The 55,614-nt window shown below is 40.7% G+C and overlaps 1 protein-coding gene across 1 annotated transcript; it reads left to right on the forward strand.

The window, feature by feature from the left end:
* Positions 1 to 1,562: 1,562 nt before the first annotated feature.
* si:dkey-1h24.2 (uncharacterized protein LOC100137117 homolog) lies at positions 1,563 to 32,913 on the forward strand. The gene is made up of 5 exons (XM_035677621.1): positions 1,563 to 1,987; positions 13,783 to 14,031; positions 21,815 to 22,076; positions 27,327 to 27,454; positions 28,656 to 32,913. Exons 1-5 carry the CDS (start codon positions 1,855 to 1,857, stop codon positions 29,231 to 29,233), a joined length of 1,350 nt encoding a protein of 449 aa, XP_035533514.1. The 5' UTR covers positions 1,563 to 1,854; the 3' UTR covers positions 29,234 to 32,913.
* The last annotated feature ends 22,701 nt before the right edge of the window (positions 32,914 to 55,614 follow it).

Consider the following 55,614-nt stretch of genomic DNA (forward strand, 5'->3'; position numbering starts at 1 on the left):
CAGTGGAGAAAAGTAAGTATTTACACAAGTACTTTTCTTGAGAAGAGTTTTGTTGTACTTGAACTTTACTTCAGTGTTTTAGTTTTACACTACTTCTGCAGGAAATATTGATTTTTTTACCCCACTAGATGTATTTGACAGCTATAGTTACTAATTACTTTTCAGATTAAGACTTTACATTAACAAACATATGATAAACATGTAAAACACATATTTTATGTACCCAATAATATGACATTATTGGAGATTCAACCAGTGGTTCCCAACCTTTTTGGCTTATGAAAAAGTGGTGTCTAGTATGATGAGAAGGCTAGCTATAGACCTTTTTATTGACCAATGATACTAATTAAGGCTCTGTTCCATTTAGTACAGCAGAGCCTTTCCAGCACCCTGACTCCCCTGAACCTTAATTAGTGTCATTAGTAACACCAGTGTTTACCCCTACTATTTCATGTAAAAATGTCTGCTTTTCAAAAAGGTCTATTACACACCACAAGTCCCAAAAATTGAATGTGTGTAGCAGAACTTTTTCTAAAGTCTTCTTTCCTGCCCCATTAATCATTTCACGACCACTCAGATTAATTTTATGACCTTTAATAGGGGCCCGACCCTGAAGTTGGGAACCACTGGACTAAACTAATTGTATATAATGTAACCTTGTTAAAACCAGCTAAACCTCGAGCAGCTACAAAGTTCTGCTAACACTTTGATGCACTAGTATTAAAGGTCCAGTGTGTAACATTTTATCTGTTGGTAGAAACGAAATATAATATTCATAGCTATGTTTTCATTAGTGTATAATCACCTGAATATATCATCATATATAATAAACACTGGCTGTAGATAAGGCCTTTTACAGTTTCTTCTACATTGTTGGAACAGGAGGGTGAGGCTAGGGCATTGCAATTAGCAACTACACCGCTAGATGCCAATAAATCCTACACAGTGGTCCTTTAATAATCTAATAGTGTTATAGTCACAGGGGCAATTTTTCTGCAAAACGAGCACTTTTACTTTTGATATGTTAGGTAGAATCATCATCTCAATATCATCTTTTAGCTCTGTGTTTGATCTCCACCAGCTCCTAAGAATAACATCTGTCTCTTTAGCTGCTGAATGCTCCACTTCGTCTGTCTGATGCAGTGGGTTTTTACAGCCAATGACCAAAACAATGAGCTAAAAGGTGCTAAAGTGCTTGTGGAGGTGAGGGAAACTTTAGAGTCAGTTTAATAATTAAGTGTGTTCATCACTACACTTCTGCCAGCAGTAATAAGTAATTCCAACCGGTCCACTATACATTTAACCTCATTGTCACTTTGAAAAATTTGCTATCAAAACTCACTTTCTCTAATTCAGAGAGAAGAACCTGGTGTCGCCCCACCTCGCAGATACGAAGCCTATTCATGTGCTGCTTTGTACAGTGACAGTCGTGAGTTGAATGAGGAGAGAGGCAGAGTGTGTGAGTGTATGTGTGAAAGAGAGAGAGAGAAAGAGAGAGAGAGAGAGAGAGAGCTCAGTTGCCTTAGCAGCGCAGCTTCATTCCTTCACAGTCGGGCTTCAGTCCGGTGCTGTGAGCGCTGCGGTGCGCTGCGCTTTGCGGGTCTTCCACTCACGACTCCACGTTAATTAACCTCTCAAACAGTCTTTGTCCTCCACTCATTCCGCGGTGTTACCATTATTATTATTTTTTAAATCACTAAGTTTGGGCTTTTCTCCAAGTTTTCTCCAACGCCGCATTTTCTCCGGCTGTTATGAAGAAAAAGGCGACGGCGGCAAGTTGACTCTCCAGTTTTGAAACCAGCCCGGTGCAGGTGCAATAACAGGCTACACATCAGTATCCCGGCGCCGGAGAGGATGGCTCTGCAGGCGGCCAACGTGAGCGTGGCGGACGGCTGTGTGGAGAAGGGGAACCTCAGCATGGAAGTTACCGACTATAATATCAGCTGCACCAACAGCTCCGTACTCCCCAAATCCACCAGAGTCAGAGGTAGGATTTTCTTCTTCCTCTGCGCATTAAGCTGCCTCTCATGAATCACCCAGGCTGAGGTGGATGTATTTAAACTGTATTTATGCTTCAGATTGCAAAAGGAAACATCTGGCCCCAAAAACAGATGGGTTTGAAAGAAACAGGGTGATAGACCTTATTGTTAATTCTTCTCATTTGTGTCTTGCTTATATTTCTAAATAATAGCTACAAATAACTTCACATGTGATCCCTTCCTACACAATGAAAATAAAAGCACCAAAAGAGTTTAATTCAGCTTGATAATGTTGTTTGGCTCTAATTACAAACTGCCACCTATGACTGATCGCCTGCTTAAGTTGATTTACTGGTTGCACTTTTACCTTCTAACCATCACTGACTTTTAATTTTCGTACTTCCCCCGACTGTGTTTACCATAAAATGATTTGCAATCAGGAGTTTTGTTTAAATCAAGCTGCTCAGCCACATTGTATGCAATCAATCAACCAAGCAGCCCAATTTGCTGCTGCTCCCTCTCCCAGTCAATAATGACACAATCTGGATGAGCAGCAGTGTCAGTATGTACAGGGAGGGAGAGAGAGGACGTTTTAATTCTGAGTGTTTATTGTCCTCGCCCATAATTCTCAAAATGCTCACTACCCGTTGAGATTAAAACCCCACACTAGAGGAGATAAGGCCCCCCGAGCTGCGTCTTATATCAGGACACCAGTGGAAAATGAAGGCCCTGATTGGGTAATGAGGTCTGAACGTGGGAGGAAGAGTTGTTTTTCTTAATTATTTTTTTATCTCCCCTGCAACTGCTGCAGTATCCAGAAAATTTCAAATATTCTCCTCACTAAATAATTCACAACCGCTCCTCCTTCAGTGCTGCGTTACTTTTGTTGACCTTATACAGGAGGCATGCTGGAACATCATCAGCAGGCCGGTAGGCTCAAATACCCAGAGAGCAATCAGACGCTGTGGGGCGTGTTCAGTGTTTGACCAAGAGAAATGTCCTGTGCACAGCCTGCTGCCTCCATCTCATCCCCCTCTCTCTCACACAGAAACAAGTCTTCTTTTTATTTACCTTAATCCTTTATTGGGCCTATTCCTTCTCCCCTGTCTCCCTTCAGGCCAGGAGAGAGCAATGGAGCCTGATTATGCAGCTGTATTGCTCTCAGATGTGATACTCCAGTGCAGGACAGGAAATTAAAGCCTCACCTTCCACTTGTGGATTTACCGCTGTGCGATCTGTTGAATTGGAGATTTTGTCCTTCACTTGCTTCTGATACAGTAAAAAAAATACTTTGATGTTTCTGTTGTTGATTATATTGGAAAAATGTGCATAAATCACATATTCTTTCAACTTTTTCATACAATTTACACTTTGAACCAAAGCTGCAACTATCAGCTGTTTTTATTATTGATTAATCCGCCAGTTGTTTTGTTTTTGATTAATTAATTAATTGTCAGAAACATCGCTGAAATGAATGAATAAAGCCTTTTATAATCTCCTGAAGACCCAGTGTATTGTCATCATGACCAACAAAGACCAAAGAGCTGAAACCAAAATGGAACAAAAATTGTTAATCAATTATTTAAATACTAAATAAAATGCACCTATGAGAGTCAAGGAAATATATTTATTCATATTTCTACATTGTGTGTGCTGCATTGGAGCACTGAGCATAAAGCAGTGACAGTTTGAATAAAAAATGTCATTTATATGCATTTACTTTTGTTTTAACCCAGAAAAAGGTCTAAAAAGTATAAATCACATATTTTGAGTAACAATTCTCAACTTGTTTTATAAAATAGACACCAGTTTTGATAGTTGACTATGAACTGTAAACAGATAGTGATGCATTTTACTAAAGCAATGAGCGCTGGCTTTATATGTGTAGAACCTATCTTACTATTATCATCTCATTTATCAAATAATACCAACTTTTTAAAGATTAAATACACACTCAGTGTTGTTCTCAATATTGGAATCCATCATAAGATTGTTTTTCAAAAGCTACAATCACTTCCTGAAGTTTATACCTTTATGAACAAGTCTTGTCTCCCGACTTTAGACTGCTGATCGTATTTCAAACAATTACTGTGCACTGTAGGCTGCTGCATTACACTGCTGCCACCCCCCTACCTGAATTGCTTTGTTTTCCTTCCTCTTTCAGTAACTATAGATGCTATAGTATAGAGGATTTCAATCTGCGAGGGCTGCCTCTTTAGGGAGGTGTGGGAGAGTGGGGTGGGGGGGGTTGAAGGGAGAAGCTACCATGTGAAGTGAAAGAGACAGGGGCATGCAGTTGTTCTGAAAACAATGGGAGGTTAGTTATTGTAGTTTGGCCCGATGAGCTGGTCCACTTGCCAGCAAGGTCAGCCGTTGGAGCTCCAGCAGTGGTAGCTCGTGGAGGCAATGAAAGGAGCCTTAAAATCTGCAATTTCTGCCCAAAATTGCACTCCTTCTCGGAGTCATAACTGAGGCAAATCTGAACACACAGACGTGATACACACAGTTTTAGATTCTATGTGAGTTAAACTGTCAGAGGATAACAATATCTCTGATGTCCACCGTGCATAGCCATCCATGTACCAGCTTAGAAATCCTAGAAAAAGACGCTCCTATATAAATCCAGAACTTGCCTCAGAATCATCACGTTTTTAAGTTTTCTTCATTATTAAAGTGATCCAGTGACATTTGTCTGTACATCCACGAGTTCATGGCAAACAGGAACTGCTAAAAGCTAATTCAGCAAGCTAAATGCCCAAAATATCATTATAATTCTGGAGACACAGACTACTTTGTTTCATCTCTCGTCTGCAGTCATTGCTGCTGCATTTGAAGGAGCAGCTGTAAAACTCCCGCAGCACTAAAACGAAACAGCACCTGACACACATCACATTACAGTAATCATTCAGGACTCTGGAGAGCACTTCAGTTCAGACAGGGCCTGCTCATGTGGAACAACATCTGTAGTTGCACCTTGGCTCGGCCCCCGGACACACTCTGTTCCCCGCTGATTCAAAGTGACACTTTGCTGAGCTCACTTCGTCCTTTTGAGTCCATGTGAGATAAGTTATCATGAAGTGGATCTCATAAGCATTAAATGAACGCTGTTTCAGAAGAGAAACCAACCCTGGAGACTTATTACTGCAGGGGGAACGGCTCAGGAGCTTCTAATATCTAACCAATTTTCTACGACGAGGTGTCTCGTAGAAGAAATTAGCATCTTTTCCCCTTTGGGTATGTACACGGTGATGTAGGCTGTCATAACATGATCACGGTAATCAGAACAAATAATTGGAAAGCTATGAAGCGACCTGGTGAGTCGGAACAAACGGCGCACACACGCAGGCACTGAGTCTACAAACTATTCGGAGCATCATCCTCTCTGATAATGAGGTGCTGCCTCTTCCCAGAGCTTAAAAAAATACCTTCTGTGTTAGTGTACAGTACATTTAATAAGGAAAATCAATAAGAGATTCTAGCTTTTATCTCATAAAGTTCCCTCCATTAAAACATCGCAGATCATGACGCCTGTAGAGTGGGACAGTGCAAATAAAGATCCCATCAAACATGTGGGCACCCCCTCGACCATGCAAAAGCTGTATTGAGCTGTAATGCCCTCTCTCTGCACACTTGGCTTTATTAACTCGCGATAACGGGGGAGTGGAGGGAGGCAGAGCTGCAGCTTTATGGGGTTATCTGGTATCAGTTTGACTCAATTTCACTCTCGGTTAATCCTTAGTCATGTGACTCTCCAGTGTAGTATAAGTGACAAAGCAAAAAGCCAGACTTTATAAGACTCGACCCTTGTGCAACCATACATAACAAGGATTTTTAATGGTTCTGAGATATAGGAGCTGTGATTCCTTTATTTTTTACTCTGTTAAGCCCGAATCACAAAGTTTAAGGTCTCTGTAGTCCTGAGAAAGTCCAATCGGTAATTGCACTCAATCCCCTTTGGAAACCCCGGTGCCTTGCTGCGGGCTTTGTTTACAGGGTGATTTGTGGGATTGGAGAGGCAAACACCTCGGCTGAATGTTTAATTTGATAAGGAGATCCCTTTAGATGCTCCTCTAATGGCTACAAGGAGCCGGTTGCAATGAGACAACACTGAAGGAAATAAGGGAAACGCTTGTTTAATCAGTTTCAACAAGTTCAGGTTCATGTAGTTGATTTCACTTCCTTTAATGAGTGTCTTAGTGGCAATTAGAACAATTTAAATAAAAATGGCTACATCTTATCCTTCTGAAACGGAAAGACACTTTACACAACGAGTTCATAACTCACCGTTCTTTAAATTAAAGAGAATAAAGGTTCGTTACAAGAATCAATTTTACAAATTATTCTTTTTTAGTCCACATTGGAGAGAACATCCAGCTGCTGTTTAAACCCTCTAAATTCTGCATACAGCCAGACACGAGCCTTTGTTATTTTGAGTCTATATCGCCTACAATTCAGGCTATATACAGTTATTTTATAATTACTTCTATTCATTTGTCCTTTTTCTTTCCATTTTTTTAGTTTAATATTTATTTTGTTTTATTTTCAATTCTTTTGTAAGTCACTGTTTGTTGTCTTCTTTTGCTTTTGTGTTTAAAAAAAACCCATTAATTAAACTGAAATGACTGCTCCATTATTATATTATAAAGGGCTGAAGAGGTTTGCTTGGGGATGCTTTTGCCTTGATTGACAGGTGTCAGCCTGTTGCACTCAGCAAGGTGGTTGTCTCAGATTCACTAAGTAAGCAGTCGAGGACACTTTTAGTATACAGTGCTTTACCGACTTAGAAGTTACCTTAGAGGAAGAAGAAAAAGAAAGAGAAAGATGAAAGAGAAAGAGAACAAAGTTTTGAAGGAATATTTTTTTGGAAATACTCTTGTTTGCTTTCTTACGCAGGATGTGTTCAGGCGCAGTATTGAGTGTAGGTCACCCACGTGTAGCGCGAGTAAAACTGGAGCTTCTTAACAGCCTGTGTCTAGCTGTATTGATTTGAAATCTCCAACTGTAAACACATAGTAGTTTCCACACGCAGATGCTGCAAAAAGCAAGAAATCATTGGCATCGAACTTCATACATTGATAGAAATCCGGTGTTTTGCAGACTCATCCAGTATCAACGTATTGAGTTGAGTTGTACAAATCTTCAATTGATCTCCTCAATTAAAACTCATACATAATGTAGCAAGCAATATAGGACCACATCCGAGGCAATGTAAACCTCATGCAGCCATTGCTGTTAGTACCGTACCGTAATTATCAGTCTGCACGCTCATTGGCAGCACGGACTCTACGGGAATATAATTTACACTTTGTAGCCGGCGAACATTGGCAGGCATCTGGCTTCCTGTCATTGTGTTTGCAGAGACAGCAGAATGGACAGGGATTTACTGAATTTGTCACCCTCAGGCGGGACTGCAGTGTGGTAGCTCTGCCTCCGTTTGTCTGCTTTACTTAAAATAGACACAAGCTCACACCTACTGTACGTGTTCCATCGAGCTTATGGTCCCCTCCTGCCCAGTATTTTCTCACGTTTCCTGTTTAATCATAATGAATATTAACTGGTGTGTCATGGCTTGTTTCTTTACAAGATTCACTTTAGTATCTTAAAGTATGAACATGTCAGAGAAAGCTAGCGTACATGCCTGATGAGGCCTCATGGGTAATTGAGTATGTGCTTAGCTCTCTCCAACTTGCAAAGATTTCAAGGTTTTGTCGGATCAATATTGTTCTCTTATGGGACGGCACGGTGGAAATTAATTGATTTTAACTGTGCTGACGCTAACAGTAACTTGCCTCATTACTGTGATAAAATGCAACACAGAGGTCAGCTTCCATCTGCACACTGAGCAGGACAGATTGCTGTCAAAAGATTCATTTGCCACCACTTTGAGACCCAGTAATGATGTGCAGAGCTGAAAAGGCCAGTAGGTTAAATCTACAATGAGTTAGAGTCCCATATGTGTGAACTGAAACCGCGAATAATACGAATAGATCAAAAACCAAACAGAGAAGCCCACAGATGCAGTTTAATTCTTTCAGACTAGTCTGAAAGAGATCCACATACCTGACACAAGGTGAAATCAGTCTTGGTATTCAATGTTTTTCCTCTGTGATTGCACTGAACATGAAGAAGTCCAATGCATGCTGTCCTGATGCCGGTCTTTTGATTGAATTTGTTAGAATACACAAGACGTGTGGTCAAATGCGGAGTTACCTTTGCCATCTGAAGAGAAGCAACAAGAAAAAGATTGATAGGGACTAAAGCCAGAGCTTTTAAGCGCTCCGGGATGTAAGATGGTGATTTATTGGCAGGGTGGACACAAATCGGGCATTCGAAGCAGCTTTCCACCCTGAGGAAACATTTATAGCAAGCATGTTTCTAGTGGTTTATTCACAATTTGGAGTGTTTACTAGTTAAGACTCCAAAACACAACCATTAATGGTTACAGGGAAACAAATGTTTATATGTAATAACCAGCAGGTCCTTGCGCTTGGAAAGCCTTTCAGAGAAAAATGAATCAATTTGAAAACACAGTCTGGACTGACTTGAATTCAGCCAGTTTTTTTCACATGCTGTGTAGCAGATGAACACCATAGAAGGTAAATTACAGCAAAGGACACAGACAAGTTTGTTATTCTTGGCTTAAGTTACAGAGATTGATTTGCTTTTATTCACCTTCCTGCCTAAATCATCTGATCAGGTAGGATGACATGGAGATTGTCTTAATGCTGTGTGAGTATAGGTTTTTTACGGACCAAGATCTTCTTACATTCAGTTTTACCGTTTCTGTCCTGTCACTGAGAGAGGATATTGTCCTTCAAGTTTGTTTTTCTCTTTCTTGACTCTGACTTAGTGACTGAAAGTTGTTTCTAATCAGAAGGAAAATGTAATTTTAAGAAGTTTTCCTAGTAAAAGAAACAATGGCAAGTAGAATAGTATTTGGAAATGTAATTATATTGGACCAATTTCTCTCTATATATATATGTTAGGGTTAACCCTATATTTGTATATATAGGAGAAAGCTACACTGTGGTGTTTTCTTGTAAACAAACAATGTTATGTTTTATTGACTGGTTAGCACCAACATGCTCTGTTTGTGTCCTTAACGGCAATCAAACCTGTGTATTTCACTTGCAAAGACATTTTTTTAAATATTTTTGAACCTGCATTGTTTACATCCATGTTTGCTGGATGGCAGTGATCTTCATACTGCCTGTTCTGGCATGTTGTCATGTTTAATGACCGCTGGTTGGACAACACAAGCTACTTGAAGACGTTACCTTGAGCACCTTAAGTTTGCGATGGGAATTCCTTTACTATTCCGAGTCACTGTCAGTGTTTTGTTTTAGTATTTCCTGTTTTATTTTATAATACTTCACTTCACTTCCTGTCTTTGACTGTTTTCCCTCCAGTTTTGATTTTCTGCCCCGCCCCGATTTCACCTTTGTTTATTTATCCTCTCCCTCAGTGTACTTAGTGTGCGTTCATTTGTCCTGGTTGTCAGTTCATCCTTGTTGCTTTGTTGGTTCTTTGCTTGGTTTTTGCTGCACTTGTATCTGTTTACCTGGCAGGTAAACTGGCCTGTATGCTGCATCAGTATTAAGTCACTAACGTCATCCTGCTGCTGTCTCGCATTTAGATCCAATCCTGCGTTTCCTGAGCCATGACAGTTACAGTTACTAAGCGTTCAATCAATTAACTACAACAATTATAAACAGATTAATCAACGATGAAAAAGTTGCAGCCCTGGTTTAGATGTTGCAGAGACGATACTGCTTACTTGAGCGGTACTTGAGAAAAGGGAATTAATTGCTTATTCTCGTAAGTTCAGAAATAATTTCCTGACTCATGTCGACTGCTTTACACGTTCAATTCCAAAGGGCTTTCTGCTCACTTGTAATTAGTGTAGTAACATCAGATTTGGACAGAGCTGACAGTCATTTCTAACATTTCATCATCTCACAGGAGTATGAAATACAGCCTTGTGGCAAAGTTGTGATTAAAAGGATAGTTCAGAACTTTTTTGCATCTCAGTGAAATCACCTCTAAGATTATTACTGCTCATTATTCATCTTTTTTATACCAATTTATTAATGTATCATAATGAGATCCGACTCCATCAGTCAATCCATGACAAGCCCTCTTCCTCCACGTCCCGCGATAAATGACAAAGCTTTCAAACGACTTGCTGTCCCTATGAAGTCGTGCTAATCCTCCTTCTGAAGATATAGAAGTGATGAAACTTTAATGATCCTTGCGGGAAAACATAATTACAGTTTGAATAGCAGCAGCCAGTAGGATACACAATAGGAATGGAGGTTAAATAAATAGACACAACCCTAACATAAGCTTCCTTGTTCTCCCATCCCTTGGTCATGCGTAAAATGTTCCACGTCAACGACCTCCGCGCACAAGGTGAACGCCTTTTATCTGTGCTGTATTTATGGCTGCCTGTGGATTTGAACGCAGCAGTAACGCTTGAGAGAGTCAAAGGAACCAAAGTGAATCGTCCTGCTGTCGTTAGGCTCAGGGGAGCCAACGTACAACTGGTGCTCAGTGAATAGATAATTCCATTTTCACTCGGCTTGATCGCACAGAATCTAACATGATAGAAGCTGCTGAGCCAGTGGGGACTCGGTGCTTGTTGTTTGTGTAGGAAGTCTCAAAAGTTAGAGCCGATTATGCCTCTCTCACATCCTGTAATGCCGCTGTGTAAATCAAAAACTCTTGTCAAACTTGTCACCTGCGCTGCTTATTCATCTTCCAGCGACTGAAACAAGGTGGATGCTGCTTATATTAACTTGGCCGCGGTGTCAGCCCCTTAGCTGATGAAACTGCTCTCAAAGCCATCAGAGGATCTTCTTATCAAAAGAATAATTTATATTTGCAGTTGAGGGCAACTGGGTCTCTCAGGTGACAGAGGTGATTAACATGCATCCTGCAGTATCCTGGGTTCAAATCCAGACCTCATCTACTTTTATCTTTGCTGCCGAGTTCCTCTGAAGATTGTCCGATAAGTGATGTTGGCTACGGCTTCAGAGATTTCCTCAACATATTTCTATTTATTTCAAACAAGCTGCTGTTAATTTCTTTAAAAGTAGAATAGTATATAATGTTTGCTGCAGCATGGGACTGTTACTGGAGAGAAGGAGCCCTCAAATAAACAATCAAATCAGACCACGTAAGGCTTTAGCATGTGCGTGTGCTGTTTTATTTCTTCTTTACAAAGTTATGTAGTCTCCCTTTTTGTGAAGGGGTGGTAAGTGGTTTCTTATTTGAGCTGGTAATGTATTTGATTAAAGGACCAGTGTGTAGGATTCATTGGCACCAACTGAAAACCCCTCGCCACAATCAAACCTGTAGACGGTGGCCACAAAACATGCAAAAAAACATGCAAAAGGCCCTACAGCCAGTGTTTGGTTTGTCCATTCTGGGCTACTGTAGAAACATAGTGGTTTAACATGGCGGCCTTCATAGAAGAGGATCCGCTCCCTCTGTAGATAAAAACAGCTCATTCTAAGGGAACAAAAACACAACAATTCTTATTTTAAGGTGATTATACACTAATAAAAACATACCTATTCCATTTCTTGCCAGAAGATCCGCCTCAGTGTTACACACTGGACCTTTTAAAGAAAAGTATAATTGGCTGAAGAAGCTGGTTCTCTAAGGGTTACAGTCCTTGTAGACCTGTTGTTGAGCTTTTCTGTGTAATATAAGTTGTGGAAGAGCCTGACCTTTTCAAATCTAGTAGGAATACATTACATTATGGGAACATTTTGGCTTCCTCGGAGAGAATTAGATGAGAAGATTGAGAACACTCAACTATGTAGCTGGAGCCAGCAGCCAGTTAGCTGGGCTTTGCATAAAGACTGAAAACAGAGGGAAACAGCTATCCTGGCTCTCTCTGTCTGGCAGCACCTCTATAGCTCATTAATTTAACACATTAAATCTTGTTTTCTCAGTTTGTAATGCAGCCTTCCTGTTTAACATTAAGGATGATAATTAGATATGTTTTGTGACAGCAACATTTCTTATGTCAAGATGACAAAATGATAATAAAACTACAGTTTATATAAAATATATAGTGCTAACATAAACATACAGTGCTGTTTGTGTCCTGGTTGCACTCCTAATGAGGGGTGTGTGTTTGCCTTTAAGGTGATGTGTGGTGCGCTGTCTGCAGGCTCTGCTGTAGACCTTTACTTGTCCCATGTAGCTGTCTTTAATCAGAGGACTCAGTCAGCGCAGCACATGGCCTGCCCCGACCTTGTCCTGTTAGATACTCTCATTGTCAAACTGACTCGCTCTGACAGGCCGGTGTGAGTGAAGAGAGCATCCTAAAACCCCTCCGGCTGGGCTGTCCTGCTCTCGCTGATGCTCAGCTGTATGGCAGCGCTGAAAGAAGGAAAACATATGAAACACTTATTTTAGAAGACTGCTTCATTCTTAGTTTTATCTGTCAGGTGATTGTCGAGCATAGACAATGTTATACTATTTCTATGCAGGGGCGGATTTAGAAACTGTTTCATGGAGGGGCCAGGGGCCTCATTTGTAAAATTAATAATTGGAGGCCCTGGTTCTCAGCAATAATAAACTGTACATTATAAAGTTATATAATAATATAATATAATCAATAGTTACATTGTTCATTCTGTGCAATAACTGAATGCCAAATTTAAACTTTAAATATTCTAAATCAAAATAATGTCTAATTGTCGTCATTTTGCATCTTTGTAGTCATTTTGTAATAAAAATAATGTTACTGTCACCTCATACAGTGTCTTCGGTCCTGTGATCCATCCATGATACTAATAAGCCAACTAACTATCACCTATTGACTCCTGGCAGGGGGGCACCAAGGGTGGCTAATGAGATTCCAGGGGGGCTTGTACCACCCCTGGTCCCACCCCTGGTCCCGCCCCTGTTTCTATCAATTGTATTTCAGTCATTTAATGGGCTATAGACATAAACCAGAAAGAAAACACACAGAGTACCAAGAAAGATGATAATGATGCAAACAATAACTGTTTAATTTTGATCTTGTTTTTCCAGTTTTATTCCCAAGTTACCACCTGGCACAGTCTGTTCAGCACTGATGATGTTGTTTGTCTTCATCTTTTCCTGTCAGTATTATTATTTCAATTATCGTTTGGCTCACGGGGCGAGCAGGAAAATATTGACACTAGCACAATTTAAAATGTTGATTATGTGAAGTTATTCTGTCTTGTAATAGACTTTGGTGTTGTTTATGTGCCCAGAGTCTTATTTCCCAGGTGAACAACCTGGTTGATTTTCTTCGTGTATCGCTGTTATTTTGTTTTCTTGCACTTTTTTTATTCTGCGTCTTCTTATGTCATTTAATGCGTGGGTTGCTGGAATGATTACAAGAAAAGCACTGTATACAGATGAAGAAAACTTACATTTTTTTTAACTAGTTTTGGTTTTTATTAGTCTGGTGGAAGTCTTTTGTGAACCAGCCAGTTCATTTAATGCATCAGTCTTCCTCTTCTGCCTCTTCTATTTGTTCTTCCACTTCTTATTCTTTGTTTATTGCTGTTCCCAGTGACATTAAACATGTGGTTGTCTCACGATTACAAGAAAAAGTACCCACAGGAGCACACTGAGAGGGTTTGATGAAGTTAATATTTTCTGTTTTAGAGGACAGACAACATTCATTCAGTGTGTCCCAGTAATCCAAGGATGTGTACTTGATAATTCACTTGTGCAAATGTGTTTCCTTCCTTTAATTGATCAGCTGCAAAAACAGGTTTTATAAATGATGTCCCCTCTCTTTCTCTGTCAGAGATGGACTCGCTGCGCATCCTGCTCTACTCGCTCATCTTCCTGCTCAGCGTCTTCGGTAACCTGCTGATTATCGTGGTCCTGATGCTGAACAAGCGCATGCGGACCGTCACCAACTCCTTCCTGCTGTCGCTGGCGGTCAGCGACCTCATGATGGCCATCTTCTGCATGCCCTTCACGCTCATCCCCAACATCCTGGAGGACTTCATCTTCGGAGGTGCCATGTGCAAAACCGTCTCCTACTTTATGGGTGAGGATGAATTCTTTCATTTCAGATCTGAGCTTTAGTTTTAAGTATTTTAAAAAAATGAAATTAAGTTCAACCAGCGAATGACTGGTGTGGAGAGTTTTTGGTTCAGAACTGAGCAGTGAATTTAGGAAGCCATAAATCTGTCCAGCTGGCAAAGTAATCACTGAGTGCTGGGTACTGATCAATAAACCCATTTTTCTTTGGGAGCAGTAAAAATCCTAACTTATTGCACTATTATCGAGTCAGTTATCTCAGCAGTCACAAGGCTCATTCTTGCTATAGATCTGGTTTAGTCCACATTTAAAGACAAACTATAGCATCACACATTTATTTGAATTCAAATCAAAATAGTCTTCGTGTCCACCTCACGTTTCATAGCAACAAGGGAAAAGCTCTGCTGCAATATGTTGTACTTTAACTTCCTGTCTACCCTGGAAGCGAGAATATGTTGTGTAGGTAGACATCTGCTGCTTGTGACCACTATGTGCCTGCAATTTTGTAAACATTATTTTTTACCATTTTACAAACAAATCCTAGACTGCCTTACTTCGGTGTCCTACAAACGTTGACCACTATTAGCGTTCATAGTGGTGGAGATTAGATCAAACTGTGGAGAGTTGGATGAGAAGATTGACCACTTTCAAGTGTGTACGGTAAATATGAAGCTATAGTCAGCTTAGTTTAGCATAAAGACTGGAAATGGGGGGGGGGGGCAGCCTGGCTTTGTGGGAGGGAACAAAATCAAAAGTGTTGCATTTAGGATTTGCATTACAAAATCAAAAGTGTTGCATTTAGGAGAAAACACCAAAAACCTCACTTAACATTTAATGTTTAAATGAAATGTTCACAACAAGCTGTAGTCACGCTAAATAGAGCGGAGGAATAAAATTTTTCAGATGATTTTTTTGCCGGTCGTGACTGAGTTGATAGGTGTTTTTCTTGCTCTAAGACAGAAATCTGGCCTTTTTTTTGCAGCTGGCAGCCGATCAGAAGATGTGCCCCAGCTTAAGAATCCTGCCTGAAAATTGCTCAATATCTAACAAGAGCCTGTCTTTTAGAGAGACTTTTCTCTGGGCTTCATTTTGCCTGTCAGAAGGTAACCATCCTTCTGAAAGTGCTCGAACAGTCACACATCTTCAAGAGTGTGACTTAGCGATGAGCTGGCTCCCGTCAGGCCAGAGTCGAGGTGCCACGTGAGGCCTGAGTCAGACTGAAGCACTAGGGGACGGCGAAGAAACTGAGATCTGCTGCACTACTTCTGTCTCTTTGCTTCACTTTGAGCTTTGAATGGTTGAGAAGAGCTATTGAATGGCGAGGTCCACATTCCCATTATTGTCTCAGAAATGTGATGCACCATCTGTGAGACCAGGCTCGCTGAATCTCCTTTTCAATTACTGGGTTCCCTGAGCTGTGATAAGGAGGAGAAGGGCAAGAGGGCCTGCTGCCTCAAACTTTAAATGCAAACTTTTTGTTGTTGCTTTGTCTTATACTCATACTAATTTCAGTCAAAGTAAGTGTTGTAACTGATAACTGATAATGAATGATGAATCACTTAAGCACACATTAAGCTGTGAATAATGACTAGTAAATCCTCTGCTGCAAATGTGATAGATGCTACTTCTTGACTCAGCTACCTAAAAACTGCAACAACATTTTATTTTCTCTGCACAACAATGATTAATTCATTAGTCTAGGTTAGAATTAAAATGATCTCAAATGATGATGAAAGAGGTGTATCAGATCTGCAGCACCAGGATGGGGGCCCACCGGGAATTTACACAAGAAAGTGGCACAGTGAAATTTATCATTGAGAGTTACTGAAGGTGGAAAAAAAGTTCTTAGAGCTCGCTAACCGTCAGCTAGTTTCATGTAAATAAAGTGTGTAACATTTAGGATCTATTGGCAGAAATGGAATATAATATTGATAGGTATGTGTGTTGGTAATTCGTTGGTATTCACTTGGTTGCAATCTGCAGTCTGATCCTTTAAGTTTTAACTGAAATTATTTAGCTTCCTTTGGTACGCTGGCAGCATGATACAAGTGCATTGTTTCCTGATCAAATGACTTTGAAGATTCAGCCTCTGTCTGTATACTGTACCGGGGTTGAGCGTGTTGATTTTATCAAGCAACCATGTCCAGATGAACCGGAGACAAAGAAAGGGTGCAGGCGAAGGTGACAGGCAGGAGCTTCATCCGGGGCTGTGATGTATGTACGAGCTGGGCTCTAGAATAGGCTCGCTAATGATGCAACTTATTTAGGCGTTTCCTCTGTCTGTATCTTGTTTGACAAGATGTGTAATTTCTCTGTTATTCTGCCTATAATTTTTCTGTCAAAGGTTGACTGTTTCTTTGTCAGCATCTGCCTGCCTTCTGTCTGCACTTACCCATCTACCAGCCTATCAGAGGGCTGAATGTAATTATTTTTAACGTTAAGAACCTGTGTGTGTGTGTGTGAGTGTCTGTGTGTGTTAGTGTTCAGTACTTTGTAGTCAGCAAATGCCTGGACCATAGCTCCACCAATAAGTGATTAAGCCCAAACTAGTGGTCTTCACTGGTCCAAAAATAAATGCCCAAGACCCAGAAATGCACTACCCAGAACAGAGCAGGACTTGTCTATTATTTGAAAGCTGGGACCCAGACCCATGAAGAAAAATATTGGACCCAAACTTGAGTTGTCAACTAGTAACTTTGTGTCTAAAATTAGTAGCCTTCCGTCCTATGATGCCTCGTGGTAGTTGGTAGAATACGTCCAGATTAATATAATAATATTAAACACACTGGGATAATAGAACAGGACCTGATTGAAGTGGATCTGGACGAGTACAGCTCCTGGGTTAGGTCTCGAGTCATAGGATTTTAGCCCTAACAATAACAAATGTGGCGCTGCGGAGGGACCACAGACTCGCTGTATGTTTTGACATGAAACTGTATGATTTGGAGCAAAATATCATATAAATGCTCACTGACAAATATCAGCTTCTGCATGTAAAAACCCATCACCCACCAGCATCAATCAAACCGTCTCCGAGCGTCTGATCTGAGCCTCCCATGAGCCAGGCCGTTTATCAGCCAGAACCAATCAATACGCAGGCTCATTGCAACTATCCTAGCCCATTGATTGTGCGGCAAACCTTCTCTGCAAACGCATCTGTTAGCACACGGTCATTAGACATGTAATACACCATCCATCCTTCTATTCGCCAGTCCATCCATAGATCTATCCATCTGCCTCTAGCTCAATAATCATGTGAATCATAGCTCTGTTCGGTTTGGGTGGCAGTTACGAGATCGATGTTGTAATATTCTGGGTGTGTGTGTGTTTGTGTGTGCCGTCTTCAATCACATTTATGTATCCATGTTTGTGTTTCTGTTGCTGGTCATATGATGTAATTACCAACCAACTTACCAGCTCGGTCTGACAGCTCCCCCCGAGGTGCAGTTTGCATAATGTATTAGAATTTGGATTTTCATGGCTTCTAGCAAACTTTTACAAAACTGGCTGCAGGGACATCTGGCACCTATAACACATTAATTCAGTTTGTTAAGTTTTTACGCCTTTAGCCTTCTTTAGAGCTACATTCAACCAAACACTCGGAGAATTAGGTTAGGAATGTAAATCTCCTCTCCCAGGTTGAGGAGCGCTGAGAGACCCTCGACTCCAAACTTCACAGATTCGTTCAAAAGCCAGTTATCAAGCAGCCTACTGTGTTTGAGCGTTCGCCCGCCTCGGGTTTAATGAACAAGAGAAAGGATTAGAGCTTCTGTTTCATCCCGAGAATGGAAGATACAGCGCTGGGGCAAAATGTGAGCATTTAGTTGGTTAGTTGACTGGTAATTACCTTGGCAGCACCTTGTCCACAATCAGACATTAACTTCTCAATACTGCACCGAGTGTGAGGGAGTGAAGCTTTGATCAGCGTGGCTGTCTGAAAACTCAACTTGAATGAACAATGCAGAAATAACTGAGGTACACGAGACGTGCATATAATAGGAAATGTCCGCTCCGTTTTATATAGGCACAGAAAATGTAGCAACGCCAGCAGCAGTTATATTGAGGAGCTGATTGTATTTAAATGTCATATGTAAAGTGAGGTTTAAGGCTCTTACTGGTCTTGAGGCTTTTTTGCTGCTTGTGACAGTTTCACAAGTTAGAAGAACAAGGCAGCTGTGTCTTAATGCACTGTTGCTCAATGCACATACAGTTAATGCATGATCTATATGCAGTTGCTGCAGTATTGTTTAAAGTGTGTTTTACTACACCATGATCTCGTAACTCTTCTTTAGAGGGCCAACAAATTGTTCCAGCAGTACTGCTGCTAATCTCAGATCAGTGTTCCCTGGCAGTAATAAAACAGATGGTCAAGTGGACCTGGACTGAAATGTTGAAAGGTTTGATGTATTTTGGCCTGGTGCTCGTGGACAAGAATCTGATCCCTCAGACAAAGAAGCACATCGGTCTGCTCTGAATTTCTTTGTGCTGTCTGCCTACTGTAACTGTGTCATCAATTCAAATCCCCATCGTCAGGGCCATACATCACCTGGAAGTGCACTTCCTCTCAGTATGAATGTGCACAACCTCCCAGCTATCAGTCTTCATAAGTGTAGGGTTTGAAAACATCACTCACTTGAAAACCTGTGGCTCTATTTCACACAGGCTTCACCCTTTAATGGGGCTCTGTAGGCTGAGCCACTCATTCTCATGTGTCTGTGCACTGAGAACTTGCCCATAAACACGTGTTCAGCCAAATATAATGAGCTAATTCTACCTTATGGTGGTTGGCTCCATAAGAAGGCAATATAGCCTGACTCCTCATGCAGTTTTTATGCTGGTTGGTGGCGAAGATGACTATGCTGTTTCTTCATTCCTGTTTCTAAAACACGCCTCCTTGTAATGATAACAGCACCTTACTTGAGTTCAACCTCGCAAAATCATTGTCGTGTTTAAAATAACTTTATACTAAATACTTTCACTTTTAAATATGTTTATTATATTTTTTTGCTGCAGTTTCTATATGTGTCAGTGTCTTATACTATTTAGCTTTAGAGGCGTTGGTGAGCACGTTTTCCCCTGCTACCAGTCTCTCTGCTAAGCTAAGATAACCACCTTGTGGCTGTAGCTTCATATTTACTGCACATGAGAGTACTATAGATCTTACTGTCTAAGTCTGCAAGTAAGCAATTAAGCCTATTTCCCAAAAGTGTCAAACTATTCCATTAAAATTTAATTCCATGCAAAGGCCTTGAATAGTGTTTCTTTTAAAATATTTATCTGCATTTTACCTACAGTTGTTTTTACCGCTTTCTTTATAATTCCCTTTATCTTGTAATCCTACTGTGTGTGTTTGTCAGTAAAGCACTTTACAGAGCTGCTATATAAACAATGCTTCTTCCTTTTCTTCTTCTACTCCCTACTTTTATTGTTCTTTTTGATCATCCTCCTCCTCCCTGCTATGCTGGATAGAAGAGAGAAATAGACCGAAATCCCTACCTGTCTGTGTACTGCATTTCCACAATCATTGTAAGCTGGCCCTGTGGCTGGGTATGACCGCCTTCAAGCATCAACAAAAGAAAACCCCCCGTGTGTGTGTGATTCGGTCTTTCTCTGTGTCTGTGTTAGCACTTGAAAGAGATGTGTGGGTGTGAGAGACTTATTGTGCGAGACTCTTACAGTACCGGTGTGTGCGTTGACTGTGCCACCCACCGCCTTCTGCTCAGCCAGAGCTGGAGGTGGTTCTTCTAGCTGACCGGTTGTGTGCGGTGGTCAGCAGTCCATCAGGACGAGACTGAGCCTACAGACACGAGGGCTCTATGACAAAAACAGAAATTGTAACACTCGTTCTGTGATGACAGGTGGAGTGAACACATAAATACATAATTTTAGAGCCCAGTTAAACACTGTGGGTATACTGTATACAGTTCAAAAAACCTTATATTAATATTACTCTTTGTTTTACTTCTATTTCGTCGATAACAATGGTCTAAGTGTATCAATCAATCCCTATAATGTTGCTGGGGATTCGGTGAGTTATGCCGTGGCTCAACTAAAGCTCTGTTTTCTGTCTATATTTTTTGCAAAAGTATGCTGAATTAGCTATTAGCAGTTCCTGTTTGCAGTGTCTCAGGCAAGTTCTGGATTTATAAGAAGTGTATTTTACGCTATTATTTTTGGATATATGGACATTAATTCTGGATGATAACTGTCACTGGAGATAATGATATAACCGGAAATTGTTAAGTCCCACTGAATCTAAAAATACATGCATCATAACTTGGAGAAAGAGTGCGTTTTTTTATTGAAATTTGGTAAACAGAGAGGCACAGAGATCGAAAAGTGGGACAAACTGCAACAGCTAACTTCCTGTTGTTTTTAGAACATGCCATGTACCCGTCTCTTTTGTCTCATGCAGTATTGAAAACCCCTGTGCTAAGCCTCCAAGCCCAGGTTGACGGCTGTGTCAGTGAACATAGAATTAGAGTTACAATATGTAACTATCTTTGGTTTGATGTAGTATCCTGTCTGGTTTTAATGTCACCATAGCAGCTGAAATGCTTTTAATAATGCACAGCGGAGTCTCTCCGACTACTCACAGAGCATAAAAGGCATTCAGACGTCTTTTTCTGACAATTATGTTCTCTTTGTTCCGGAGTATCCCTACAACTCAGCTCCTTTGTTCTGTAAGCGCAGGATAAGATAAAGCTGTTCTCTTGCTTCTATCAGACTCCACATCAAATCCCACTCTGAATATCCACACAGTTGTCTTTCTTCTCCAGGTTGCAATCCACATATATTTTTTAGGTTTTGCACTTGATAATAGACACTTAATCCTTTATCTTTTAACTTCAGATAACAAAGCTTATCACAAAGGAACAAAGAAACAAGTAACAAAGATTTTATCATTGGTTTGCAGGAGAGACCGTTGCCAAAGCCTGATCCCACAGAGGAACGTCTGCTCTCAGCCGAGCCATAGAGCAGTCCGCCACTCAAATACTTAACAAGGTTCCTGTAGATTGAATTGCACCATGTTCATAGGAGTATACATAATGACTTCCTCCCTTGAATGATAATGCAAAGCTATGGTTTAGACAGGATATGTTCTTCCGTCCTAAAGGAACAATGAATGGGGATTAATATGTGACAGCGAAACGGTGGATTGAGGTTGTAGCTTCTCGTAGCAACAGAGGATCAGTGTGATGAATTTATTCCTTGGGGGCTCCTTTGTGGCTGCTAGGTATGGGTTTATTAATGCTATTTGTCTCACCCCAGCTCACCTTCAGAACTATATGCATTGACTGAACCCCTCTGCAGATTATGCATATTCATAAATGCAAATACAACTTGGCCTTGGATTGTCTCTGAAAGAATTTGACTTGTGTTAAACCTTATAGAGACCTAGTGTCCTGGATTATCGCAGAGATGCTCACATTATTGAGAGGAGGTAGATTATATTCTGCATTTTGTTTTTACTCTGAAGCAGACATGTCATGTCAGTCATGTTTGTGTCATAAACTGACAACTTGTATGTGAAAGATGAGTGACAAAACTGCCTGGCTCAGCAGCTCCCCTCAGATCTAAAGAACTTTTTTGGCGTCTTTCAGCTCATTATTTTGGTTTTCCAGCCCACTGGTTCACTTTCACTGCTCTTACAGCGTTATCAGCCTCAAAAAAAGCTCTGATAAACTCACTGTACACTACTACAACAGCTAAAAGGAGTCAATACTGGACTGAAATTTGGTAACAGACCAGTTTCTAAGTGTTTTCTCGTTTTTTTTTTCTTTCTGCAGGGATCTCCGTCAGCATCTCCACCTTCAGCCTCGTGGCCATTGCCATCGAGAGATATAGCGCCATCTGTAACCCGTTGAAGTCCCGCTCATGGCAGACCCGATCCCATGCCTATCGCGTCATCGCTGCCACATGGGTGGTGTCGCTGCTAATCATGGTGCCCTACCCGGTGTTCAGTGTCCTCAGGTCTTTTTCCAAGACAAACGGTACTGTGGGCCATATGTGTCGCCTGGACTGGCCCAGCCAGCAAGTTGAACAGACCTGGTAAGTACTGATGGGACTACTTCTTGTCAGGGAAGCACATCCATACTAATATATTGTTATTATGAGATTGCTACGTATATGTAGTTATTCTTAATTCAAACTGAGTAACACAATATCCTATAATAAGCAAGTAAAAAGTGAAAAAAAGCCTGGATAAAGGAAAACCATCAGTCATTTATTAGTTCATCAATCATTTCTGTAATCTGATTTTAATGTTAGACGGAAAAAACATCTGTCTCGCATGCATGACTTGATGGGTGATGAGGCTTGCTGTAATGACAGCTGCCTGTCTGAATGGACAAACTCTGCACAAAGTCTGTGAAAACCTTTTTAAAGATTTCACATGCATGGCAATAATTTTGTGGACGTGCCTCCATAACCTCGACAGGGATGAGTGAGGACAAGATGAATAGCTGGAGTCAATTAGTGAATTGAATACAATCTGCTCAGCCTCGGTTACAAATGTGTTCTGATTTACATTCAGTGTAATTGTGTAATCTACATATGCATTACCATGACAAGCAGAAACTAACTTCATTTTTGAGCAGCACACTTTCTACTGATTGCTCACAGTTGGAGAATAGATTGAATGCGGATTTGGTCATTTTGGTAATATAGCTCAAATTTCCTGCAGAAATCCTCAGTGCCTCTGAGGTTCTCCGAGCAGTACATTGAAACAGCTTTCTATTACTCTGTGTGTTTGTAATTATTCTAGTTAATTCATGTTTTTCACTTTGTATAATTTTTGTAACTTATGTGCAACTTAATGCATTCAATGCTAATGGCTTAGCTTACATGTGTATCTGTAAAATGGATCTCAGCGTTCCAGTATTCTGTGTAATGATGTAGTTATCTGTCATATTATAGTGTGTGTGTATATATATATATTTATATCACTTATAGTTTGTGTCACAAGCCAACACTCAGTATAAAGCAGTTAAAGGAGAATCAGAGTTAAGGCCCGGTCACACTAGAAAGTTGCACAAAGAATTGGTGACATGGGGATGACCAGTTACTGAAAAAATACATTATACATTGAGTACTGACGCCTTTTCATTTATATTTTACAAAACCTCAATACTATATAATATATATACTCAATACCTTCTAGTCTTGAGTCTCCCTAGCTTGTTTGTTAGCTAAGTTGCTCATGGGACAATAAGTTACTAAGCTATTTAAAAGACATATTAGTACCATTAACTCCTGTCTCGTAAATATCTGCAAACCATTCCTCCTTGAGTCGCTTTCTTTCTAACAGAGGAGGTTAAATATAAGTGGATTGTGTAACACGGCTAATAAGCTACAACAGCTTCTGCCATTTTGAACTCAAAGGTCAGCGCTGTCAAGACACAAAAGATTTGTGTAGATTTACTTCGCCCCCACAGGCAAATGCCTTTATTATGGTGATTCCATTCAAGTAAAAAATCGATTGTGAAATTTGAATTGTTGGTGTGACTGAGCCTTTCTCTCTCTACCTAACCAGCAAGAAATATGCGAGGGATAAAGAGTATAGATAATGATGGAGCGAGGGCTCATAAATTCTTGCCCTTTCAGGCTTGAACCCCTGGGCTGCAACTGTGAAGGTGGTTCCAGAGGTGGTGTCTGGAAAATGAATGAAATCATTAAGTGGGAGACTTTTATTTTATGATGAGAAAGGTGATCAGGCAGTTCCTGTTAAGGCATAATTAGAGAGTGTTTGAAATGGATCCGTTTTCTAGCATAGCAGGGGTCGAACCAAAAAAATCAGAGGAGCTGGGACAGACTTCATCATTACAAAGATACTGCATGATGCTTCATGGTACCATTTTGATTGTTTTCTCTGGTCCTGACTGTATGCTGTAAAGGATGGAAGAGTAAAGTTTTTGCAAAAACACCAGGAGAGAAACGATTGCGGGCTGCAGTCTGGGTTGCTCAGTGTTAGGAAAGTCATCCATTCATGTACACGCCTCTGAGGACCAAAAAATGCTGCTTTGTTGTTAAAAAGCTCCCCAAGTGGATGCATAAGCAGTTAAGGATAAGATATGTTTGAGCATCTTGGGATACACCGCTCAGGGATTTTCATAGATCTGTCCATAATAAACAACTTTCTGGTCCTGCGGGATGGCACAATTAAAACAAAGAAGAAGCGGAATATGGCAAAACCTTGTACATCGCTCTACTTGACAGCCTTTTGTGGTCGAACACTCTGAAGAATTCTCTTTTTCTCCGACTGCCTATCAAACTGTAAGGCTTCGCTGGAAAAGAAGAGGCAGTGGGAGACCAGTTAATTAGTCTGCTCGGTGAGGAGGAGGAGGAGGAGGAGGAGGAGGATGAGGAGGAAGAAAGTCAGGGCTCAGATGTCAAAAGTCCAGATGTGTCACAGAGTACGAGGTCCTTTCAAGTTTTAATTCACATTTTCTCCTTCAACCATCATGGCTGTCATTTAAATTACGCAGCGGTTAGGGGTTAAAACCCAGATTGGAAGGAGATAACACCTTTCTCATCGACATCTCGATTTTGGCACCTTTTTTTTTTTTTTGCACATAATGAAGCAGAGCATAGAGTTACCGATGCATCCATTTTTAGACTGAAATCGCAGTCTGAGATGATGAGCAGAGACGTAAGAGCCATAAAGTGGTTAATGAACCAGTTTTGTCAAGTCAAAGTCAAATTTAATGATTTTAGATTGTTATGCGTAATTATTCTTATGCATGGTGTCTTCATGGACAGTTTTACGCAGACTGGAGGATGAATAATCTCATTCACTGAGGCAAATTAACTCACTAGATACAAAATAATTTTAATATGACCAGACCCTGTATGAGTCTGAGGTTTCTGATCAGTGCACTGCTCAACATCCCATGTCATTCTGGACTAAAGTGCAGATATTAGTGGACTAATTTTGGTCTATGATTGTCTCAACCACGTTTTCTGATAAATATTTAATTCTATTTAGATTAGAAAGCTTACAGTGCACACGTAACCTACACTTTTTCTACATTTAAGTATATATTTGACATCAGATCAGCATTAAGTATTTGTTGCCTGGTTCACAGCTTTCTTTTGATTGTTTGCAAGAATTTATTGTGCTATTATGATATGAATTTCTTCAACCACAGACAAAATTATTTTGATGTGAATATATGAGAGGAGTAGTCCCTGTCGTTATACTCTCAGGCAACCCCCAGCAAGGGGCTGGACCGTATATTATCAGTCCAGCAGCCGATGACCCTTGATGCTGCTCGTTAAGTTTATTGCTCACTAGATATACCTTATTGTATTTAGTGCACACTAAATACAATAGAACCATTTCAATTTTAAAGTTCTCTCACAATTTCATCGCTACAAAATTGCCTAAAAACATTGCAACATGCATTCAGGTGAAGTGGGAACAGTCCAAAGAGGGAGCTACATGTGAATATTCATCAGGTTTTTTTCCATGTGGTCCTCCGCCTCAGCTCCATCCATCTGGGTTTCCCCCTTGAGGCAAAACAAGCACAGATAACCACCAGCAGTGTGTTCCCGCACTCCTACGTGTTCACTTCCTGACAGCTTTTGTCTAACAGATTTCCCGCAGTATCAAACAGCCAGCTGATGAGAGGCTGTGACTGAAGCCTTCTTTTTTTTATATATGTAAAGAGAAGTGAAAGAGAGGGGCTGTGCAGAGTTCAGAGGGTTGTCCAGGAAGACATTAGAATATCAGAGAATGAATGAAACCTGGCCTCTTCCTCTCTGCTGCCGCTTTCATGTGCTGACTGATGTGCGCCGCGGCCATCGGTGGTTGAGAGGAGCGTGCTCTGATTACGATGAATCAAAAGGGGGACGTGGCTGCAGATGGTAAAGATTTATTACGATCAAAGTAACATCTGTACAGTTTCTTTATCTTATTCATTCATGGCTTACTCTTTCTACTTTTCCCTTCTCCTCTCTCTATCACTCTGCCTTCATTCCATGTAAAAAGGTTCATTTTATTCGCTGATAGTGAGTCTAGTGAGACTGTTATAATCCCAGGAGGTTTCTTATGCAGCTCATTCATAGCACTTTACTGCATGTTAAAACAAAGCTGCAGCGTTGAAGGTTTGTGTCTGCAGTCCGATACAGATGGTGAGAAACTGACTAGCAGCTCTGAGCCCTTTGAATTCTGTGCGCTGCTCGAAAATTCCCCTCTGTCAACATTTTGTTCAGTTTTCTTGCCCTTTACTCTACTCTACTACTTTTTCTACTACTTTTTTTCTTTGATGTGTTATCCATCCAGGCACCCCGAGAGAGCCATGATCGTTGTTTTTTCCGTGTGAGAAAAAAATTTAACATTTATGCTCAGAAAACAGCCGAGTACACAGCCTGGAGCAGCAGATTGTCACATTACAGCATATTACTATATAACTATGTGTATTTGGCAAAATTAATATATTTCTTTCTGTTGTGTTCCTACATAGAAGCGTGCACTGTCATTGTATCCATGAGGTCCAATTGTTACCGTGTGTGTCAATATTCAGTGTGTTATTGTTAACTGTCAATATGTCAACAGAACAGTTTGATAAGGTTGTGTTGAAAACCTTTCCCTGGGTTAACAGGATACTTGCTACCTCAAAGAAAATATTGTCTCTTAGTGTCAGAGCTCCAGCAGCTAACTGGTCCTACTGGTCGAACTTGCCCGCCTCAACTCAGCGAACTGTGTGTCCTCAGGTTGGGAAGATACAAATGTTCACTTGATAAAATAGGGGACATAAGAGCTAGTTTTGAAGGGTAATTCAGGTATTCATTTATTTTTGTACATATTTTAAATGACTAATGAGTACAAAAAGTCTTTGGAATTGATCCAGTAGATCGCCCACCAGCCAGCCGCCACAAGACAGGCTGTAAAGGCTGCAACGTAACCCTAGGCTGACTTACTGAGTGACATTTCCACTGCCGTCTCAACAACTCACCTTACGCAAGATTTCAGAGTAAGACTTACCCTTTGAGCGAGACTTCTGTTTCCGGCCTAATGTAAGGAGTTACAGTGGTGTAACAGGAGGAGGTATTAAGTAGCAGCAGATAAGTAAACTTTCAGCAGCATATAAAATCTGTAGATATATGCAAACATGGCATCAGCATAAATGCCCCGAATTGTAAATAAAAACAGTCCAAAGGAGATAAATATATAGACACATATATAAGGACGTTTCGCAAGCCTGCAGCAAGAGAATCTGATGTGTTTGATTGTTTTTGAGGCCTGATTCCAACTCAGATGTAGTTCTGACTCTCTTTCCCATTCTGGCTGTTTTTCAGGTATGTGCTGCTGCTGTTCACTCTGTTCTTCGTCCCAGGAGTGGTGATGATTATAGCCTACGGTCTGATCTCCAGAGAGCTCTACCGAGGCATTCAGTTTGAGCTGAACCAGAGCACAGAGACCACCGGTGAGATCCATCATAAATTCAATCCAAACTGCAAAAAGGCTTTTTGCTCACATTGATTTAACTCATAGTGTGGATGAAAACATCTATTTCACTTTTTTATGTATCTGTATGAGGCTGCAGTAACTTACATTAAAGAGAGACAGCAGGATTTATTAAATAATTAAAGTCTGGTCAAACATGACAACTGCCCATAATGACGCAGGTTATTTTTAAATTAAATATAGGCACTAAGAGGCACAAACCCCCATTTTCAGGCGATGCAGGCAAACAAATAATGCAACATAACTGCGAAGAGAGGTGTTTAACCTCAAGCGGATAATGACATATTTTGTTGCTAACCACAGGTTCTGCACCTGTTACATCCAAAAATATACCACCTCTCAGTTATGTTCACATTTCCCATAGAAAAGTGAAAAAGATCTGAAATATGGTCCCTTCAGCTGAATTGTAACTGCTGCTGTAACTGTGTGCATCAGGAGCACCAGTTTCCATGGAGTCCAGTCTTGTGTGTGATTCATCAAGGTTGAGGGGATCTGAAATAGCCTTGTTAATCTATAAGCATAGCATTTTATTCCTTTGTGATGCAGCAAAATGGTGAACTTCCAGGTGCGTGCTGTAATTGAATTCCTCCTTCACACTTGCTATTGAAAGACCCCCCTTTCATAATGTGCTTTCAGTGAAAGTGATTGGGGACAAAATCCACTGTACTTGTTCGGTTTATTTGAAGGTTTGAGGCTTCAAAAGCCTTAGTTTGACAAATGTAAGTCTTTTTTATTACAAAAACTGTGTGTTGTTAACTGACATTTTGTACTAAAAAGACAAAGTTTGGAAGATATCCACTCAATTTGTCTAACTCAAACTGTCTCATATCAGATCATTTTCATCAGAAGTGTATTAGGAAGGGGTATTTTAATGGCGAGTATGAACAAGAGAAATGATTACAGCAACTGTTTCACTTATGTGTTTTTGAGAGTTTCACTGTAGTTTATCCTACACACCTCACAGCTTGTTCTTTTGTTATTATTATTATTATTATTATTATTATTATTATTATTATTGTTGTTAATTATTCGTCAAATACAGACACGAGCGGTGCTGGAGGCCGCTAAATCCTACACACTGGTCCTTTAATCTTTGGCATGTACATTATGCTGAATTCTGCCAAACCTCTCCAGCTGTAAACTTTTCTGACCTTCCACAGGCCAGAAGAACGGCGTTCGAAGGGCTGTCGCAGGCTCGAGCGATGACGACGATGGTTGCTACATCCAGGTGTCTAAAAAACCCTCCTCCGCCGTGGAGCTCCCCACCCTCTCTGCCTCGTCCAGCGCCACCCAGGTCAAAAGCGAGCGCCCCCGCAGCAACGCCTCGGAGGCCAAGCTGCAGGCCAAGAGGCGAGTCATCCGCATGCTGATGGTGATCGTGGCGCTCTTCTTCATCTGCTGGATGCCCCTGTACACAGTCAACACCTGGAAGGCCTTTGACCTGAATTCGGCCACCAGAACCCTCTCAGGAGCACCCATCTCCTTCATCCACCTGCTGTCCTACTCCTCGGCCTGCGTCAACCCCATCATTTACTGCTTCATGAACACGCGCTTCCGCAAGGCCCTGCTGTCCACCTTCGCCTGCTGCTGGCGCAACCGGCTCTGCCGCCTGTGCTGCTGGTGCAGGAGGAGGGAGGCAGGAGAAGACGGCATCACCGCCACCTCCATGGCCACGTCGATGGCGACCTCCATGTCCAAGTTCAGCTACACCACCGTCAGCACCACAGGCACCTGCTGAGCCTCGAGGAGCGCTGGGTGGTCGCCTCAGTGGCTAACGGGCAGCGGTTACTGTGTGCACATCAGTTTTTTTTTTTTCAATCTTCTGTTTTTCATCTTAATATGCTGTGAGTCACGCGCTGAGTAATATCCCTGCCCTAGTTTATGAAGTCTTTTTAAAAGGTCTCCATCAAATTCTGCGTGCATGGTTGCAGAATGTGAGTCGGGGGGCGTTTCAGTTTGGTGACGTTCTTTTTCTTCTGTTTAATTGGCAGCATCCGCTTTGTTGCATCCTGGAGAGAACATCAAGTGCCTGTGCTCTTTGTGTGGCTTCGTTTGTCATGGTAGTTTGTTCACTGGCTCAGACGGACATTTAAGTGAAAAACTCCAGAAAATATTAATCTTCTGTACCTGTAAATATTGTTTTCATGTTCTTACTGTGCCAAAGGTAAATTTTTTGACAGAGACATACTGTTGAACGACGAGGACTCATTAACTCAGTAATGAATCAGTATGGATTTCTGCTCCTTTCATGTTTAATGTTGTTTCATTCATTCAGGCTATCTCTCTCTCTCTCTGTTATCAGAATTATTCTTCTGAACGACTTGGACATCGTTCAGTCCCAAATTCCTCAAATATTTGAGCACCAAGAAAAAATCCTGCTTACAACCAAAATATATCAAAGGGAGTTAGTGCAGCTTTTTCTTGCTTAGTGTTTTGCTCTTATTGAATTCATTTGGCTGCATTTACTGGCCTCCTAGTAATAACAGGTTGTTTTTGAACCTTTTGCGGCACCGCTTTGTGATTCAGGCCGATGAGGGCAGGTGCAGGTTTACATAAACATCTCGAAGATAAACATCTGAAGACCGTAAATTTAATTTAACGTCATGCCACGCATAAATAAAAAAGCCTGGTTTCAGAATCAGGCTATTTTCTCGTGTTGATCCACTCTGCAGTATAACAAACTGTTATCAAACAGGCTTAGTCAGAACTTAAATCCCCCTGTCGCCACTGCTACAAATGTATATTGAATACTGATGCAGACATTAACATCCGGATGTGAATTAGCAGAAAATGTCCGTCCATGAAAGGCTGAAGGTACCTGCCTGTTGCTCCAGTCTGCCCCTGCTACAAATGGCACAGAAAAGTGCTTTAGTCAAACTCACCTTTTCTGCTCAATTATCTCAGTGGTGTCTTTTATGTACTCTCTCTGCCTTCCGCTTCAGTGCTGCCAATTACTCTGAGCATTACCTAAGTACAAAGACCCCGTTTCCAGGCTTAGACTAACGAGGTGTTTCTCAGGGACCCTCTCCTGCAGAGCAGATCTCATGGCTTTGCCTTTGTGAAACGTACGACAAATGGCTCCACTAATGCACCACATCTTAGCTCTTCAATTCTCTAATAATAATAATAATAACAACGACAAACTTGATTGAAATATCATTTTCCCTTTAAAGAATGGAGCTCAAACGGTGCTATGATAAGGGGAATCAAGAAAAGGACAAAGTAACATTAGTAATAGAAAAAAAAAAAAAAGCAGTAATAGTATTGAAAGACAAAACTAGTTTATTTAAATTCTGGATATAAGCTCCCCTCGGGAACACATTCAGACCTTGCATGTAAACAAACCAGTGTGTAAAGATGCAGTTAGCGATAGTACCTAATCCAGAGGGATATTTTATGTGTTAACTTTGGTTTGGACTGATGATTTATGCAGGCTTTTGCCCTGTTATACATTGTTTAGCCACGTTTCCTGTAACTCTGAAGAGAAGATGGCAAGTGCAAAGTTAGCTAAAAATACCCAAATTTCCTACTGAATCATACATATATTCGTCTACAGCGTTAAGGCAGACTTTGTCCAATGATAGATATTATTATAATGACAGGATATGTTAATTAAAAAATTTAAAATTCTCATGGAAATGATTCAGGATTTCATTCATAAATTCACTCCCTTATGCCAAAATATGCGCATGATAGTGTTGCAGTAAATAATTTAACACCACCGTTAAGATATAGTTTGCCTCTGCAGCACAAAAATATCTGGATTGGTGTTAAGCAGTGTGATGTAATACTTTTGTCCTACATACGGTGTACGTTGACAGCTTAGCGCTGTCATTTCCTATCACTTTCAAGTTCGGTCCTCTTTTTCATGTCCTCCCATTGCCTTGCACTCCCTGTCCCTGCAGCCCCATCACCCGCCCACCATCTTCCTTTAAAAAAAATAATTTTTCATTGCAGAGGCGTATGAATACATGAATGACAATGGCGTGTGGGTGACAGCTGAGATTTGCAGACACAAGCACTGTCCGAGAGCAGTGTACAGGCAGTGGCAAGGGTGGAAGGGAGTTCGGCTCGCAGTAAGACAATTGGCACACAAAAATCCCAGCAGAGCCTCGCCAGTAAACACTTTGTCTGGCGGCCTCCACTCTGTGTGTGCTTTTGTAATTAAGGCAGGAGACAATGAGTGATTTCCATATCTTTGCCAGCACTTGGTGCAACGGAGAGCCTTGTGGATTCAGTCAGGATTTATTTCACTGTCTGTGCACCTTTCACCTTCCATTAAATTTGTATTCAAAAGTTTTTTTTTTAACATTATGAAATTGGGGGATAGTTTAATAAAATGCAAACTGTTAAGTTTGTTCAATTAGCATGGCTGAGCAAGAATAAAGAAGAAAATCCTCTTAATCACAGTTGTTTCTTATTTCATAGCCTGTAGATGTATTACCTAATAACAAAATAAATCTCAGTCTCTGGCCATGTGCATTATGAAGGAACAGTACAAAAACTTCTGAGTAACCTCGCTCATATAATAACTTATAAGGTAAAAAATTATTTGGCAAAAGTTAGATGTCATGTCTAAATGCTACATATAAAGTTACAGCCAGTATGCAGTTAGCTTAGCTTAGCTTAGCTCTGTCCAAAGTTTAAAAAAAAGTCCACCCAGCCTTTTCCCTTGTTTCCTGTCAAACTGTTGCTTCATAGAGACACGTACAGACACGAGAGTCGTATAGCTATTCTTCTCTCTCTTTGCAAGTAAGCAAATACCTTAAAACTTCAATTAATAGCCCAAGTTTTTATTTGCTTCACCCACTGAACTCAACCTTCCTCCACATGGGACAGGCCTTTAATTCCTTTTGCACACAACTCTTGCTCATCAGATCATATCAGATTGTTTTATTTAAACCAGTATGAATATTATTTCTATGGAATAACATATCAATTATGAATTGAGCATCTGATACTTGGGTGTTCACAATTTCCATAAAATGAACTGAACGATTCAAATGTGGAGAATCTAAGTCAGCGAACGATGTGTCCATATTGACAAAACATGTAGGCTTGTAAAGGAGACCTGCCTCTAATTGGCACCCTCCTTTTAATTATTTTAAGGTAAGAAAAAATAAAAAGCACTTCTACCACTGCAAGACTCTCCTCAGTAACTCTGAATGTCTTCTGAAAGAATAGATTTTTACCATAACACAGTAAGTTTACAGACTCCTTAAAAACGAGGTGAAAATGCCCCTCCAGGGGTGAGAAATCAAATTCTTACCCTGTCCCCAGAACAATGCCTGATGCAAATTGAAACTGAAAACAATTGAGACGAAGGCATAGGACCATGCACACAGTCGGTTTCTCTCTTATCTCTACCTCCCCCAAGAAGAAGCCCATTAGGTGCTTCAGGCGGCACACACAGGAAGGAAAAAAAAAAACAGCAAACCTCATTTCGATCGACTCGGGACACAAAAGAAGTGACGGCACAAAATATAAACTGCAGTGTCATCTTTCATAAATGTCACTTTTCTGGCGGTGAAATAGTAACCTCTTGTTTGCGGTGACTCAATTGTGCTCCCCTTTAAAAGAACATTTGTGTCACTTTTTCGAAGCTACGAATCAAACCGTTCCTGCTCATTTATTAGTTTCTGCAAGCGGCAACAGTGCTGGCAGATTATGTGCTCTTTAAGCTGCTCATTATGATTTTGCTCTTTGTTAACCCTCTAATTTGCAGGATTTTCATGTTTTCACTTTAATTGTAGGATTACACACTCCGCTCACCTTGAGCTCAGAAAATCCTTCCTTTTAAAAAAAAATGCTACAATTAAAAGTTTGCTCATACAGCAGCAAACTGACAAAGCACTCATAAGTAAATTAGTTTATTATTTATAACGTCTAGTTGGCTGCTGGTGAAATGTGCCTCTGTTGGATTTGTATTTTGTTGTTTCACCTCAGGCACATAATTAAATATTTTGTTTTGGCCTACAGGTTCTGCACCTGAGCGTTAATAAGAAACATCGTCATTGCAAGCTGTCAAAGGACCCGCTGTCCCTTTTTTCTTTCTTCCTCAGCCTTACAGAGTATGTCCTTGTGGAAAAGGGAAAATGTTTCTTTCTCTGCCCCTTGTCCTGCTCAAAGGTTGAGGGAAGAGGAGACAGCAGTTAGTCTTTTAAAGACGCTTCTTAGCACCTTCTGAGGGAGCACTTTGAGTGTTAACATGGATGTCAAGTTAGAGTCTCAGCTTCGAGGAAAAAACTCCCAGCAAGTAAACAAAGTGAGAAATGCTGAGGTGAAGAGCAGGCGCAGAGACAAGGTGATGAAATCATATATTTAGCTCTTATTAGCATTGGAAGCTGATGGTGAAACTGTGTGTGTCTGTGCGTCTACATGCGATAAATGTTTACCAAAGCAGTCTCCAGGTCTGCTGAAGTCTTTTTTTTTTTTTTTTTGCCACATCTAGTGCCTGCTTGTGCTACATTGTGATACTATAAAACGTGTAAATGTCTGTTAGTTGGAACAGGACCACACTGTCTGTGAGAGGTTGTAAATGTGAGGTTATTGATGTTTGTGATGTTTTTGCTTTCGCTGTATCTCTGGTAGGATATGATTATTATGACGCGGTCTTGTTTTTCATGGTTTCATGGTTACTGGCTAACGTACAGTATTTTTCATGCCAAATGTCTTATTATGTGTTATTTAACATAAAATAAACATTGGGAAAACAGGATTTATGTCTTTTCGTTTATGTGTGTGAGAGCACGTGAGATTTTAATAAGTTTAAAATTCTGGCATAAATATCCGCCTCTGAATTAGTCGTCCAGTGAAGTTTGAAGCAGAGGAGAGCTGGACTGTGAATAAGTATTGAGCAGTGAAACATGAAAAAGGGAGATGAATAATAAAATAGCAACAAACAATGGCAAGTCTGCTTCCCCAGCGAATACATTCTGGTATGAATCAAAGTCCTCAGGGGGTGGGGGGGATGAGAAGCTCTCAGGAAGTTCAAACTCACATTTCACGGACCGGGATGAGGAAGAGGCTGAATGCTCCGGAGTGGTCGCCATAGCAACGTGCCAGGCCACAACTTTAATCTGTGGTCTTGGACCAGAAAACTGAGAAAATACATTTTCTTTTTCAAGTTATTCTTCAGAGACATCGATCTTGCCCTGTTGAAAAACAGGAAAACATTTGCTGTTTTTTTCTCCCGTGGTGCAGAAGTCCATGAGGCTTTTTAAATATTTTACACACCCAGCGCGCACAGTGAAATATGCAATGTTTCCTGAATATTAATGATCGCTATGCTGATTTCAGAGTAATGATAGCAAAATCCCAAATGTGTGATTATATATTTTTTACATTTTTAAATCATATTAGGAGCCTTGTATTAATTTTGGAGAAAATCTAAATATTTGAACAGTTTATTCATTTAAGCTGTCTATGCTGATTTGTAATGTACCATTATTAGTGTATGTTTTACCCTCCTATTTTTTTTTCCACACACACACACAAAAGACAGAGGCATTGGTTGTTTCAGTCTTTTGGTTTTATTTTGAAACCATCGGCTGCAGCAGGTGGAGTTGTTTGGAAACTAAGCTAATGAATAGCAGGTGTGCCAGCGGATTGCTCATTGGATGTCCTAGGCCGCCATTTTTAGCAGGTGTTACTCATAACATTAATGATACCTCTGTTGTATTTAAGTGCCGCAGTAAGACACAAGACCAGGACCCTGAACCAGAGCCAGCTATGTGCAAGTATCGTTTATTATTTACACCTGAGCTTACAAGTCAAATGTCCAAATGTCTTTAGTGACAAAGAGGCCTTTGACATCATCTTAATCGATAGTTTTAAAGCTGCTATGATCAATATTTTTATATTAATGGGTGAAATGACAGTGTGTAATGGGGGAAAAAGGACGCTCGTTTTGATGAATCCAAAGAGAATCATAACCCTAACCTGCAGTTTCCCTCAGTTCTACAGAGCATTTTAGCGTCTGTCACAGCCCACAGCTTTACTTTTTTGGGATTAGTCTCACAGCACTGCAAGAAAAATCTCCACTAAACCAGCTGTACACTACCTGCCCAGCACAAAACAGCAGACATAATTACTTACTCATGCTAAACACAGCGGAGCATTTAGTTACAGTCAGATGTTTCTGTGAGGAGTTGGTGGAGACCAAAAAAGAGATCATTTAAACATATTGGACTTACGTTATCTGTTATGACCAACTGTTTGCTAAAACATTCACTATATAAACATTTTTATAGCTGATAATATGACAGGATTTCTTGCGTTTGCTTCACCTAAGGGACCAAGAATGAGCTTTAACTACTCCTGTTGGATAAGGGCAATGCGCCAGCACATACATACAACATATAAACTGAGTGAGACAAGAGCCATAATTGTGACTTATGCAAGAGAATGTGAGAGGCTTGTAGGAAATATTTGCATGATATTTGTGAAACATGCCACTGCTGCTATTTGAGTTACTCATATTCTGCTTGTGAGTAATGCTCACAAATCACAGCAGGAGCATCTGAAACAGGTAGAACTGGTCCCTGCGGTCCTCATTCCTTTGTCCCCTTTATGTCCCCCTGAAATATATATGAAACAAATTAATCGAAAAGAAAAACACTGTCATGAAATGTAAGTTTTGCATTTCCCGTAATATACTGCTTCAATTTCAGCCTTCAGAGTGCACACACATGCATGATTAGCTCCGAGCTAAAATGTGATGCAAGATAGTAAGCGGAGGTAAAATGAATGGTGCAAAAACATAGAAATTGTGGCTCCAAACGAGAACTTGTGGACCAGGAGAACCCCTTTCCCACCATATTTGGCTCTGGTTCTTGCCTGCCTCCTGTGTCTGTAGCTTAATCAGGTCGTCCTACTCTATTGTATTGTAACAGCGGTCGTAATGGCAGTACTTGGAGATGGTACGCGGTGTAGAAAGTTTGAGAAGCACTGATCTAATTGATTGCAAACAAGCGACGGTCTACTGATGATCATATGTTTCAGAATCGTTGCCATTCAACATCTGTAAGGCTGCAGAGCTCCTCAGCGATGTTAAATCATTTGTAATTCCAGCCAACAGTGTGTTTTCACGCTGCAGGTACTGTGTTCTGTATGCCACTAGCCTGCAAATTCCTACACTATCTGTCATGGCCAACTTCTGCCACAGGGTTGAGTAATGCAAGTCAACAGTGGAGAGTAAATGGACACAGCTTCTCAGTTGTATCCCACCCACAATCCCCCCCCAAACATAGCAACACAGATACCTCATTTATTTTCTTTCCAACTCCTCTACCAGGTATTCCTAATGGCTTTTCACTTACCTCTGGCGGCACATTTCTCTTCATCCCCTGATCTTCCTCTTCCTTCCCATGCTTCGTGGCTTTTTCCATGAAATAGGCCTGACCAGTGGGTCAAAGCTATGACATTCCCTATTGATTTTTCTGTGCAGGACAGGGTTGTTTTATTTAGGACCCAAAAGAAAATGCAGCATTCCTGTATCCAAACAGCCTAAAGGAATGAAAGAAACTTCAGAGGTGCATATCCATTTTTCATATTTACCTTTAGTGATATAGATCTGAAGGGTGAAAGGTGCTTTGTTAAAGGTCACCTTACAGAAAGGGAGAGGAAGAAGGAGAGAAAGGTGTTTTTTTTATTTTTTTTTATTTAATGTGCATGAATCTTCAACTGAGACTTAAATATCTAGCAAAATAACTTCCCCTTTCACTGAAGCTTACTGTGCTGTTACGCCTGTATGAAAGAGCCAAACTTAATGGTACACTTGTTACCAAACAGTAAGGGTACATAAATGCATACCTCAGGTCTATAGTGACCGGGGCCGACAGTAGACCCCGGAATGAAGATGAAAGATGGGTAATGGTGATGAGGAATGCGTTTTGGTGCCTTTTATGAATCAGATATTTTAAAAGCATAACTGGAGAAATGACTCCATGGACTCCATCCATCCATGTTCTACTGCATACCAGTGGAGGGGTGTGCACACTGCATATTACAATGACCATCATGCACTTAACATGATTTGTGATTACTGTGCAGACTAATTTAGATTGATGGTTTAATGGTGCTGTGTTGCTAAAGACCTGAGGTATATAGGAATGTTGATGAAAACATGATGAAACATGCATTTACAGTACACTTGCATAACTTTCCGCCACGCAAGTTAACTTGCTTGTACAGTCAGCGATTGTTGGTGATGTGACATACACTCTAATGAATAACATTCGAAGATGCCAAAATTAATCTATGACAACCCAGTCGTCATTCTGGTCCTGCAACTCTGAGCTTTGATATCTTCGGTGACTCCACCAAAGCCGAATATGCAAAGTGCAAACTGCTCCAATGGTCCATAGTGGGAGGAAAACCTTGAGGACGACACTTTGTCTGTTTTTCATTCACAGGCTAATCTGATGCACATATTACATTCAGAAAACAACAAAACCAAAAGAGTTTCACAAGAGATAGCGGGAAAAATAAATGAGGTTTTTCAAAAACCTTCAGCTCAAGTCCGCCCGTAAAGAGCAAGAGGCTGTCCAAACGCAAATCTCAATGGCAGACATACCTTGAGTAGATCAGTCCTGTCAGTGGGAACAAGAAGAAGGCAAACTGCACTGAGTATGTGGACTGACCGACCTAAAGCATCATTTAGCAGGAGACCACCCCGTCTAAGCATCACAAGAGTAAAGGATGCAGAGTTTGACAGACCAAATGTTTTTCTAATATCTATGATCCAATGTTTTAATCCTTAATATAACTGATGCAACTTGGCTTTACTCTTATTCTGATGCTTTCATTTCCTCTACATTCATGTTGCTGTCTGGTCTCATGGGGGCTTGGTTTGTGTCCCACGGGACCCGCTGGCAAGGTGTTCCTTATCTTCCCACATCAAAGGTGGAGACCCTATCGACACTCCCACCTTGAACGCGACGGCTCGAGAGAGACAAATTTATTGCAACAATCACTGTGATCTCCCCTTTGTTTTTCAAATGTTTCTCACCGCTGAGGGCTCAGGTTTTTATTTGCGAGATATGTCATTTAGTTGCTAAGTAACTGAAGTGGAAAGAACAACCTCCATAGCGCAAAAAACACACCTTTTCCTTATAAAAACACATGGGCTGGTGGGCTTGGTTTGAGAACTGTGAGGAGCAGAGAGGAGGTAGTTACATTGAGAGATAACATTTGAAGCATATGGATTAGAGTGCATGGGAATTAAATCCTGCATGGCATGTATGGAATATTTTCCCTGTCACAATTCCAGGACAAGACTCTCAATATGTCAACTTGTGGGAATCTCCTCTCACAGCAATTTTCTGCTTGTTGATGCGAGATTGGCATTTCACTGCAGAAAGTGATCACTTGGCCTGTGATATGGGAGCTAATAGTAATGGATTTGGAGTTAACCTACTTCATTTGGCGTTTGTGTTGTCTGCTCTGGGCATCTCCAAGCCAGGAGCCAACAGCTTACTTGGCAACTGTTGTGCATTAATTTCCTGCACCAGAGGGAAGTGTGAAGAAGTGCGAGTATGACAGGTTTTATACTCTCATCTTTGGCACAGCACTGATGTTGTGCGTTTGAGTCAATTCGAGCAGACCAGCAAAAAGACAGCTCAAACCTTACGCTGTTTCTTTTGAAAATCACACAACAGCAATCATCGTGAGACTGCTGAACAGATGGGGGATGTCCTCTGGAGAAAATCTATTTCTGTGATTGATGAAAACAGAACCACCAAAAAGTCAAAATACTACATGTTTTCTTTAAGCATGAAAATATTTTCTTACATTAACATTTTGCTGTTTCATAAAGGAAACACTAAAGTTTTACACAAAGGGAAAATGGATTCAGTGTGGGTGCACAAGAAGGGAAAACGGGGAAAAAACTGTCTAATATCCCCTCGCAGTCACCTTGACACTGCCATAGAAAATATCATTATTCTGCTGTCTAATTTAAGAAAATGCCATTCACAATGCCAACCAACCTGAATGTGTCTTTAATGATTTCAGGCTATTTATCATCTCCATGAGCAATGAAGCAAAAGTGTTATTTCTTAGGGTAATATGGCAGCAATGGATCCAAAGAGGAGGCTGTTTGGTTGACTTAGTGCCTCGGTGGTTGAGGTTGTGGGTTATTTTTCTCAATAGGCTATGCTAAGCTAGAATCATCAGTAATGCAGAAATATTAGAACATTAATAGCAAACATAGTCATGTCAGTTCATATTGGTGAACCTTGATATGCAAAGTTTCACCACTGACCAGTTGCAATCACCAAAGCTGTGTCCGAAATCACAACATATTTGCTGCTCCACATTTATCGCCGCCATTTTATTGTCCTCAGTCGTGGGACGCTATATCTGACAATGGTGACTCAATGATCAGTGCCTTTACACAAAATATCTATTCAGTATCCAAACAGCTGCAGTCTGATGTGCTCAGAATAATATCTGTATGGACTGTATCTCAAACGCAGCTGATACTGGGTGATGAGAAATGTGTCTGGTCGGTGAGCTGCAATTGAATTTTTAATGTAAACCTCAGTAACTGGGGGCTGAAAGCAAGGAAAATATAAACACCTTAAGGAAAAAGTCATGGGTGCTGACAAATAAATCCATACTCACGATGAGGTCATAGTATCTAAAAGTAACTGCGCCACATTAAGGGACTACAGTATTTTCTCAATAACTAATGAGTGTCACCATCAGGGCCATGATCATTATAGCACCAGTAATCATTACAGTGACAGCAAGGAGCACATCAGGGGCCTCGTTTGTAAAATGATCTCCTGTTTAATTTGTTGGTATGTGTAAGGTACAGGGGTGTCATGTATGTGGCTCAATAAAAAAGAGGCTTTTCAGTGTTATTCATGAAACAAAATTTAATTTCATCCCCATCCTGGCATCAGGATGATTTTCTAATTAGGAATACCCGACTGGGTGAAATAATTACTGAACACAGCTGCGCACCCAACTCTATTACAAGTCTTCCTGCCTGAGAGACTCAGCTCACATCAAACAACACCAGTTCCTGCACAGTTCACACTGGGAACACCTCCGGTTTACATACACACCGATAATTGGTTGGTAATTTGATTAAGTCTCGCCTCATTTTGATTATCGTAATGAAAGTTAGGTCATAATTAGTGTCGGGAGCATAGCTGGATTTAAACTCTCACGTTGGCCATGTAAACACTGCTATCCATATATTTGTTTTAATGATGTTATGTGCTGACCCCCATGTAGACGAGATTTAGCTATATTGGATTATCCACCGAGGGTCACTACCCATTAAGGATATAAAACACTTATTTATTGATCTGCATAGATACAAAATGAAAAATACCTAAAAACACTGTTTGTTTAAAGCTGTTTCAGGGATCAGTCCACCTTTTGGTTCCGACTGAAATATCTTACAAACTATTGAATGGATTGCTATAAAATTTAGCAGAGACGTTCATAATGCCCATAGGATGAATCCCTGTGACTTTGGTGATCCCCTAACCTTTCCTCTAGCGCCACCATGAGGTTGACATCAGCGTTGCAATAGAGGTTTGGGCTAACCCCCGAATGTTTACCACATCTGGCTCCGCCCCTGGTGAGCACTGAACCTGCTGAACATCAGTTTGTTAGCATGTAACAAAGAGCTCGCACAGCCGTAAAGTCTGAGTGTTCAGACTGCATCCTGGGGCTTCATGAATCTGCATCATAAACACATAGAGATGAGAGGAAAGGGGAGAAAGACTGCAGGGAAATAACAGAAAGAACTCGTACAGTGCGTCCATTGCCAGCTAGCAAACAGTTGACACAGTCTGCACAGTCGGTACATTGGCTGTTTGGGGAAAATAGTCCAGCAGTCAGATCTGCAACAACTATTTATTTCTGAACCTTTTTTCAAACTCTCACACATTGCAGCCAACTCGCAATCAACTACTGTAATAACCTTCTTGTCTGCGCCTTCATAAATAACTGAAATTATTATAAAAGTTACTGGTGAAACCCATGCTGCTGGGTTAAGAGAGCTGTAGATCTTGTTTCATAAATAGAGCGCTGTATAGGCAACATGCACCTGCAGCTAAAACATATGTGAAACCATGGCGACATTTAGAGTCCACGAATAATGCAAAGAAAAGCAGCAAGCCAGTGGAGGGGGTAGCAATAACACAAACTCATCTAATCGACAGCTAACAATTAAAGTGGCATAAATAGGATTTTCGCAGAACAAAATAACCCTACAGCAATAGAACTGGTGAGCACTGATCAATGCCAATGACTCAGTGGGATTATTAAGCCCAAATAAATGCTGGCAGTAATATCTGGGACTGTGGCACTTGCGTCACAGCTGATGTCTACCGTTAATGGGAGAGATGGGAAAACAGTCATGCTGCCCACATTTCCTCTGCTCTCTGACTTCCTTCTGGCCACGTTTGCCAAGTGTCTGCACCTCGGAGTCCAAGCTGAGGAGAAGAGGAGAGACATCATCCGTCATCCTTGTCGACACCTCATTATAAAAATGGTGATCTCTGAGGGGACACCACATGGCACAATGGCACGAGGCCGCCGGCTGCTGGCTCGGCTCACTGAGAGAGTCGTTGTGCCAACGGGGGAAGTCAGAGGACGCTGCTTTGGCCTCGGTACCGTGTGTGTGTGTGTGTGTGAGTGAGTGAGATCAAATGACATGGGGTTTTGGCTGTTACCTTCAAATAAATACAGACGGCACTCAGGCACAGAGCCTCGCAGCTTCCAAAGGATTTCTCAGATCAACTTTAATGCAGGCCCTTGGGTCAAGATTGCTGATCCTGATGAATGTGCCCTTCAGTGTGACATGAAAGCAGCAGGATTAGGTGTTGATGAAGCTCAACATAAACAGAGAAAGAAGCTTCACTCAAAGCTATGAGATGTTCCAGGATGCCTCCAGGATTTTGAATGCTTTTTCCACACTCTGTCTTGATCACATTAAAGCAATATTCTGCTTTTACACCTTTAAAAAAAAAAAGCTTCAAAAATGTAATAGGGAGAATGGTTCCTCTTTCATCCCTCACTCTGAATCTTAAACACCTGTTCTCGCAGCGTGTCACTTATATGATCTCCCACGAGACACTTTACGGCACTGTGCCACACACCACCAACTATGTCACTGATCTTGTGAAACTGGATTAGATTTTATGGATTAAATGCTTTCTGGTTTTCCTTCTCTGGCGTCCTCCGACTCTCTGTGATTTATGGCGTTACCTGATGGACAGACAGCTTTATTTGTTGCTAAAGTAACTGCTGCTAACTGTAGCTGCCGTCAGCTTGTTAGCTCAATTAGCCATGCCACCTGGACTGGGAGCTTGGCGCACCAGGGGAGTGTCTACAGGGTGTTTACATTGCGAGCATAGGAGCTGTAGACCACCGCTGGGAGAGGTCCCAGGGTGGGGGATTTGGCACCAGAGCCAGGTGAGCGGGCAACAGAACCGGGCTCAGCAGCCTCTAAGGACAACATGGCAGAGTGGAAAAGACAAACAAAGATGTTGACAGAGTCAAAGAATCCAAGACAGACGCCGCGCTGGCCTTCTTGCTGTTCAGTTAAGATCTTTATTGTCCTTTGAGGGGAAATGTGATTTGCAGTAGTCAGAACAGTTATAGTAAAAAGCCTCTGGTTGTTAAAAGTGCTCAAATGAAGGAAAATGGAAAAAGGAAGGCAGAAGAACAAATTCCACTGAGGGTGGGTGTTGGACTACTCAGTAATATTAGCTGGCTTGCTATGTCTTGTGTTGTTGCACGTGCTTGACTTTTGGCTGATGGCAAAGTTGTAAACTTTTAAAAGTTGTTTTTGATCGTAAGTAATGTACCAGTGATCATAAAAAATGCATGTGCACAGCTGTCCGTATTTACAACAGTGGAATACAGTCTGCTGAAACTTCTTGTATAATGCTACTTTAAAGCTGTATTTTTATGTACATTTCAGTTACAGACTCTCAAGGTTGCCAACCTTGCAACGATACAGCAAAATCTTAGCAGCATAACTACCGAGTGTGCTGGATGTGCAAGGTTGTTACTGCTTAGTAATTTTCTTGAAAGAGGAAGATTTTGTTACTACTTCTTTCTCCCAGAAGTTTGATTGTCTCACTTCAAAGTTTCCCGAGTTGAGGTGGAACATAAACCAAGACATTACATGGTGTTTTGGATCTAATGAAAGAATCAAAGCAAAGAGCTTCTTGAAAATGTCGAAGCCATCACTTCACTGGTCTGAGATATCACACTCTACACTTGGCACAGCTAATGTCTCAGACATCTTGGCAGAGAAAACTTGGACTGATTAATCATAAGTCAATAATTACATTAATATCTGAATATTAATCTCAATCTCAATACCAAACGCAGTTAATGAGAGTAAACAACAAGGGTCCATAGGTCACTGAATGTATTCACAAATGAACTGTGTATTTTAATATCAAGTTTTAGGCCACTGCCACCAACAGACCTTCCGACACTGAACAAATTACATTATAAAACTGTCTGTGATGTGACCCGTAGTCTGAATAAAGCTTTGCCAGGCACTAGAGCCAGAAAATACAAGTGTTATCAAAGGAGAGGAAGCGAGGTGAGGTGAGATGAGCGAGTTACATCCACCTCACAATACTCTGAGCCTTAATGTCTCCTTAATGGACCAATGATTAAAAAATAAATCCCCCAAGAAACATTCAGAGGAGGTAATTGGAACGATACTTTCTTGTGGGAAAAATGCATAATGTTAATATCTATAGAGATAGCTGCAAGCTGTTCGTTGTTGCAGTATAAGGAGTTGTGGCGTTGTAGTTGTGGTGTTTATAAAAAGATCTAAAGATGATAAGGTTTGTTGGGTGAAAACACCTACTGTAGTTCTCAAGCAGCTCACCTCACTGCTTAATGAAATGTCATAAATATGGCAGCATGTCTTAACTGAGAATGATATATTTTTGTTTCACTTTTCCGAGAGTGCCACATGAAATATGAAGCGTAAGTTGAGTCCCCTAGGAGAAACATCATTCTATGACTGATCCAGCAGAAGGGGTTTTGACTAGAGTTGCCTGGCGGGAGGCAGTCAATCATCCTGACAGGCACAGGGCCCAGGGGACTGACAGGAGTCACATGAGCTATAGGTGGAGTGTTTAGTGGGTTCATAGCACCTGAAACATAAACATAAGGTAAAGCGCTCCCTCCACCTTCTGATGTTCATCCACCACCTATTTATAGTTACTTAACATGATCCCAAATGTTAATGTGCAGTACCCCTCTTGTCCCTTATTTGCTCTTTCTAGTCAACTTCCACCCACACTGTACAGTGGGTGACGCTCACCCACAGTCAGCATTGGTCAGTGAAAGTCTCAGTTTTGGCAACAGAGATTTATCAGCTGAAACCGATCATCAGACAAAGCACAGAGAACTTTACAGCTCTGACAAGTTAAGGTTTAACCATCTATGTCCACTGACCTCTAAACCAAGCAACGTCCCACTTACATATGCCAGACCAAATTTAAGAAACCTTTACAGGCTGTGTGGGAAAATATTAATTGAGAGTTGTTGGTGTGTTGTCAAGAATGAACCATCAAGTTGTATTTTTGACAGCTTGCCAACATAACCCTGAACTTATGGAGTAATATAGCACAACAATTAATAATGTATATACTTTTTCTTTTAAGGAAATGCTTTGACATTTTCGGAAATACCCTTATTTGCTTTCACAGCCAGAGTGCGATGAGATCAATACCACTCTGATTTTTGCCTGTTAAATATAAAGCTACAGACAGCAACAGGGGGAAACCTGACTTCACCCAGTTCTTACTAAACCTCACCTGCCAGACCCTCTAAATTGAATTCATTAACACGTTTGTACAGACTGAACAAACAAGGCAACTCCAAGCTTTCTGCTCTCAGCCTACTGGTTTTACATCAACCGCAGATCAACATCTCATACAGTGGTGTTAGCGTTCGACACCTGACAGGTCACATGCCGGAACTCTTCTTTCATTGTGCAAATGTTTTTGTACCTTTTGCCTCTCACGCCAAAGGCGAGGTTATGCGCCTACAAACATTTGCCTTATCGTTCAACAAGTTGTGCAGTATGTAAATGTCTTAAGTCAATAAGTCTGGTTTGATTAAAAGAATTGTTTCACCCATTCCATGATTGTTGGGAGAAGCGAGTGAAAGAGGACGCCTAACTTTTTAGTTCTACTTACTTTTAATTCTACTTGGAAATGAAGACACATCATGCAAACACTGACCCTTGAACTGCACTTTTCCATTTCTGCCCAATTTGCCGAGTCCAAACAAGCTGCAGTGAGTCTTTAAGCTTCATGAGCAAAAATATTGTTTACTTTCATTTCCTTAAAACGTTTGGGCTACGCCAAAGGTCTGCAGTGAAGTGAAGGTCAGAGTTAAAGTGAGCCCACGAGTCATAATTAGCTTTTTGGATGAATTGTGGTCTGACAGCTTCACAGATGCATGCTGAACTCCTAAAGATGCATCAATCAGGCAGTAACAAAGCATGGAATAAGGGTCTTAACACTGTTTTTGTGAATTCTTCATCTGCAACATTATGTCAAAAAAACTGTTCAGTACGTATAGTAAAATAAATATAAAATAAACTTTGTTCCCTTTTGTGAAATTGGGTTTTTTAGTGATAGAATACAGTGAAGAAAGAATATAATGAAGGAAACGGTATTAAAATTGTATAATGGGCAATTACAGCATGTGTGAGAAAATATGTTTTGCAACAGGCCTTTACTATTCATCCTCCGTGTCGTCATGTACACCATGTCCTGATTTGCATCCTGCATGTGCATCACTGGCTGTTCACAGGATCAAGTCTCCAGATGGGAGCACCATATGCACAGGAGCTACTTTATATGTGACTCTTCAGTCAAACTCAGACCACGACGTCCCCATTGGCTGCTGTGGAAGTAAAAACAACCACTCATTCCTTTCACAGTTCAAAGAAATATGATAATTCCCTGAAATTTTCAAAGAGAAGATAATGGCTCTGTTCGAAATGTTTGCACGGAGAACACAGAGGGATAAGCAGGCTGTACGGGCCTTTTCACAGCCTCAGAAATGAGCATCCACAAACAGTTTGAATGCTCTGATGAAGTAGCGTCGACCTGATTTAGAGCTAATTCTGCTGCTTTCTTTTTCTTTTCTCTCCGCCGTACAGCATCTTATTGTCTGTGTGGCTCATTTCCTGTGCATCTTGGAATAGATTATAATCACACAGAGAACTGGAACAAAGCAGAAACCAGTCAAGCAAAGGCTTTTTTTAAAAAAGTAAATGCAGTTTTTTATTTCTTACACTTTAATGTCTTTATTCTCATTCTTTCTTCTTCAGGGAACAAAATCCTGACATCACTTTTAATGCAGCATTTCACTGACAGCACTTTCATCCTGCAAGAATGACACACAAGTAGCGCACAGACCAATAAACAACCCCTGATTCTAGCCTAACCTACATAATATGCAAATATGCAAAATGTAAATAAATGATCAAGTTAAGTATTCGCCTATTTTTAAGACCGTACTTTTCTGTGGAAATAGTGTTTGTTTATTTTATTCAAAGACGAGAGATTTACATATTCACACCATCAGCTGGAGAGAGTATTAGTATATTATCATTGTCACACCTGCAGAGAGTGTTGCATTATGGGCAGAGGTGGCAAAAGTACACACATTCTTTATACAAGTGCTGACTCTGGTAAAAGTAGGAATTCATTTTCTTTACTTAAAGTGTACAGGCTCTGAAATGTACTCAAAGTATAAAAGTACTCTTTCTCTGAGGGACATTTGTACCTACTGTTCAAACATATTTTCCTCATGTTACGTCTGTCATGCGTAATATGCACCAGTCTTGATGAAGACGTGCTATGATGCAAAAAAGAAAACAGTAATTCCCCTCGAATGCATTAAAACTAAAGTGTTGGAAATTTAAAGATTAGAAAGTATAGATACTTGTGTATGTCAGTCACTCAAAATATTAAAGTACAGATACCTGAAACAGTCACTTCCTGCCTCTGATTAATAGATTAATATGATGTTATTGTCCTTAAGTGAGACAGAGGAAAGGTGCTCCTGTGACAGCGACCTGAGCGAAGACAACAGGTGAGTAGCATTAATAAGCCGACAGAGTTAGTAAAACCTGATGTATCTACAAGCTGATTAATCCACACAGAGGATGCAAGAAGCTTTTCTATTCCATCTAGCACTGTAAGTAGTACAGAGCTAATGTTGCTTGTTTTGTGTGAGGTGCTGTGTTACTTTGTGTAAAAATGTTATAGGTGATTATCACTGAAGGTGGATTAAGGCAGTAAGCTTTTGGTTAGTGATGCTAATGCTACTGGAATAGCAAAGTGAAGACAAAATTAGTTATATTAAAAATGTAAGGCAACTTCTAGTGAGAATAACATCTCTAGTTGTTTGGTGACGTATGGCTCAATGTTTTGCACATGGGAGTTCTTTGATTGGTGAAATGTTTGCAGAAAGGTTGCAGTAATTAGTCAAAATTGCAAGGTTGCACAGAGTTCACAGGGATTGATTAAATTTGTGTTAATTGTTGCAGCATCGCTACTTCCTGGAGGGACTGATTAGAGTGTAACACAAGGCCTGAACATGTTGTTATTGAGTATAATGTATATGATGCTTAGTGTTACGTAGTTATACAACAAATAGACGGAAAAATGTGTCATGGTCAGGTCTGAGAGACACTTTTGAAGATCACTCGAGTTTACACCCTGCCTTTGAGTGTGGCTGTTACCTGTTACAAGGTTGGTCAACAGGTCGTACCAACCGGTTCCTCTAGTATAACCCCACGCTAGTGACCACTACGGGTCTTGAGTGAGTCCAAGGGCCAAATATCTGCCGGGTCTTGCGTTCTGCTGGAATATTTCACCCTTCCCTTTTTTACGAGAGAGAAAGTGACTTAACGTGTTGACCTTTCTGCACAAATATGTAACACTGCCACGCTTTCACGCTCGCAACATTAGAAACCCTTCTGATAAAGGTCGCCAACACCACACACAACACCCTTCAGTCAATTATTTACTCCACACAGACAACAATGCTGAACCTCACTATGGAGCAGTCTGATTTTAGCATTACACCATCACAGAGCCACAAACATGGCCGCATACTCTTATTTTTATTTAACCTTTTATTAAACCTATTTATAACCTGTGAGATTCTGCACGTTGCATACGTCCACTTCCTTCTTTATGTTTATTGAATGCAGTTTTAACACCTAACTCCAACCATCTGCCTGTGAAACACAGAGGGATTTCATGACAAAAACATACAAAGAGGACAAGAGGTTTAATTACAGTAAATGCTGTCGCCATCTGTTCCATGTGTGACTATGGCTGCTGGCATTATTGCATTATTTCTGCCTCTCCTTTATGTTTTATGTGCAATTATCATGTATTTTAATATATTCCTATAATTTAGTTCGACCTTTTGTGTGTGCAAAGGATATGTGAGGGTGACAATTATCTGTTGGTTCATGACTAAAAGCACATTTTCACATCACAAGGAGTGTTTGCAACCAATGTTAAAATAAAAATTTTGATTAGAGCAGCTTTAAATTATGACTTCAGTTTTACAATGCAGCATTACCCTGTGTGTGTGCAAAGAACGTGTGAGTATAAGTGTGTAGGTGTTACATTCCTCTACCCTCCACCAAGTGTTTATGATAGGGACCCCCTAAAAATCTGGCATTTCACCCGATGTGAACCCATCATGGACATGGTTTTGCAGGATGTCAGAGTGCACGCTTCCTCTCTGCCTTAATATGACAGCTTCCTTTAGGCTACTTTATATGATAACCTGCATGCACCTTTGTAAGAACTAGTAACTAGACCCGGGAAAGTTAATTTCACTTGCTGGCCGGTAAGCTAATCTTGCAAATAGCACCTGCAGTAAAGCAAAGAGGCACTAACAGAAAGGTAGCCATATTTCTTTAATGCTTACAACCGATAAACTTCACACACGTGCCCACAAAGGCCTGCCAGTTTATCATAAAATTAATCTCTTCAAACTGCATCACCATCGTGGTAATAGCAGCTATGACAGGCACCATTTCACCTGCAATTTTTATCTCCATTACAGTAATATTCTGTCCTTGAGATGCAGGACTTTTACAATGTGATGAATCAAGCTGATGTTCTCGCTGTCAGAGCTCTCGCCGTCCTGGCTGTGACTCCAATAATGGCTGTTTATATTAAAGTGAGCAGTGAAATATCTTTCACTGAGTTTTTGGAAATGTCTGCTGCTACCACACAAACGTTCAATCCTTCAGAAAGGAACTGGTTTTTCTAAGAATGCTGCTTTTGCCCCCCAAATGTATTCACACTGCGTGGCTCTAAAGAATAGCCCATTTATGGAAATGAGGCAGAGCCGAGTTTTTCCCTCCACCTCTCCACCTAACCGTGAAATATTCTGGTCTGAGAGTGGAGCGTGAAAGAATTATACTCCACACAGACAAAATACCTTCAAAGTTCAAATCAGCTTTATATGTCTGCCTGTCTAACTGTCTGTCTGCCAGACTGCTTAGATTATTAATTTCATTCACACACAATTCAAATGAATTCAATTCACTAACAAAGTTTGTTGATCATCTAGCTCACAAAAAGAGACTAATTATAGTTTATTCATCCTGTAAATGGACTTTTTACATGCTTGTTAATCTGGTTTTATTGCCTGTGCTTCACTATCATTCTCTGTATCCTAGAAGTAAAGGTGCCTTAAACGCAAGGGGTTTTTCATTCAGTTATTCACAGAGGGACTCAGAATAACTCAGTCTTTTTTTTTTCGTTAGACACAGATTTATTTATGAGAGCTTCTTTGGAAAGAATCATACTTCAGATGACTCTAAAGGCTGCAGTTTTCTGAGCCTGCATGCCTGCAGCACTGCCAACAGCTTCCCACTGATCGCTGTGCTGGAAATAAAATCATTCTCGGGTACTTGTAAAATAAATGAATCTGAGTTAAGTTATAAGTGTGGTGCATGTACTGATACTGAGGGGATGTTTAACAAAATACCAAATGGGCCTTTCACCCTCAGTTTCCTGCCTTTCTCTCGCCCTCTTAAGCTGCGCTCTCAATGCAAGAGTACTCCAAACCAACCAGACTGTGAAGAGAACATCCTCGAGGAAGAACTTTTGGCCACAGTGAGCCACTTTACCACTTTTCCTTTGTTCCTGAAATTTACCGGAACTTTTACAAGAGATGTTTTAAACAACAATTAGCACAGGAAGGCTTTTCCTTGAGCATCAATTGTCTTCAAAAGTAAACTTTGAGTGTCTGTCTTACTTTCTTGTAGAAAATTTTGGGAAATATGCATATTCACTTTCCTGTAGCCAGTTAGATGTGAATAATGATACACAGGCAGCAAAACTCCAGCATGAAGACTATGTGACAGTAACGTCCAGTACATTTTTCAGTATGTTTTTATTAGTGTATAGTCACCTAAAATTAGGAATCATTGTGTTTTTGTTAACTTAGAATGAGGCGTTTTTATCTACAGGGGGAGCGGGTCCTCTTCTACTCTTCTAAAACAAACCAGCTGTTCCTTTTATAAGTGAACTTTAGAGCCAGGCTCGCTGTATTCCCCTGCTTCCAGTCTTTATGCTAAGCTAAGATAATACCCTGCTAAGTTCAGCTTCATATTTAGGGCACAGACCTGAGAGTGGTATCGACCACATCTAATTGTCAACTTATTCCCTTGAAGGGTTCGTGTTTAAATGATAGAAACTTCAGATCGTGTGTCTGTTGTTAAGAGTCAGAACTCATTATCAGGTTTCCTATAGACCTCAGGGTTCTGACTGGAGTGCTTTAGTGATGACTGTAAATATCCTTAATGTATTCTCTGCTGTATGACTGCTATTAAAGAGAAACTATGAACAATTTCGCAGCGCCAAAAAAAGGCTGCAGTGATTATTTTGCAGTTCAAGCCCAATCTCCTCCATCTGCCTGAAGGCCAAAGAGCTTAGTGATTGATTTGGAGTCGCACCGGAAGGAAATTCTAATTATTTCAAGATTAATGGGTAATTTACCACCAGCAGTAATCTGGAGAAGATGTCATGGCTGTAGAGAGCGGGTGAAGAATTTAAGTAAAGGCACAGCAAACACACACATATCTAAACTCACACACTGTGACTTTCTTTAAACCACAGAAACAGCAGCAAGGCTGTGATTCACAAGAGCTACTTCACTCGCAGTCATGAAAAGGAGCTTTGTTTTTAAATGCAGTCCGGGTCTTTGTTCGTCTCTCTCCACAACAAACCGCTCTTCAGTCCGTCCCTGATTATAATCAATGTGTGTGCGGGTGAGGTTGGTTTTTAAGTGTTTGCACCCCCTAATTTCTTCGCCCCCTCCAGGTAATCAGGTAGCAGACAGCACCGTCTCGCCCCAGGGGGCGCCACACTTCACGCTGTCCTGCTTGCCGCCACACTCGCTGTGTGGGAGGAACGCATTGATTTGAAACGGCCAACATGTTTGTGTTTGAGCCGGTGTCTCTTTGTCATTGTGTATTGTAATCACAAAAACACATAAATCAGGCGTTTCAAGCACATGCATGAACTTTTCAGTATTTTGGAGACATTTTTCATTTAAAGGCAGATTTCTTTATTTTTTTCTTTACTCCGTCTCCCTCTGAGGACCTGCATGAATATAATTGCCCCTGAGAAATGGTAATTTGGTTGATGTGAGCCTGAATGTGAACATTTGCACCAAAAGTCATTACCTCCAATTTCAACTCAGTAGATGTCATGCCTAAAATCAATGAGGGTTAATGAGAACTACTTCATGTCAGCTTCCTTTTCATTCTCACTCCATTCGACTGAACTCACCTGGAAGTCTAATGGAGTGAAACACAAAGACTTCACATTTGACAGCAATAAAGCAGGGCACGGTGAACTTCTGAGTGCTGGTCTTAGATTTTTATGTAAGATGGAGGAAACAAAACTACTTTTGACGTTTTGAGGATTTATTCTTTGTGCCTGTGGCTGCACCAAACACTGTAAAACAAAAGTTTGACATTTTGGGGGTAATAAGGCTTCAGCTAGCAGCTGGTTAGCTTAGCACAAAGACTGGAAACTGGGAGAAAAAGCTGGCCTTGCAACAGTAAATATGTTTGTCACTGCATTTTAATAACCTTTCTATAAATAATCAAATAAATAAATCCTCTTTAATTGAGGAATAAGAATAACCTTCAGGTGTGAGTAACCAATTAACAGGCCGTTAAAGTGACACTATATAAAGGCTGTAGCCATACGTAATGGATGCGCCAAATGATACAATGGCTGCTTTGGATATTGCATTTGGAGATATTGCTATTGCACAATTTAGGCGTGAACAAGTATTTAGAGATCGTTTGAGATCAGACCACTTTTTCTCCTCCGGGGCCCGAGGCTAACGGCGCTTACCTTCATTCAGTTGTTCACGCAAGAGCTCAGGGATCCAAATAACAAGTGTTTTATTTGTCAATTTGATCCGCCATTACCTCCAGTTCACATTCCGTAAAATTGCGCTTCTTCTGCTTCATTTGCTTCTTCGCTGCTTCTGCCATTTCTCCAAAACGTATCTAAATGCAGATCCTTCATATGCAAATCAGGCAGTTGGGGGAGTGTTTCAAGCCGTTTATAATAACTCATGGGAATGGTCAGAAGGCTCGTGCAGGGGCAGACAGTTTCAGGGTGATGGATGGAGATGTATGAGGGAAAAACACCGTGGGAACAGACGTACGTGAGGTTTTATAAATCTGACGAAAACACTGCATATGCAAGTTTCCTGTTTTGTGTGTACACAGATTCCTATATATGTATACACAGTTTTATGCATCTGGCCCCAGGTGTCTCGCTTTCTGTGGGAATATGTCCCATATATGAAGACGACCTCCCAAATTTTGATTGACTCTAGTTTATCGAAAGTCAAACCACCGCAGGACACACGCTTTTTTAAAATCTGTTTTTTATTCATTGGCTGTGAAGAAAGCAGGGCCGGCTGTCATCACGGGGCTGTGTTTGATGTAAATCAAACTGCGCACGCGTGGGTCAAGTGCAGGTTAACTTGTCACCGCCATTGTGAAGCTACGCCCAAAGGGGAAAATTGCAAGTCACCACAAAGTCACAAGCGATGCAGATTTAGGCGTAATATGATGGTGCCCAAAGAAAAGGAAATGCAGCTAGACATGTTATAGACATGTTACAAGCTAAAATGAAAAAATATCATTGCATCCTGAATAATTAAATTAAACCTCACACTGTAAAATAATCACCGGAACAAACGAAGTACACTCTGTCATTTCTGTGTGGCAGGCGACCAAACTCCTTGTGACTGACCTTTATAATGCATGAGAGTCTTGATAGTGATTAGGCAGTTCTTAATGCTGAGATTACCTCAAGTAAGATCATGATATATCAGCTTTAATTAAACAAAATGGCAAAGGGCTTAATTATTTGTCCACAGCAGTATTTATAAGTATACAGAATGTCACCTTGTATTTATAGATCAGACTAATTAACAGCCACATATGTGTGTCGGTGTCCTCCACTGCTGCCAGAGAGGATGAAAAATGGTTATGTTGTTTTTAAGGCAACCCATGGTGACCTTAGAGACATTTTTTTTTCAAAGTAAGAAAATAGTTGTGGCAAAAGAACAGGCAATTAAACAATGTGGTATGTGTGCATTGAAGGAAAACCTTCCTCATATGGCTCAGCTACATGGCGCAGGCTGACTGTTATGAATGATTCATGCTGTGAAATGCTTTAAAACATACACAGGCAGAAAGTGTAAAGAGGCTAGAGGAGGAGATTGAGAAAGAGTGATATCTGCTAAATGTCTGGTGCAGCCGGGAGCGTCTCACAAGCCATCTGGCAATTGTGACTTTTTACAGATTCTTGGACACAGAAAAAAAAAAAAAAAAGAGTTGACTTTATGTCCCGCCATTACTCACCTCACATAGAGTCAGTTTACTGCGTGGGGATTCACATAGAGCAGTTCGCCTCAGCAGCTGGTGCCAACAATCTGAAAGAGAATACTACAGCCTGCCAGGTTTCATTAAAGTCAGTTCCTGTAGTGTCTTCCTCTTTTACTGAAATGAAAAATATCCAAGAATTCATACTGTACATCCAGGCTGACAATCATTCTCTGCCCTGTGAGAACTAATCCCACATTTACCATATCTCCTGCTTGAAACCCTTGTCCTGCACAACAAAAATAAGGGGAAAGAAAATGCAACGTTAACCATTAAACACAGAAATATAATCACCTTCAATGTGTTTCTCAACAACATGACCTCCGTACCTACTGCAAGACTATCGACGACCGCATCACAACAAACAGGAACAGCAGTAGCTCAAGGCTAATGCATCACATGCACCTAGGGGATGTGAACAGTGTGTCAACACATGATCGCTTTGTATTTATCTTTCTGGAGCAGCTTAAATTATGACTTGATGAGAGAAATTTAAAAAAAAAATACTGTGGGAAGGGGAAATTTGAATTGAAATATTGAATATTAGTCAAATATTTTGTTATTAAAACCATCTGATGGAGGGTCAACTTTTACTATCAAAAGAGTCAAAAAAGTCTGTCCAGAGTCACGAAACATTGAGCTTTATAAAGCTGATGTGTTGCTGCCGAAAAGCCAGCAGCAAATGATTCCATCCATGCACTATTAAATTCTCTATTTTCCTTTAAAGACTTGCTATTGAGGCAAAATATGTAGGCAGGGTGCCAGGTCAGGACGCACTTTTTAGTTGACCAATTCATTCATTCATTCATTAAAAATGAAAAATTTAAATGTTCAAAAATAACCGTCACACCACAACAGGGAGCCACAGGTTGTCTGGCCCCTGATCTCAGTGAACTGGTTGTGGTTTGAATTCTCCTCTTTCAAACATCTGTTCATGAATTAGGATAAAAAAAAAGGCCAGTGTTCAAACAGTGTAGTCAGACGAGTGGCTCTGTGAGATTGTACTGAGGTAATACTAGCGCGACATCATTCTTACTGTCGACACTGTCATGAAATTTAATTGGTTGAGAACATTCATGTTCCCCTCAGGATGAATTATAATAACTTTGGTGATAACTAAAAGGTCCAGTGTGTAACAT

The sequence above is a fragment of the Morone saxatilis genome, unplaced genomic scaffold, assembly GCF_004916995.1.
Source record: "Morone saxatilis isolate NCDOM2014 unplaced genomic scaffold, NCSU_SB_2.0 Contig6, whole genome shotgun sequence".
NCBI classification, from domain to species: Eukaryota; Metazoa; Chordata; class Actinopteri; family Moronidae; genus Morone; species Morone saxatilis.

Coding starts and splice junctions, on each gene's coding strand:
- si:dkey-1h24.2 (XM_035677621.1), top strand. CDS start 1,855: ATGGCTCTGCAGGCGGCCAACGTGAGCGTGGCGGACGGCTGTGTGGAG. Junction 22,077..27,326: donor CAGCAAGTTGAACAGACCTG/GTAAGTACTGAT, acceptor GCTGTTTTTCAG/GTATGTGCTGCTGCTGTTCA. Junction 27,455..28,655: donor CCAGAGCACAGAGACCACCG/GTGAGATCCATC, acceptor GACCTTCCACAG/GCCAGAAGAACGGCGTTCGA.